At 44.6% G+C, this 61,483-nt stretch overlaps 2 protein-coding genes across 2 annotated transcripts; both read left to right on the forward strand.

The window, feature by feature from the left end:
- The first annotated feature begins 14,641 nt into the window (after positions 1–14,641).
- Positions 14,642–41,024, forward strand: LOC144102470 (astacin-like metalloprotease toxin 5). Its single transcript, XM_077635735.1, has 6 exons — positions 14,642–14,705; positions 15,016–15,086; positions 17,922–18,012; positions 19,069–19,189; positions 24,619–24,794; positions 40,750–41,024. The coding sequence occupies exons 1-6, from the start codon at positions 14,642–14,644 to the stop codon at positions 41,022–41,024; spliced, it is 798 nt and encodes a 265-aa protein (XP_077491861.1).
- A 4,935-nt stretch (positions 41,025–45,959) lies between these two features.
- On the forward strand, positions 45,960–50,873 carry LOC144102471 (uncharacterized). The gene is made up of 3 exons (XM_077635736.1): positions 45,960–46,038; positions 49,889–50,159; positions 50,788–50,873. Exons 2-3 carry the CDS (start codon positions 49,913–49,915, stop codon positions 50,871–50,873), a joined length of 333 nt encoding a protein of 110 aa, XP_077491862.1. The 5' UTR covers positions 45,960–46,038; positions 49,889–49,912.
- The last annotated feature ends 10,610 nt before the right edge of the window (positions 50,874–61,483 follow it).

Below are 61,483 nucleotides of genomic sequence, written 5' to 3' on the forward strand. Positions count from 1 at the left end.
TCATCTGGGCCTGGTGCTGCCTGGTGCCGAAAGTACTATGCAGATTTCTTGTAGTGTAATTAATTAATTGTAATGTTCATTTGCACTGCCACTGGTCGGCAGTCGTTGTTTTTCAGTTGTGTTCTTGTATTTTAAAAATGATTGTGTGTAGTGTGAGGAGCCGGAAACTGTGGAGAAGTGTTCCCCTAGTTAGTCGGTCTGTTCGTTAATGCTTGTTTGCCTATCCGAAGATGTTAGGAAAGGAATTGTGAAGGGAGAAAAGCTGCCATTAAGTTTGCGGACTTGTTCCCACATTTGTTTTAATGTAACTGAACTATTTATTGACGATACGTAGTTTTGCCACGAAGTTTTTTCAGCACTGCGATGAATATGTCGTGCTTTTGCTCTCCCCTTTTTAAAATTTACGAGGTTGTCGTGTGTGGGGTATCTTCGGAAAGTTCCCCAGGCTTTGTTTTGATTCTTTTTTGCTTCTCTGCAGCCTTGGTTATACCAAACCTTGTGATTTTTGCGTACTACTCCTAACGACTGCGGAATAGCTGGACGCGCAGCCGCAATGATACCTTTTGTAAAAATTTCATTTATTTCGTGAATGCTTAGATCATACGGAAATATTTTCTCCAGTCAGGCCTTTTCTTGAAATAGTGGCCAGTCTGCTAAGTGCAGCTTCCAATGGCGTGGTTTTGTTGGGAATATTGGTAGTGGTGATGCACAGTTAATTACTACTGGAAAGTGATCGCTTCCGTACGGGTTATCAAGAATATCCCACATAAAATCGGTAAAAATAGATGGAGAGCTAAAAGACAAGTCTACGCAACTCATATTACCTCAGGATGAAGAGCAATATGTAGGCTTGCCTGTATTGAGCAAGCAGGCGTTGTTGCACGGAAGAAAATCTTCTAAAATCCGACCTCTAGTGTCTGTTTTCTCCCCCAAAACGAGGAGTGCGCGTTAAAATCCCCGACCACCAGATATGGCTCTGGTAGCTGCCTAAAAACCTCCTCTAGACCTTGTAGTGTAACAGTCAGATGTGGTTGAAGATTCACTGTGCATATGGTAATTTTATTAAAGCTAACGACAGTGACTGCAATGGCTTCATAATGCGTCTGGAGCTTGATTTCTTGCGTTGCGACGCCGCTCTGAACTACAACAGCAACGCCTCCAGAGAGCCCATGTGCCTGCTCACGGTCATGGCGAAAGACTTAATACTTTTTAAAAATAATTTTGTGTAAAGGTCCCAAATTGGTCTCCTGAAGGCACAGTGCCACAGGAGACAGGAATGTAAGAGATCTGTTGCATCACCGTAGATTTTTAAAATTCCACGGCAGTTCCAGTGGATAAGAAACGCCATTATAAATTTTTAGGGGATGCATTCAGAACCTCAGGTCACTCCTTGTGGGCCTTTTATCGTAATTTCTTGTTTCTTTCGGTCAAGGGAGCCCCGCCGCCGTTGCGGCTGAGGCGAGCTCTGACTTGTATCCATCGCCTCAGTGGAGGTGGTGGAGTTCCGCGGGATGCCCACGGGCAGGGGGGTGGTGGAGTTCTCCCGAACGGGGGAAGCCTTGCGGGCTGCCGACATGGTGGCCGGCGCGCCCGTTTGCGGGGGTGGCATAGCAGCTTTCGCTGCATCTGCCAGGGGCGCAGATGGCCCTGCCTCAACCTCACTTACTGTGAGCTGGGCAGGTGCGAAGTTTGTGCGGGGTGTGATGAAGGCAGTGCCATGTGACATTGCATAACGCCTTCTTGCCTCTTTAAATGTGGTATTGTCTTTTGTCTTTATTGTAATTATTTCGTTTTCTTCCTTCCAGGCAGGACAAGACCTTAATAAGCCGCGTAGTCGCCTTCGCAGTTTCCAAAGCGTGGCACGCCATCGCAGTCGTCTTATTGGTGTTCATTTGAGGCACATTTAGCACAGGTGTTACGGCCGCGGCAGCTTTGTGAGCCGTGACCGAACTTCTGGCATTTGAAACAGCATCTAGGGTTGGATATATATGGGCGAACGGAGATTTTTGCATAGCCTACCTCGATTGACTCGGGTAGGGTGCAAGAGGCAAACGTCAGGACCAGTTGTTTTGTTGGAGTTTCATTGTTGTCTTTGCGGATTATAATTCTATGGACGTTGGTTACATTTTGCGGAGAAAGTCCTTCAAGCCTCTCTTCCTCTGTTAGGCGCAGAAAGTCACTGAATGAGATGACACCCCGTACTGTGTTCAATGATCTGTGGGGTGTGACAGAGACAGGGATATCGCCAAAAGATTCAATGTTTGCAAGCTTTGATATTTGAGTAATGTCGAGCAGTTCGAGCAGGAGGTCACCACTAGCCAACTGTGTAACTTTGTACTGAGGGCCTAAGGAATCTGTAAGAACTATTGAAGCAAGGAAGGGGGATTTTGTTTGTCCGGCTTTTCTGTTTCTTTGCTGTGGACGATGTGGTACTTCGGAAAAGTTGTCTTTTTGTGTTGGAAAACTGGGGTGTGACATCGGTCCGCCCCATTTCCAGAGGGCGATCATTAGTAAGTAGGGAGGAAGCAATAAAAATTTTGTTCTTCGGCCATCGTGCCAGCCACCCACCATGGAGCCCAACAAGGGGACGGGACAGGAACGTTAAAACAAGCACTGCCCACGCCAGCTGTACAACACTGCTATATCAAAATATGACGCAACTCAGGGTGGTTGGCCACACAGGGTTAGCCCTCGCTGCCTATGAAAAGTGAAAAAACCTAGAAGGGAAGAGGAGACAGGAAAGTTCTATGAAAGATGATAGGAAAGTGAAAGACGGAGGGGAGGATAGGAAAAGGTGACTGCCGATTTCCCCCGGTCGGGTCAGGCCGGGGGTGCCGTCTACAGGAAGCTGGGGCCAAAGTGGTGTGCTGCCTCCGCCGAGAGGCCTTTAAGGTCCAAACGCTCGGTATCGGCTCAACCACCAGGATCGCCTTTTCCCCGGACACGGCGATGCCACGCACGGCCAAGCGCGGGTGCTCGGGTCCGTGGTGATTCACTGTTCACCATCATCCCTCTGCGGGGATGTCGCTGCGGATGCTCGGGAAACCATGGTGTCGCCACTCACCAACGCCTGCAAGCTGCAGACGCCCCCCTTCGGGGTCTGCGTTGTTGGTGTCTTGTCCCCTGGTCCTTGCGTATGTGGCAGCGTCCACGTACACTGTTGTACGGCCATAGCTTAACCAGAAATGCTTTGGCATTAATAAATCAAATACCAGGAGCAAAAAACTCACCACAGCGACAGGGGGACAATAATACCCTTTGTAAACATGCAGTACTATTCATAACCTTTATTTTGTAAGCAAGGACAACTTCTTTGTTCTATTTTAGTCTCTCTGGCTCGACCATGAATAGAATAAAATAGTAGTGGCAGTGAGATTTTTAGCGCGTCATTGCTGATCGGCGCGGCTGCTTAAAACGAGGCACACTGTAAGCACCATTGCTTTTCCGAGAGAGATATGCTTAATTTACAGCGTGAACTGCGGACGACGTCTCGGATGTTTACCGTCTGAGACCAGTTTGCAAGCATAAGCACATCCTCGTGCGGTGCCATAATCAGCTGAACGAGCGTCTGGCTGTCTTGAGGTAAATACGGCATTCGCTCTCGATAAATACATAGGTGCTGACACTTGTGTTTTATCAAAAATGAGGTCATGCAAGAAGAGAAGACATAAATATAAACATGTGAACTAAAAGCGATGGAACCAAAATGTGGACTCGCGTGCGCAAGGACTTAATACTGAATTAATAAAGGGCTGAGATTTACCGAGAGTTTCGATGAATAATTTAAAATTTTATTGAAATTCATCGGTCTAAATAGAAACAATCTTTTCTATATCAAACTCAAAGCGGATGTCCGTAACACTGGGGAACGTTAGTTATTTTGACAATCATTTACCTTAAAAGCTGCAATGTACTAGAGTTTTTTTGTCAAACATTAGCAGTACGATCGTTGCCATGTTGAAGCCTCGGACAAGGCACTGAAATACGCTTCGCAAACGAAATAAAAAATTGAGACGCGATTACGCATTCTGATGCGGCGTCTCTGCGTCAGCAGCATGATTCCAAAGGTCTTGTTTTGAATATCGCTTTTAATATTATTTCGTATTTGCGTCTTAACAAATGTTCCTCCTAAGCATCCCTTTAGTATCGGCTTCTCGCGCCGCAGGGGCCGGCTGCCATTTCCTTTGTACTGAAAGGCCTTATTGCCGTCGCCGTCATATTTGCTGTCTCGGATTCGGCTACTCATTACTCAATTCGGATACTCATTTTGGGGCCCTCCTCATTGCACTTCGATACGACACTCCTGGCTGCTTCGGCATCGATAGTTTGAACACCGGTAGTATCCAATAGAAACACTAGGACACTACTGAGGTTAAATACTGGCGCGAGCGCTAATTCCTCACGCCCCCGCTAGGGCCATTACTGCTACGTACCTGCTACGTACCGCGACTGCAGGAATTCCGTATGTACGTGGTATAAGCGAAGTTTAATCCCATATTTTTTCGAAGTATAACCTACGCATCGGACACGTGCCTTCCAGCAAACTTCGAAGTATGCTGGTGAATGTCAAGGACCCCCTGCCAGATAACCGCTTTCCCGGCGTTCTCTACTCAATCCCGTGCGGTGATTGTAACCATGTTTATATAGGCGAAACGGGAAAATTTCCCAGAAGATTGAAAGAGCATCAGCGCGATGTTGATAACCACAAAGTGGCTTGCAATGCGATTGCCGAGCACGCGCACGTAAAAACGCATGATATCGCCTAGGACAACGCCGCAATTCTATCCAAAGAGCGGAACCTGACGACACACATTTTGCTTGAGTCATCATTCATCCAGACGACACCTGATACTATGAACAGCAAGGAAGGGACGATGCCGCCCATGTACATACAGTCATTACGTCATATTCTGCGTATTCAAGTTCCGACCACTGTCATTTTATCCTCAGTGTGAACAAGGAACCCGTACGGGTTCCGAAACGTCAAATTGTTTTTCCTTTGACTTGGTAAGTGGCTGTAATCTTTTGCTTCTACTAATGCCTGACCAGATGAACTTTCGTGGAACACTTGACTATGTCTGCTACGCACCTTCTTCTCATCCTTTTTCTGCTGGCACTGCTTCGCTGCAGTCAGCGCGTTCAAGTGAACAGCTTTTGTTTAAACAAGGTTATATACTATCGGTGTAAAGTTGTTCTCAACTGCCCTACGACGCAACAAAATCCGGCACTTTTTTTTTCTGCACAAAGCCAAAACAGAGCGCGTGAAGTGCCGATGGAGGTCAGGGCAAACACATCAGCCTCTGTTGACGTGTTGCAGTGGCTGCGGCGCCCAACTGGAACTGTGCGTTCCGTTGTACCGAATGATGCACTTTGCCATGCTTCGTTTCCTAAAGCAAGAAAAAGATACTGTCGACAGCTACCTGTATGTTATTTTTGAGAACAACGAAGCAAAAGAAAGTTATGGTGATATTTGTGTGATTTGAATTGAGATCAAGAATAACCTGGCAAAAGCTTCCCAAAGCAGTCATGTGTTTAAAGTCTTCCAGGCTACAGCGCTACTCAAATCCACTTGGTTTCGCATACGACCGTTTTTAACCGAGCTTAACGAATCGAATTTAACATCCCCGATTATTACTATCTCTGATATACCTGGAGCTCTAATGTTTGCCTAAAAGGACAGACTGATCTCTCACGAAAATGCGCTGCCGTTTTCCACCGCTAAAGTTTTACCAAAGCAGGTGTTGTTTGGCGCTCTCTGGCCTAAACACATTTTATCTAGTTCCCGAATAGCTTGACAATTTTTGCCAGTTTAGTAGATGTTTGACCTCTTTACGGAGAAGAGTGTTGTGAATTCTTTTAAGCAGCCTAGCCTTCGCTTGGGCAGCCCCATCTTTTGACGCCACCAGGCCTGGTTGGAGCCACAGGAGTGTTAGTCCCGTCGTTCAAAATATCATATTGCTATCACACAGGCTACAATAAATTCTTGATTTTGTCCCCTTTTTTCTTTTCCGAATTAAGACGAGTACACATCTTCAATAGTCCCGCTTTTGGGACGCTTTACTACTTCAATTAGAGAAAACCTAGCGCCAAAACCATGCAAACCACAAGGACGAACGACGACGAGACACAAGCGTTAACTCAGAACTGAATTTTTATTGAAGCCAGGATGCAGCTTATATAGGAAGAAGCTTCAAGGGGAGAGGAGGGTGACAAGGAGGAGAACGTGAACAATGGCATCATCGCTTCGCAGAAACGGGCAGGCCGCCAAAAATCACAGAAAAGAAATGTTACATGATAACGGAATCTAAAAAGTAAAACTCTGAGGTAAAAAGAGATAAAGAAGGAGTACTGATGCACTTACAGCCAAACTTCTGTATGTAGAAAGCCTCCAGGCTAACACGCGTGGTCTTATCTATGCTCTTGCCAAGAATCTTCGTCTCATTCAAACGCGCCTCGCTCCCGTAGCAGCTCATTACGTGTGCAACCAAATGTGCGTACTTATCTTTAAAGTCTGACAAATTTCGGGCATGGTCCCCCAAACGCGCGTTGATGCAGCGGCCAGTCTAACCGACATAATACTTTCCACAAGTTATGGGGATAGTGTAGGCCACTCCTACAGAACACTTGATAAACGGAGTGTCGTGCTTTATCTGGCAACCCCGCATCCTAGAGTTGCAGATTCGGGGTCTCAACTTTTCCAGCTTGTTGGGAGCCGAAAACAAACAACACTCACGCCATACCTGTTGGCCACTTTCTTCAAGTTTTGCGAGGTCTTGTGTACATAAGGCACAACTAGCGGCTTTTGTGCCTGAAACGATATTCTCCGGCATTTTTTTTTCGTTTCAGGACACAGAAGCCACTAGTTGTGCCTTATGTACACAAGACCTCGCACACCTTGAAGAAAGTGGCCATCAGGTATGGCGTGAGTTCTTTTTTCGGCTCCCAACAAGCTGCAAAAGTTATGCCCCCGAATATACAACTCTAGGAAGGGGGTTGGCAGATAAAGCACAACACTCCGTTTATCAAGTGTTCCGTAGGAGTGATCTACGCTATCCCCTTAACTTCTGAGAAGTATTATGTCGGTTAGACTGGCCGCTGCATCAACGAGCGCTTGAGGGACAATGCCCGAAATTTCTCAGACTTTAAAGATAAGTACGCACAGTTGGTTGCGCACGTAATGAGCTGCGACGGGTGCGAGGCCCGTTTGAATGAGACGAAGATTCTTGGCAAGAGCATAGATAAGACCGCGCGTGCTAGCCTGGGCGCTTTCTACATAAAGAAATTTGGATTTAGGTGCATCAGTACTCCTTCTTTATCTCTTTTTACCTCAGAGTTTAACTTTTTAGATTCAGTTATCACGTAACATTTTTTTCCCTTGTGTGATTTTTGGCTGCCTGCCCGTTTCTGCGAAGCGATGATGCCTTTGTTCACCTTCTCCTCCTTGTCACCCTCCTCTCCCCTTGAAGCTTCATCCTATATAAGCTGCATCCTGGCTTCAATAAAAATTCAGTTGTGAGTTAGCGATTGTGCCTCGTCGTAGTTCGTCCTTGTAATTTGCATGGTTTTGGCGCTAGGTTTTCTCTAATTCAAGTATGCTCCAACTAGCCCAAAATGAGGTGGTAATGTTTTACTACGTTTGTTATTGTCCTGCTTTTTCTTTCAGTTTTCAGTTCTGAAGTTGTCCTTCCGAAGCTATATGGCTGCTTCGCCTCTGTATACCTCCCAGTTCTTGTCCTATCCCCCAGTGGGGAGGTGCACCATTTGTTATGTGCGTCAAGCATCAGTTCTTCGTTACTGCGAGTTTCTTTTTTGAAGAGGGTCAACTGTATGTTTATAAATTTTTTTAAATGTTGCTTAAATGCCTGGTATAACTTTTTCTGATTGGTCTAAAGTCACACCGAATATTAATCAGTGTCATACAAAGTCCTTCGTAGCATAGCATTGTGCCCCGCAGCCCACTGCCATGCTGCAGCGTCCTTTTCTGAGGTATTCACCGTTCCTCTTGAAGGGCCAATGTTTCCCAATGCAGCCACCTTTCTGATCTGAATAAGGGGCAGTAGTACAGAGCAGCCTTCGTCCTTTTCTCGGCCGGCATCTGTCCGATTCAGGGCTGTCAATCATATCGTTTCAGAACAAAAGTAAGAATTTGTAGTGTATATTCTCGCCAAAAGTATCGCATAGCGTGAAATTCTTAGCTGGAACCACTCAGCACATTCTGGGACGCCTCATAAAGGCTGCTAGCCGCAATCTTTGAATCCCTTTCGGCCAAGTCGTATGCGTTTTCTTAGCGGATTTCGTGCACTTCTTTGTCGCTAGCAGCCTCTTCAGTTCCCTTTTCAGGCTCCCGTACGGGCAGTCGTTTCCGATTAGTCGAGGTCTTCAGTACTCCTGTGTCAAACCACTTTGGTGCTCCAGAGGTTGCAGGCGCTTCAGGAAGCTCCGTCCATGCCGTACCCCATGGATCGCGTACTGGTGTCACAAGACCAGTGGTAGGGTTTAGTATAAAAATATGTCAGTCTGAGAGTCCCTCGTGATGCTTACAGTCTGACGTCCGACTTTATATTTTAGGCCATGAAATCACAACACTGAAGTTTTGATACCTGGTGCTTCAATATAGTACACATAATATTTATGTTTGTTGTGTAGTGTTTTATGGCACATAGGCGACTACACATGATGTTTATAAGAACACCACGAAAACCAAGCAGTGTAACAGCTTTGTTCTACATAGACTCCAGGCGCTTGCTTTAAATATTCATATGGAGCTAAAAAGAAAGTTTCGTAAAAGAAGTCTACTGAATTATTGACTTGGATGCGAGTTTCGGTTTCTGTGCAGGCTATGTGCAATCAGTCAGAAAACGTTGCCTTTAGTTAACGGACAAATATTTGTGCGTCGCATGCATGAAAAGCTATCTGGATGCGCTATGTATTTCGAGTTAAATAATCCCACTCATAAATTCTGATCTATCGCATTTTTTTGTAGCGAAAAGTTGTTAAAGCACGTAGTTTATTCGCATATCGTAAAATTGTACTTTAGCCATCAATATTTCCGCAGATCCCCCTCTTGAATTTTGTAGTTTTCTGCTCTTATTTGCCAAACATTCCCCCCCCCCCCCCCCCCGATGTTTTACTAGCACTGTGTTCACTACTCGGTGCGATCGCAGGAAAAATTTTGAAAGCATAATTTTGATACCCGTCGCAAGGCGACACTATTCCCATCAATATGTTCACATCAGAATGCTACAATATTTCGCAGCTTTCACACTATTAAAAGTGGTGTCCACGAAAGCTAGACTTGGAACGATGCGTGCTGTAGATCTTTAATCTTAAAAAAAATAGGCGCTTGTAAATACAGTGACTAACGAGCTCAGTCCGACAATAACAAAAAATTAAAGTGCCCATTTGAGGACAAAAGCTATTTCATTCGCCCAAATAATGAAATTTATCTTGGTGGGTTGTATCGAGATGCTTCAGCCAACTTTTTCGTTGGGACAGCGGCTTCTTTTCGTGCCTTCATGTCAGTACAAACGCTAAATCGTTTCACAATTAGGCCGCTGCTATCGTCCTAGCTTGGCTTCTAACCAATACATTGTTGCCGGAACACTAACCGAGCTGACAAGCAAAACCTACGGGGGAACGGATGTTGTGTGCTAAACATTTCATGCAGTGCGCCAACAATTTTCTCCGACAGCAGAGTTCTAACCATTTACAGGCAAAACCTACGGGTGAACGAATGTTGTGCACTAAATGTTTCTTGTAACGCATGTAAACGTCTCTGCGCGGCCGTTAGAAGCGCAGTGATTGGTGGAATGAAAGCAAGACCCAAATTCCGATTCGACGCTTGCACTTGTGGGATATGTGGCCGTGCGTCGCCCTAGTAGCCTTCCTTTCCTTTGTGAGCGCATAGGTGCCATTAGATGATGTGCGCATGTACCATTTATTGATCATTATTTTCAGTATCTTCGACAGGCAGCGAATATAATGTGTGCTTTGTAACACATGTGCGCCTCGAGGCAAGCAGGTTCTATTCAGCATGAAAAGCTTTGCTCTTATGTGACCAGCGTTGGGTTCGGCATCTTTTCTTGGTGCATTTTGTCACAGAGCTCTCTTCCACAGTGCCACCCCGTGACTGACAAGGAATTCAAAATAATTTTTTCTTTCTGTATCAAGTCTTCTGGACAGAAAGCAGTCCCAGGCCCTTCTCATCTGCCACCTGGTTCGGACTGTAGCGACCTGTTCACACTACATAATAATGATGCCGCCTCTTCGGTGGCCTTCCCGACTGTGGACAAGGCTTGAATTGTCAGCTGGATCCGATGTAAATGCATTCGGCTGTTGAAAACATCGTATAAGGTTTTTGCTCTCCATAGGGGGAGGTCCAGGCAGGTTACATTGTTAAAAAAGTTATTTGTGTACTCTTACCTCAAGGAAAACTAGTATTTCTAAAGAAAATGTCCGCTTGGTGCCCTTACAGTTCTCCTAAGGGCAATGGAAGGTATTTGAAAATTGCGCTAACCATGCTTCTGCGGTATCTAAACGTCGCATGACTTAGGCCGAGCACTGTTTGTGTGGACGTTTTCGACCTGACGAGAAAGAAAAAATTACTGAAAACTTCTTTTTGTTTAGACAAATTTTGCAAAAGATAATACTGAAAAATTTCCTGCTTTGAGTCGTGTCGTTATGGCTGCCATTGCGCTTACTGTCAGTCCTGAACTCTACGAATCAGCGACTGAAATATGAGTCCAGAAGAAAGCAGTATATTACACCAGGTTTATCTAGTGATGTCACATTGAACCATACGTAGAACACCCGGATAACGACAGATTTTTTACACTCTTTTCAAATGCAGAAAAAAATAAAGATGAAGGCACCTACCGTGGAAAGCTTTAAAACGAAGTTTGAAAGAAATACGCTAAAGACAACGCTCTACTTTCAATTTGGACTGCAATTGGGTACAGAAGCTTCAAACGCCAGTTTCTCAAAGGTCTATTATAGCCACGTCGATATTTTTTATAAAATTTTACTTCCGACCTGTTGTATACGCCGAAAGGTGAACCGAAGGAACTAGATTTGCAAACAAAATTTCATTTAAATCTAGATTTGTCTTGAAAGAAACACAGAAATCGAACAACCGCTTCTTAAAACTTTATTTTGAAGGAACCATAAAGCCCGTCCAGTTTTTTTTTTTTACTCTGAAGACAGCGTTTACAGTCGATAACGACTAAATAATGCTCCCAAAAAGACTAAAAAGGAAGAAGATAAATCTTTTTTGACAGCAGAAGTATGCTTGAAGTTTTCAAGGCATAAACTGTCGTGCATGAAATATGACAGATTTGCGAGCGAATTAAAAAAACTGAATGTTTGCTCGAAGAGAGGCAGAACTATTATAGGCAAACTCTGAATGTTACGTTAGTCTACTATCCGCTTACCCTTGAGTGGCTTAGCCGTGACGTGAGCAGCCACAGAGCGCTATTTTGAGCACCCCAGCTCAATTTACCGAGGTGATGCACTAAGCATATCCTGCCATGCATTTTATATGCCTTACATCAGCGGTCGCAAAACTTACAGCAGCAAAGCACCAGCAGCAATCCGGGAGCAAAGCACCGCCCTGCGAGTCAGCATGAATCGCCTTTACAGAGGATGCCTGTTATTGTTTTTCAATTTTTTAGGTCTCTTCCTCACCTGTCAGCTCAGTCTCAGGCAACACCGCAGGTTATGGCAAAAGAAACAACGTTGAGGCCACGTGTTTCTAGCCTTACAATAAAAAGCGGAATCGCTCCACTCGTTTATCAGTATAGTCTAAGTCAGGGCGCTCGACGTAAGCTCTGTCGGTGTCCAGGTTTGAGGGATTTTTTCGTGGTCCTGCAAAGATGACGTCACTCCTTAGCATCAGGCAGACGAGTGTCGTGCTGTTATTCCTAGCAACGAGGGCTCAAACTACGCCAACTGGACTCTACAATGAAGCTACGCCATCAAAAGTACACGGAGGTAACTGACGATGTATCTTTCAGTGAAGACAGCCGTACTAGCTAAATAGCTGTAATTCTACTTACTCTAAAAGGGCTGATTTAGTTGAGGCTAATCGAGGAGTCAGGTGGATTTGGTCGATGGCTTGCGAGCTTGCCGCTAAGTCCGTGCATAATGCGCGTAATGCCACTTCGAAGACGCGAATTGTGATAAGAATTGCATGGTATATGTCATAACCGGGGCTTCAGAGAAGACTTGAAAAATTTTCAAAAATAGACTTTCTAGGGTAAAAGAATGCCTTTTGCTGCACAGTATTCCCAGTGTTTGCGGACACCAGAATGCTTGTGAATCGATTTAAGTAGTAAGCTGGATAACTAGATTTTAATAATGAACTTTTTATCTAGTACACTTAGTCGCCTAGGTGCTATTAGGGATTTGTAGCCAGTTGTTAGTAATAGCCATATCAGTTTTTAGAATTTCGAAAACGCAGTTATCCTCGGCTCTGTGGCTAACCAAAATTTGGCTACATTGTGCGAAAATACATGCGCTTGCGAAAAGCAGGCAGGGAAAGCAACTTTTGCAGTACATAGCCTTAATAGCCAAACTTTGTGGAGCCAGATCACCAAGAGTAATTGCGTTTTAAAAATTCAAAAAACTGACATGGCTATTACGAACGACCGGCTACAAATCTCTATATGCATCTAGGCGCCTAACTGTAAAAGTTAAAAAGTTAAATATTAAATATCAGTTAACCAGTGTCCGCGGACACTGGTAATACTAAGCCGCAAAAGCACCGTTTTTAAAACAAAAATCCTAGTTTTTAAAACTTCCGAAATCCTTCGCTGAAATACTTGGCATATTGTACAGTACGTGTGCTGTGTGCATCTGGCTTTGCACAGGGCTTTGTGGAATTGGTGTTGAGTCGAATGCAGCCCTTTGGCATGCTATGCACACAATTTTCTGCGAAAACTTACAGCTCTTTCTTAGAGTGGGCGGCACCGGGCAGCGATTTCTCTGTTTTAGGTGAACTTCACATCGTTCATCTTGCGATTGAGTTGTTTTTTTTTCGACATAAAACATCCAATAGTATTCGTGAAGCAGTTAGCGCAGAAGTACGTCGTCAGCCATTTTTCTGCTGACATATTTTGCCACTAGTAGTAAGATCTTTTTTTCGTAATTTTTAAGCCTAATGTGTGCCGTCGAAATAGAAATTATTTCCATGGTCCCTTGGGTTTTTACTTGAGAAGTCATTGCATTTAAAAACTGCGATTTTTATCAACCACGACACTTGCACGAAATTGTGCACATTCCTGCCGACATTTAACTGCTAGTTTCTAGCGCTGGGAAATCAACAAATTTTCGTTTAAAGATCTGAATATACTCTTCAGGCGTAGAATAATTTCATTTCGTTGGAAACGAACAAATGTCGTATCGAATGGCTTTGGAGCAATGGCATGAACTTCCTCTATGTGGTGTTCTTCCGTCACTGCAGTTTAATTTTTTTTTCTTTTTAGGGAACCCTAACTAAAATTATCAGATCACTGCGGCACCCGCATTATAAGAATTCGTAAGCTTAACGCTTCCTCGCTCTTCTTTGGCCCTCTTTTCCCTTCTTTGCCGCACTTTACTCACGCTTCACTCCGTCCACACTTCCGGTTTTTCAAATTTGGCGCCAGGCTTTAGCTCCACCCACTTCCGATGTCTTCAGATTTGGCGCCACATTTGCTCCGGCCCCGCCCACGTTTAGGACGTTTTCGGCTCTGATTAATTACTAATTACCTCACATGCACCTCGTCATTTTCCCTGCGAGGTTTTTTGATGCTCTATCTAATGCAACCATTCCCTTTCTGATAACTCAATTCGTTCGAACGTTATCGAGATGACAATCTCGCGATGACACCAAACCGAAAACATAGCCATACAATGTTTACCCGTTAATAAACATTTAGAGAATATCCCAGACAAGAGTGGCAGCTGGACAGTTCAAGAATATTGCCAGCTCCGACACAATATATTCCACACCGCCATCCAATGGGCTTACGAGAAGGCTTTCCTGTGATAACTAGTTGCCGATTCTTTCCATCCCTTCCATTGCAGCGCTCTCGCGGTAAACAAAGAATTTATACTATACTTTCTGTAACTTCAGATATTGTGTTAACACAAAAAAATGTTGAGCTAAAATTCATATCGCTTCTGCCGCAGATCATAATAGATATATTTGCCCACGCCAAGAAGATATGTGAATATTACAATTAGGCAATATCTAGAAAGTTTTATGTATCTGCAAGGGTTTAAGTGTAATCCCAGTACGTAAAACACAAGAGCACAGGGTCGATGCCACGTTTTTTGTCACTGCTTTTGCCCACGATTGCTGTGCAATGAATGCATTGCAGTGGATGAAAGCGAAGGATGCTTCCTTTTAAAACTAGTGATTGCTTAGTATATACATTGCGTCGTCGCCTTTAGAAAATGCGTAAAATATTCGGAGTTTATATGCTGTGTTCATATTCATGGAATGTGCCACCGTGGACTCCCCTGCCTAACTGTGTCAATGTAAACTTTGCCTGACAAAGGGTAGCGACAAGCGCACGGTCAACGCTTTGCACGCTTGGGCTCTAGATCATGTACTTTATTGCGATAGAAGAAAACGATTCCCCCCCAATTACGGCCCGACATGTTAGCTAACAAGGCTGTAAAAGGCACCGATATCATTGACCTTGCTGACAAGCTTCGCGAATGTTTGTGTTAGCCTCCACGGCGTACGCACTTTTTTCTTTCCTTTAATTTCAGAATGTTTTCCTCTTTTCCTCCCTCCCCCCAATGATGCGCGTGTGTGCGTTTGAACCGTAGAGTTCCAAGCCCCGAAGTGACACTTGCTCCTGAACGATTTCGACCACCTGGCATACGACGTATGCCGGGCTGTAAATTTTGACGTTTCATCCGCGTTTCATCTCCGAAGTTTCTGCGCCAGTCAAATACAGTCTGTCTGTGAATTCATGCTACCGCCTTTAAAAACAAACGAATACAAACCCTGCTTTTTCTACACAGCTCTACCAGCAACGGAGGCGGGGTACACCCAAGGAGACATCATCAGGCTGGTCGGTGGCGGCGAGAATCATGTGAGGCCCCTTCTTTTGCGTTGCGGACAACAAGCACTCCGAGCAGAACTCCGATTTCTCCACTGTCCACCTGACACGAAGGCGTCATCCTTTTTTTGGCCTTTTTAAATTGCTCATCTGTTTGCAACAATCGAAACGAAATACTCCCGACAAGTGACAAACACTGAGAGGAAGCGTGGACTGTTGCGTCGCTCGAAGTTGAAAGATCGAGCTATCACAGCACATTGGAATGCCCTGCTCTAGACTGTTCGCTGTTGTCTGATCTTTTTTATGGATTAAGTTACGTATAAATAATACACTTCCGGCCACAGGCGGCTTATTCGAGAGCCACTGTAGGCAAAATTGGCCCTTACTTACCATTCTAATTCCGGTTAATATTTATAGGCGCCGCAAAGATTAAAGAATACAGGAGCAGCAGACATGCAGCGGAGAAAGGACATTCAAATAATAACCGAGAAAAGTGCTTTTGCAGCAAGCGCATCTAAATGGTATTCTGGGCTAGTTGGTATGGTTCCATCTGTGGCCCAGTGTGAACTTTGGGACACAGGGACGTAGAGAAGCGCATTGACACCAGCGCTGTGTTTCGTATAACAATGTCTCTAACGTCCCTGGATCCCGAAGCTCAAGCTGTCCTACAGATGGAAGCACACCCAATTGGTCTCAAGTTGACTCTGCTGTAATATACGTACGCATGTTCAATTCGCGTGCAAATAAGAGAAAGTAACATAACCAGGAGGAGGTATTTGTACAGAAGAGTTGTACTTTATATTGAAGCGGGTGTCGGGTGTTTTGAGTGCATTGTATGTTTATAAATGTCGCTAAAATTTACTTGAAGCTATTCTGAAAAAATACCAAAATAAATCTCAAAAACCTCGCCTTTCCTCAACAGCGATACCTTCGCGGTGTAAATGAGTAAAAAATAAGTTCACGAGTTACTGACAAAAAATGTACTTCTTGTACCCGCAAAGTAGTGCTCCCAATAATAAAAAAAGCACAACCAAAAGAACGAGCTTTGTCATCTATATCAGGGAAATAGTTTGTTAATAGGTTCAGTTTCATGCACTATTTTCTATACGCTGCTGTGGCTGCTGACAGGAAGAAAGGAAAGTGCACGGGCATGCCTGCTGGCTCAAGCCGAGCCACGCTCGCTGCCATGTGCTGAAAGTAGGAGAGTTAAAGGATTGGAGAGGAAAGATGGAAAGAAAAGGGCCGCGAGCTAATAGAACCATAGGCCCCGGGCCGATCCCGGAGGCAGTGCAATAACCGGGCCGACCCGTGCCAGAGTGCGTCTAGCATTCCGCCATATTCCAAAAATAAGTTTTGTATCTTGGGTCCAAGGACCAGCAGCAGATATTAAATCAGGAATCAAGTATTATAAGCTATACTATACTACGCTATACTATACGCTACACTATACTATACTATCCATATACTGTACGCTATACTATACGCTGTACTATACTATGCACTATACTGTACGCTGCAAATGTGCCCGTGAAGTACCTCACACAACATACTCGTTTAGTAGCCGCGCCAGACACATTTGCGCGCGTAAAGTTCAAGCTATAAATAGCACTCACTAACCCGCTATGTCCAACTCGTTTGAATAGGCAGAAGTAGTATCAACACAAGCATGCGAGGGATTACCGACACGGAAAAATACTGCGTCCTTAGCCAGAAGAGTGGACTGTTCGGCTAGTTGGTGCATGACTCGGAAGGTACAATGCGCAAGAGAGGGTAGACACGAACCATGAACACGGACAAGGCGCTTACTAAACTACATTTGCAGTAAGCATCTTGTACGTGTTCCTTTGTTCGTCCTGTCCTGAGTCATTTGGGGACATGACCTGTGGCGAGTGCGCGGCGGCTCCTGTAAATGGTTGGTTTGTTTTTGTGGAAAGGAAATGGCGCAGTATCTGTCTCGCATATCGGCGGACACCTCAACCGCGCCGTAAGGGAAGGGATATATGAGACAGATACTGCACCATTTCCTCCTGCCCTAATCAGCACGCACTCTCAACTTCCCTTTTATGACCCTTACTCCCGCATTTAACTGAAAGCAAAGGTGACGAAGCAATACTGAACACACATCTAACATTCTCGAACAAAAATTTTGAAGATTGAAAATTTGTAAAATACTGCTATGTAAATATTGAAGGTAAGGATCTAGTCTTCCGATATGTAGCAACCTCTTAATTTTAATGTGTTTCTATCGATCGCATCGAACAGCTAAATGTGCTTAAAAAGCCAACGGGGAATGCTTTTGACGACTCCAAAAACGTTAATATGAAAAAATGCCACTTCCATCGGGTGGTCTGTGATTATATTGATTGTTACAATTGACATCTTACATTATATGAAAAAATTGCGTTAATAAAATTTGCTTTTTTGCGGGGAAGGAAATGGCGCAGTATCTGTCTCACATATCATTGGACGCTTGAACCGCGCCGTAAGAGAAGGGATAAAGGAGGGAGTGAAAGAAGAAAGGAAGGAAAAAATGCCGTAGTGGGGGGCTCCGGAATAATTTCAACCACCTGGGGGTCTTTAACGTGCACTGATATCGCACAGAACACGGGCGCCTTAGTGTTTTGCCTCCATAAAAACGCAGCCGCCGCGGTCGGGATCGAACCCGGGAAAAAATTGCGTTCATAAAAGGTTTTCCGCTCAAAAATGCGTTTGTCGAGTATTGTTGTACAATGAAATACGGCGCTAACAAGATTCACCGCAGGAGGTGCTTTCATTCGCGATATGCTGTCTTCAGTCCCGTTGACAAAAGCCAGGAGTGCACGTTGGGCTTGATTTCTCACTCACGACCCCTTTTTTTTGCTTTAACAGATTCACGTCCGAAAGCAGCGAAGTGCAGCCTATGCCTCTGCCAAGCTGTGGCTTGGTGCAGTGGTACCGTACGCTGTGGACCCTTCTTTGAGTAAGCCAAAGTTGTGATTGCAGACGCCTTTGCACCTCCTCCTTTTTATTGCTCAAATTGGGAACATCCTGATAGTTTTCGCATTAAAACGCAAACTCTTACAATGCGACCGCGGTAAATGTTTCGTGAAAGTTGCAGTTCCATAAAATATAGAACTTCAGTGATTGACGGAAACAAATTATTTTGCGTCAAGCTGGTTTTGTTATCCCCGCCATTCGCGCAACAAAACAAGCAAATAATGAGCTTTTATTCGCGTTTTTTGTCTGCTTTCTTGTAACGAGGCGTAAACAGATTATGAAACACGTAAAAGTAAGGACATTTACAGCGAATAAAAGCATTAGGCAAGCGAAACTCGACTGCCAGTGAATAGCTTTCAGTTGGTCTTGCACTGAGCAAGCTGCAGCTATTCCTATCCTATCGCCACGAGCATGCAACTATCCGATTGTCGCTACACTATCGCCCAGCTACGATGACGTTATGAAAGGAAATTTTGCGCTCTGTCAAAATTGCAGACATTATGGTAGCAGTTTCCATAGGTACTCAACGTGCCACCGTGGGTCCCAGCATACCAGCGAACGCTCGCTACATGTAAGCCGTAACTGTACAAGCGGAGGCGTTGGGATCGAGAGTTTCGGTGACGAAGCAAATTGCATGAGGCGCAGTCGGCCGAGCAACAGGGAACACGAAACAAGCAGCCGACGCCAGGGAATGTCATTTCTATGGCCTTTTTACTGCATCAATATAAATCAATATAACTAACTAACTAACCTTTATACTGCATGGAATTAACGCCAGTGCACACACAACTCTGCACAAACATATCTAACAAAATAGTTGTGCAGAAATGTTTAAAACGTTACAAATCCTCGAATTCGCAAGCGATATAAATTCTAAACTTGTACATATCGCAAGCTGCGCTTTCTCAGGGTTCAAATTAGACTGGAGCGGGAAATGTTCAGAAAGCGAAAAAAAGGAAGCTTCCGCTTGGCTGCCATCAAAACGAATAAAGAAATAAAATTCTGACTGTACAACACGTTTGCACTCCTTTACTTTCAGCTGACCAGCGGGGGCTTGGCGTGATCAAGGCAGCCATGCTTGAAATAGAGATGAACACTTGTATACGCTTTGTGGAACGCAGCAACCAGGAAGACTACGTATTTATATTTTCCGGACAAGAGTAAGCAAAAAATTATTTTGCCCGTTTTTTCTATCCTGTAAACCTGGCAGCTGCGTGTTGTACTGGGCGAAGCAATCCTCTATTGCATGTGGGATGCCTGACCGGTCGGTCATGCTCAAAGCCACGCGTGTTTCAGTTGACAGCCTCCCTACACTTATTTATGCAGAGATTTGAAAGCCCACAATATCCACAAATCATAAAAAATAAAAGACCCTTGTTTCCTCCGGTTCTATGAAAGAACGCAGCTTTGAAATCACGAATAATGGCCAATAACTTCACAATAGCAATCAATATATATGCGTATCTCCCTTCAGCAGGCTCGCATTTTTTGCTATTAGCGTGTCTTGTGTCGTCAAAAGCGTTCCCCATTGGTTTTCTATCGCCGTCTTAAACGGCAGATGAGAGTGATGGAAAAACTCTCAAAAAAATATTTTGCTACATACCGGGGACAATTACCTTTAATATTTTCATAACAGTAGCTCACAGTTTCCCAATATTGAAAATTTTAGTCTGAGATTGTTGGACATGGTATTGTTTTGGCAGCGCCATAAAATATAAAAATATATGTGTTCAGACTTGTGCAGTCATTTTTCGGCGCTCGTTTAAAATAATGGAAGAGTAGAAATGCCCGCAAGTTTCCGAAACACCGCTCTTTTACGGCAGCCATAAGCCAAAGCCGCCAATGGCCAAAAATAGCAAGAAGTCTCCTCTGCAGCCTGTTTCGAGGGAATTTATCGTGGTGGACGTCGTGAAGCCGCACCCGAGCTCTTCTCTCTCCTCTGGCAACGCGCATGAAGAAAGTGCCTTGGTCAATATCAATGTGCAGTGGAGTTCTGCTTGTGATACATGCCCAACATTTTCGGACAAAAATTTTGAGCGTTCCAATATTGTTAGGTATATTTAATAAGATATTGAAGGCAATGGTCCATCCTTCCGATGTGTTGCAAAATCTTTCTTTTGGAGTGTTCCCATCGCTTGCATCGAGCAGTTGAGTCTGTCATAAAAAATCAATGAGGAACGCTTTTGACGAGAGCGAAAACGTTACTAGCAAAAACATTCTACCCTGCCGACGGGAGCTGAGAATATATTGATTGTTATAGCGAAATGTTACAACATATTAAAGCATTGATTTTATAAACAGGTTTCCGTTCAGAAATTCTTTTGTTCATAATCGTTGGGTGTGTGGTACCAGCGAACCGCTGATTACGATCAGCCGGAAAGGACACCATCCGCCGAAAAAGGCAACCAAAAAACACTGAATCCAAAAGGACGCAGAGGACTGTATTCATGGTGCCTTTAGGAGAAATAAATTTGTAATTTATTTTTTATTTCTTCACAACATACTGCTGGCCTCATAAACGTCTGTGGCAAGTTTGGGGCACAGTAGAGCAAAAAAGCAACAAGTTCAAAATAGTGACAAGAAAAAAACTTAAGGCCCAACTGTTAATCAAAACAACGAACGGGGGTGTCAACGCAAAAGAGCCGTTCAACTTTATGCGCTTTTTGTCAGTATTGTTTCCTCTCTTGACAAAAAGTAGGCCGTTGTTAAAACTTCTCTTGTCACCTAAATATTAATAAGCTAATCACGAGAAAAAAATTATAAGCTCTAGAATTTTCTTACCTGGCTTGTTCAATAAAGTGAAACATTAAAATTTTAATTTTGTTTACTTTTATGACTGGCTTCCGGAGTAATACAGTACGCCGCGGACCATCCCCCAGTGTTAACTGCTGTTTTCTTAAGTTGTATCCTACTATAACGCCATTTATCATAAAAATTACGATGCACGTCTACCCATTGCCGAGTCACAGCCCTTGTTGCCCAACAAGGTACGTCCCAAAAGGAATGTGCTTCATTTGGGGGTCAAGATGGGTCTAGAATTCGGCTTGCGGTGCAATATGGTAACGCTTCAATTAGTAAATGCATGCATAAAATGTTTACATATTATTTAATTTTGATTTGTTTTTCAATATGACAACTCATATGGTTTTATTTGCGTACCAAATTCGGTACACAACTGTCCCCAGATTGGTGCAGCTTGTTGTCGGAGTATATATACCAGGAAAATGTATAGATGCATAGCGTGAATATTTGGGGCGGGGAGGTGAAGGGAAAAGTGATGGGATGGCACAATAGATTTTAATAGCCGCCACCTTGGATCTTAGAAACCGAAACTATGCCGTCATTTTGTCCCATGACGTCATATTCGCATACTTCGATCTGTATGCACCATATCAGACCGAGACGTCACCATTGGCCCGCATCAGGTGGTTGTTTCTACAGTATCATTGTAAAAACAGATACGGGTCTCAATGCGAGATGTGCTGTTTTCTAGTCGCTGCGACAGATGGTGCTGTGATCTCAGTGCGGTAGCAGACCTCACGAAATCTCGAAACGTGAAGAGTAAGGGCTGACGCTCATAAAAATGTGTTTCCCTTTTGTTATACGCGAGTTCCTCTCTAAGGTCGAGGTGTGGGAAACCGCCACTGTTAGGGGCAACATCACACCAGTGCAGAGCCACAGCCGCAGTGCAACAAGTACAATCGCCGTCCTCATAGAGGGCATGTTCTTTCCTCGGGTGTAGGGTAACCAAATTTCCGAATAGAACATGTCCTCCAAACACTGGAATTGACATTAATACCGTCCACACTAGTTTTAAGAGTCATCCTAAACACGCAAGCTTCACATGAAAGGCTATCTTGAAACTGTTTCTATCGCTCGTTCATTGTTTAAAATTCTTAGTCCGCGATATAATACCTATTCTTTTTATTATTTAGTCTTTTATCGAAAGTGGCAGCGTAAATGAATGGCATTACTTTCTGTCCTTAAACCTGAGCATAATGAGCTGTCCGTTTTAGTGTACCCGCATAATGTATTGGTCTGATGACTATGACGTCCCGCTGGTTGCCTCTGAAGCTCAACGGAATTATGCCCGTTCTGACGCTGAGTAAATGCAGAAACAATCCTGAGCTACTGTTCTTATGCTGCAAAAACAACGTTCCCTATAGCAGTGTGTCAGAGGTTACCTTTAAGCACTCCTTGCAGCTGCGATATATCTGCGGAACGCTATGATCAATCGGCCTTTATTGTAAGCCGATAATCACAGGGCGACTGTTTGGCGATAAAATATTCGTGCTCGATGCGGTACCCATCACGGTAATAGTACGGTTAGTAGTAAGAGTAGTAATAAGGTTAATTAAGGCTTACCACAAGAAAGGCTCCTGCCGGCACTTTCGTCAAAGGGGATACAGCACTCGCATTTTCAAGAGCTGGGCAGCGAGAATCTTACATTTGCAGCCACGGAAAAAAGGTGTTTGGACCGCTGAGAACTGGGCGTATATACCATGAAGGTGGCAGGAAGGCGTTATCTTTCGACAGACGAGCCCCGTCTTTGCCCTGATAGGAAGTCCAAAGATTGGGAATTTTTTGTGTGCTAGAACTAGGTTTTATATTATTGCTCCTATTTGTTTCTTTGCAATATACTGCTGACCTCATACGGCCCATGCAGGATGGGCAAAGTTGATCAACAATAAATGATACGCATAGCATCAAGAACAATAGTGCATTTAGAAATTACTGTGAATCGTCAAAAGCGGGAGTTTGGCGGAATATGGAGACAGAATTACACACCGCTAGCGAGGGCATTTGCAAAATTTTCATTTTAAAAATCTATTCCTCTTATTAGGTTCCACTATGTGATAGTTTGCGGGAAATAACAGATTTTATACTGGTTTGTTCGAGCAAACTAGGGAATCAAGCTGTGATTATGCTAATGGCGAATTTTCCGAGTCCACTTTGTGACGCAAGTGTCTGGGGAGACTCCCAATTTCCTGTGAAGTAGTGGTTGAAGAAAGCTCAATCGTGATTTTTTTCTTATTTGAAGGTCATTCGCCGCATTTAGCCGTTCTGTGTTTGCTTCTCTGACGACAGGTTTGAGTCACGCTGCTCACCTGTCAGTCAAGTAGTTTGCAGGTGAGCAGCCTGGCTATCGTGTCAGGTGGTAGCTCAATTAATCGTGACAGGCTGCACGGGAACAGCAACCTGCGTTGCAACCTAACCCATGTCTCACAGATGGCAGCACCTGCCAAGAAGGGCAGTGGCGCATCGCTTCAACGCTGCGCTTCTGATGTATAAATGGTAGCAAGACCCGCAGTGATCTGTGAATGTAGAGAACGACCAATTCCGCATACATGGACATTAACTCATTAGCGATATGCGAACAACTGCCATCCGTGAACGCTTGGTCTGAACACCGGAACCAAAGTGAAAACCGAACTGCCAGCGCACCTAATTCGCATTTGGACTAACTACGCAAATGGATCATCATTTTTCTTGCCTCTTCCATTAAGCCTCCAGGCGAAAGAAGTTCGGCACCACAGATCGGGATCATGCCTTCTTTGCATCTCCATATTCATCAATATGCTATAACCTGAAATACCACTCACACCTCTTTGCGAAAACCCGTCTGTTAGCATAGGCTCAAACTCAATCCTTTCAGCTGATCACGTATCCTTTCTAGGCGTAGTACTGGACAAACATCTTAAATTTCACACCCACATCTCATCCATTTCCCGAAAATTGGCGTATGGTTTTAGAGTATTAATCAAAGTTCGCCCGTATTTCCATTTTCCCATTAATATTTCCCTCCATAACTCGTTCATCCACTCCCATATTCATTATTGCATTTCATCTTGGGGAAACAGGTATCATTCGCATTTATCTTCTCTGCTCACTATTCAAAATCAAGCAATTCGAATTATCACTTATAGTCACTACTCTGTAAACACCCCTCGTCTGCTCCTATCATACAATATTTTATTGATGCTCAAAATATTCGACTACAAATTATGTACCCTTATGTACAAATCTGTTAGAAATCTACTTCCTTTTTCGTTAACTAGCAGTGACCAAAATCCGCGTCGCAACGACACGATCTTTGCTAATAATAGTAACTTTTTACTCTCTAAACCTAACACTAATTATGGAAAGCAAGCAGTTCGTTTCTCTGCCACTACATTATGGAACTCATTACCAGTTAGCATTAAGCAATCATCTAATATCTGTACCTTTAAATCCGCTCTCCGTCAGTTTTTACAATCCTCCTAATAGTATTTTACTTGGTATATGGTACTAGTTTTGTCATTTATATCATTCAATGATTTGCGCTTTGTATTGGTCTGTATGCTATTGGGTGTGTAATCATTTTTCATTCAAATAAGGGTTTGCATTATTTGTCGTGTTTCACTCACTGCTCATTTATGATGCCAACAACTTTAATTTTTTTTGCATCTGCTGTCTGTAATTCTTTTTTACAATTGTTCTTACAGGAGGTCCCGTCCACAGTCTCTGACTTTGGGACCTCATTCTGTATTCCAGTGTTTTTCTAACCTTGTATCATAAACATGTAATAAATGAACCTTGAACCTCGCAGGTGTTACTCGTACCCCGGCCGCATGGGGGGGCCGCAACCACTGTCGCTCGGCCACGGATGTCTCCAGTTGCCCATAGTGCTGCACGAGCTCCTGCACGCACTCGGCTTCATGCACGAGCACGTACGACCCGACAGAGACCAGTACATCAAGGTTATACCGGAGAATATTAAACCTCGTGAGTAAGTTTCTTTCAAATCGCGTCGGCGTCGCTTCATGCCCAGATTATCTGGGCCCGTTTTCAAGCACAGAGCAAGCGGGAGTTCAATAGCGAGGCTACCACGCATGTCAGTTATATTTAGAATATCGAAGTCCAGTGGGTGTGCACCAATTCGGATCGCGCCTTATACGCGACCGTGACGAAACGGGCCATGTTCAGTGTTCTTGTCTGTGTATAAGTATACAGATATAGAGATACGTAAACTTTTAAGTGTGTGTACGTGTATGTGTGAGCATTAAAAAGACTCGCTTGGACTCGGTTTGAGATATAAGCTACAATGATTCAGAATAAGAAGAGACAGTTTGACGATTGTGATATATATATATATATATATATATATATATATATATATATATATATATATATATATATATATATATATATATATATATATATATATATATATATATATATATATATAGGAAGCCAACAGTCACCGAAATCAAGGTGCATAGGGGGATTTTTCTTTTTTTTAATATCTAGTGCCAATCAATAGTTTTTTAAAGAAAATTACTTATAAAGCAGCAGGGATCCGAACCCACGACCTCCGAATATCGCGTCCGGTGCTCTTACCAACTGAGCTACGGCGACGGCTGTCCAATCTGCTGCTTTCGTGGGTATTTATGTTTTGCGTGTAAGCGAACCTTGAGATTGTTCACCAGCGCCACCCTTGTCCATAGCGGTGGACGTAGCACGTCCTGTAATACCGCAAGTGTGACGTAGAACGTCATCTAACGGTGAGGGCGGAAACTGTGCGAGAGCCCTCTTATACTACCTAAGGCATCAAGACTGCCACAACCGAGACCTCGTTAAGCTATTAGCAGACAAGGCAAATGAAGTGAGGGACTCGTTTGACAAACATATTAAGGAAGCCAACAGTCACCGAAGTCGAGGTGCATAGGGGAATGTTTCTTTTTTTAATATCTAGTGCCAATCAATTATATTTTTAAAGAAAAATTACTTATAAAGCAGCAGAAAAAACAACCATGCCGCCGGTGGGATCCGAACCCAGGACCTCCGAATATCGCGTCCGGTGCTCTTACCAATTGAGCTATGGCGACGGCTGTCCAATCTGCTGCTTTCGTGGGTGTTTATGTTTTGCGTGTAAGCGAACCTTGAGAGTGTTCACTTGCGCCACCCTCGTCCATAGCGGTGGACGTAGCACGTCCTGAAATACCGCAAGTGTGACGTACGTAGAACGTCATCTAACGGCGAGGGCGGAAACTGTGCGAGAGCCCTGTGATACTACCTACGGCATCAAGACTGTTAGAACCGAGACCCCGTTAAGCTATTAGCAGACAAGGCAAATGAAGTGAGGGGCTCGTTTGACAAACATTTTAAGGAAGCCAACAGTCACCGATATCAAGGTGCATAGGGGAATTTTTCTTTTTTAATATCTAGTGCCAATCAATTAGTTTTTTAAAGAAAATCACTTACAAAGCAGCAGAAAAAACAACCATGCCGCCGGTGGGATCCGAACCCACGACCTCCGAATATCGCGTCCGGTGCTCTTACCAACTGAGCTACGGCAACGGCTGTCCAATCTGCTGCTTTCGTGGGTATTTATGTTTTGCGTGTAAGCGGACCTTGAGAGTGTTCACCAGCGCCACCCTCGTCCATAGAGGTGGACGTAGCACGTCCTGTAATACCGCAAGTGTGATGTAGAACGTCATCTAACGGCGAGGGCGGAAACTGTGCGAGAGTCCTCTTGTACTACCTAAGGCATCAAGACTGCCAGAACCGAGACCCCGTTAAGCTATTAGCAGACAAGGCAAATGAAGTGAGGGGCTCGTTTGACAAACATTTTAAGGAAGCCAACAGTCACCGAGATCAAGGTGCATAGGGGAATTTTTCTTTTTTTAATATCTAGTGCCAATCAATTAGTTTTTTATAGAAAATTACTTATAAAGCAGCAGAAAAAACAACCATGCCGCCGGTGGGATCCGAACCCACGACCTCCGAATATAGCTTCCGGTGCTCTTACCAACTGAGCTACGGCGACGGCTGTCCAATCTGCTGCTTTCGTGGGTATTTATGTTTTGCGTGTAAGCGAACCTTGAGAGTGTTCACCAGCGCTACCCTCGTCGATAGCGATGGACGTAGTGCGTCTTGAAATACCGCAAGTGTGACGTACGTAGAACGTCATCAAACGGCGAGGGCGGAAACTGTGCGAGAGTCCTCTTGTACTACCTAAGGCATCAAAACTGCCAGAACCGAGAACCCGTTAAGCTATTAGCAGACAAGGCAAATGAAGTGAGGGGCTCGTTTGACAAACATTTTAAGGAAGCCAACAGTCACCGAGATCAAGGTGCATAGGGGAATTTTTCTTTTTTTTAATATCTAGTGCCAATCAATTAGTTTTTTATAGAAAATTCCTTATAAAGCAGCAGAAAAAACAACCATGCCGCCGGTGGGATCCGAACCCACGACCTCCGAATATCGCGTCCGGTGCTCTTACCAACTGAGCTACGGCGACGGCTGTCCAATCTGCTGCTTTCGTGGGTATTTATGTTTTGCGTGTAAGTGAACCTTGAGAGTTCACCAGCGCCATCCTCATCCATAGCGGTGGACGTAGCACGTCCTGTAATACCGCAAGTGTGACGTAGAACGTCATCTAACGGCGAGGGCGGAAACTGTGCGAGAGCCCTCTTATACTACCTAAGGAATCAAGACTGCCAGAACCGACCGGACGCGAAAATCGGAGGTCGTGTGTTCGGATCCCACCCGCGGCATGGTTGTTTTTTCTGCTGCTTTATATGTAAATTTATTTAAACGAATTGACTGGCACTACAAATTTAAAAAAAAATAGAAACATTCCCCTATGCACCTTGGTTTCGTTGACTGTTGGCTTCCTTTATGTGTTTGTCAGACGAGCCCCTCATTATATATATATATATATATATATATATATATATATATATATATATATATATATATATATATATATATATATATATATATATATATATATAGACAGAGAGAGAGAGAGAGCAAGCTAACGGCTGCCGCAACCAAGGTGTGTCCGACATGTGAGATTAATGGTTTGAATTGTTTTATCGCTAAATGGTAATTGATAAGAAAGGAGTAGAAAACAACCACTTGCCGCCGGTTTCGTAATATATATATATATATATATATATATATATATATATATATATATATATATATATATATATATATATATATATATATATATATATATATATATATATATATAAATTGTAAAGAATACGCAAATTTGTGCGAGACTACAACCAGCCTAGGTTGCAGTGGAATTGTCACCGCCGCATATATATATATATATATATATATATATATATATATATATATATATATATATATATATATATATATATATATATATATATATATATATATATATATATATATGCGGCGGTGACAATTACCTCTGATAACAACTTATCTCTGATGATCCGTCAAGGCAACTGTAGTCAAGACCCATATATATATATATATATATGGGTCTTGACTACAGTTGCCTTGACGGATCATATATATTTATATATATATATATGGGTCTTGACTACAGTTGCCTTGACGGATCATCAGAGATAAGTTGTAATCAGAGGTAATTGTAGAGGTAATTTGTGGCCGTTTTTTGTGCTAAAACGTTTTTATTTCCAACAAATTTTGTGAAAAAAGATCTGTTGGTATATCAGCCCTGCCGGGCAGTTCCACTTGCAAGTAAAATGCAATGCATGGTGTTTCTCAAAAGTATCTGAAAAACACAATAATTTTTGTTTATATTTTAACACAATGGGTACTTAACATGTCTTTGGCAGGGGCTAAGGGAAAAAAGCGGCCTAGAACTAGAAAAGAGAAAACACAAAAAGAATTAGAAATGGGGATTTAGGGATAAGGGGAAACAGTAATCAGGAGAAAAAAGGAACAGGGACCACTTCCGTAGGGTCGGCTTCGAAACACGACATTTGTTTTGCGCCCTGTGCTATGTATATATATAGCGACATAGTCATCAAGTCCGCCGACAAAGGTGGTGCGATCTTCATTATGAACATGAAAAACTACGTCGCGGAGCCTCAAAGGCAATGATCCCACCTAACAGTTCTATTTCATAATAAATAAGGTATTGAGAAACTGTGCAACGATAAAAGACTCACTGATAACGACAAGCACACCATTCTCCAACTAAGCCCGATTTCAGGCTTATTCTATCTGTTGCCGAAAGTACACACCCCTGATGTCCCTGGACGACCAATTGCTTTAGGCATAGGAACTGTAACGGACAACATATCTCGCTTCGTTGATTCCCTGATCAGCGATATCCCCTCTACATTTTCGTCTTGTATAAAAGACAGCAAGCACTTTTTACTCACATTGCTGACCTTCATATCGTTTGCGACTCTCTTCTCGTTAGGTTAGGTGTATGTTCCTTGTACACAAGCATACCCCACGAGGACGGCATTCAATCCGTAAAACAAGTCTGTGAGACTTTATGCACTAACAATCGTGTCGATAGCGAAACCCTTGCTGGTTCGCTGAAGTTAATCCTTGGGCTTAACATTTTTAAATTTAATAACGATCATTATCTTTAAATCAGCGGTATGTCGATGGGTACAAAAATCGGCCTTAACTATACAAATATATACATGGGTATATTAGAAAACAACTTCTTGTCCGGTCGCTCACTCAAGCCTTTTATTATAAACATTGCATAGGCGACATATTCCTAATATGGCAGCATTGTGAGACTGAACTACTTTCTTTCATCGCTGCTTTTAATGACGTACATAATTCGATATCGTTTTCGCACGCTTACTGAATTTATTGTATTAACTTTCTGAACGTGACAGTGCTTTTATGTGATAGCAAACTAATTACGACGCTCTACAAGAAACCCACTGACAGACATCGGTACCTTCACTTCCATATTAGCCACGTAAAGCACTGCAAGACCAGTATTCCTAACGGCCAAGAACTGCGCTATGGGCGGGCCTGCTCTGACCAAACTCCTTGTAACCGTAACTGCATGGCCCTCAAAAAGGCATTAAAACCACAAAACTACCCCGCTTCACTCATCGACGATAGTTTTGCATGTGCGGACCAGCATGACCGGAGAGCGCTCTTGGACACATCCCATCGCCCTGACTTAGTTCAGCAAACCAACTTGATTCTGACTCGTTCAGCTTCTATTCCTAACGTCAGCGACATTCTTCGCAAGCATGATAACATCATCGGACGAAGCCAACGCCTTAAGCTAATACTCTCAGACCCACTCAGAGTAGTCTACAGACGATGAAAAAATCTACGTGACTAGTTAACTTTCTCAACAATCTCTCCCCATGTCTCGGAAGGCTGCTGCCCTTGAAGATGCAGGTGTCTGCGCATATATGACTACCTCAATAACAGCTAGCAGCACCTCTTATGACTGTCAGATAAGAATTAATGGCACTTTTTCCTTCGACACTTCAAACGTAGCCTATCTGTTGGAGTGGTCTGTGTGCAACAAGCAGTACATAGGGTAAACAGAAACGTCCTTCCATTTATGCTTCAACAACCACAAGGCTCACTCCACCTCTCTCCCCAACCTTCCGCGATCTAAGCACGTCATAAATCCCGGTCACTCAGTCGACAAAATAAGAGTTGCCATTTTATATTCAGGTTTTAGGACACATCATGATGGAAAAACCCGATAGTCATATCTCATTTACAAATTTGATACTATTTCTGCTCGTTTAAACGAAAGTCCCGGTGCACTGTCTTGTCTGCGCCGCTAACGATTGTGCTTACCACATGTGTGTGCCAAGTTTTGTATTTTTGCTTTTTGTCTGTATCTTTAATTGTCTTTCCTGATTGCATCCACGCGGCCAGTGCGTTCTGTGGTTTGTTCCTATTCTTGATAAGTTCTTGGTAGTTGTTGGTTTAAAAACCTCCTACCAACCACGAAATTGTTTACTCTGACGAAGGCCGGATCCCGGCCAAACATTAGTAATAAAGTGCTTTTCGCCAGTGCCCGCTTCTTACAGCTACGTAGCCCGTTAACCAACGTCGTTTCATTTTATATATATATATATATATATATATATATATATATATATATATATATATATATATATATATATACCAAAAGTGATTTCTGGCAGCTGATTTGGTCAATATAATACAAAATCACCAAAAATTGAAAAGCATAAAAGGATTTAATTCACGACCTGTCGGCTGGACGGAGGACCAGCCTTACTCGAAAATCCTGTTATGTTTTTATATATATATATATATATATATCGTCGAAAACGTACGATGAACCGCAAGTGATGTTCTTATAAAGTGTACTGACACACGCGTAAGAACACAAGGGCTGATTCGGAAACCAATCTATCAATATGGCACATAGTATTTATAGGTGTTAGAAAGTGGCTGCTAAAATGACTGAGTGAAGACCCGAACACAACAGCGAGAGAAAAATTAAACAAGAAATAAAAACGAAAATTGCTACAGAAATTAATGGCGTTTTCTGTAGGGTCTCGCGCGATGCCAAAGCACAGCCAAACAAAAAGGGCCAGACAACTCAAAGTGAGTCCACTCGGCGCCACGTGCGCCACACAGACCAGATGGGGCTGAGAAACGATGACCAAGCCGGAAGACTCGTTACGCAAGAGTGCAAAGCAAGAGTGCCAGAGCAATGACAGAGAGAAACGGCAGAAACGAACATATCACTGTTATGGTACCTAACAGCAGAATATACGATAGAAAAGTTGAGTGACTAAATGGTTAAGGCGCTAGTCTACTGAGCCGGAGTACCCGGATTCCAACAAGAGCACGGAGGTGACATTTCGATGTAGGCAAAACGCAAAAGGCGCCCGTGTGTTGTGCGATGTCAGTGCACGTTAGAGATCCCCAGGGGGTCGAACTTATTCATGACCCGAATTTATTCCGAATTCCCCAACCCGCTGTACAATGTGTTATCATCAGGGGCCGCGGTGAGCGATTTCATCGATCTCTGTGTGGTCCATATGTGTCACACAGATAAAAATCGGAGAAAAAAATGGCACGAGGATAGGACTTGAAGGCAGAAATTTCTAGTAGGAATCCAGTACGTAACCTCACAGCCACGGCGAGTGCTTTTTAAACGTGCTATTTATTTCACTGAAAATATGTTCTATTTGCATGAACTATCTACAAAGATCTTAGGAAACGCCAAGAAAGTCATCTTAAAGAGTCTAAGGAATAGAGTACTGGAGGGAAGGTAATGCAGTTCAGGAGAGCAAGCTGCCGGTCTAGTTGGTGATGAATGTTGTTTACTTGAAACCGCAAAAACAAAACGGACGAGGAATGGAGTAGGTGACACAAAGACACGTTCACGAGAGCTCATGAACGTGTTTTTGTGTCCCCTAATCAGTGCCTCGTCCGCTTTTCGCGCTTCCTAGAAAACAACAGGGAAGGTAAATCTGCGCACATCAGCAGGAAGGGGTGACACTCGGGTTTAAAGTCGGTGTCTTCATACGCTTCCCTCAGGCGAACAATCATTTAACAGAAATGAGATTTCGTCGAAACGACTGATTCACAGTGCGTGTCTGCCATTCTAGTTTTTCCTAAGCTGTGCAGTTCAATCAGAAAAACTAATCAAGAGGTTCATCATCATAATACATTCCGGTAAGGTATCCTATTGTGTGATAAGTAAGATAAATCCGTCCCTTTAAGTTTTCTTCCAAGGCATCTCATAGCAGAATTTCGTCCTTACAATTGATGAAGCAACGTTCGATTTTTTCAGAAACATCACAGAAGCGACAGTTCACAGATGACGCCAAAATATTTTTTTTATAAAATCAAGTATTCACGGGCAATGATTCCGTACGTAGCTTGTAGATGATTCCTAGTGCATGGAGAAAGAAACATCTTTCGCAACCAGAGTACGTTGAGCGGTAAAGAAGAAAAGCATCCAAGTAAAGTTTTTACCATGTTACTTGATGGGTAGCAGTGAGAGTCTCTGGGGCAAGGCAGCAGCAGCGGTGGCAGAACTTTCCGTGACGTCTTCCTGGGTGGCGTGAGCGAAGAGAAGGTCGATAACATTTGAAAGCGACTCATTGACCCGTCAGCCCAACGGTTCCGTCCAACACACTATTCCCAAGCATTTAAATTCAGAAAAGCTGACCATCAGGCCGGGGAAATAATCTGCCCATTAGAAAACGGTGGGTACCTGGCGGCACTGGGGATCTAATCCAGTATCGTCCGAATATGATGCAGGTGCTCGAATGCAACGCCACCACTTCGAGGGCCTCGTGGTAGACCTGTAAATAAACTTACAAAGCTTAAAAAAGCATAACGAGGTTTTACTGAAGGTTCGACTGCGGACCGGTTTTTCGTCCGAGCTGTGAATGATTCTTCCAGATCAGTATATATAGTAGTTGGGAAGAGGCCACTGCAATGCGCCTGAGATAGGACGCGAAAAATAAAGAGACGAGAAAAGTGTGGTAGGTTTGTAACGTAGTTAACCCGACTAGACGTGCGAAAGCATAACTTTAGCCCGGTTAGCTCATGGTTTATCTTTGCTGGGGCATTCACACGTATGACGACGATATTATTTTGGCAGAACTGAAGGAAAGGTTATTGGGACGTGTGAAGCGCCGGCGACAGACTCTTGAAAAGTAATCGATGAAGCAGCGAGACGACCGGCAGGGCCACAAGGAGGAGTTCTCCAGCAGGAGCGTCAGCCGGACGCCAGACGGGCTTGGTCGTCGTTGGTGTCGGCGCATGAGCTTCTTCATTCCTGTGGTATTTGTTGATAAAGACGACGATGTGCAATGCACAGCGCCAGGGTGTGTAAACTATTGCCATTGTAGGATTAGTTGATGAAGACGACCATGTGCAAAGCACAGCGCGAGTGCATGTCGCAGTTTAACACGCAATGTGTTAAATAATAATAATAATATAATAATTGGTTTTGGGGGAAAGGAAATGGCGCAGTATCTGTCTCATATATCGTTGGACACCTGAACCGCGCCGTAAGTGAAGGGACAAGGGAGGGAGTGAAAAAAGGAGGTGCCGTAGTGGAGGGCTCCGGAATAATTTCTACCACCTGGGGATCTTTAACGTGCACTGACATCGCGCAGCACACGGGCGCCTTAGTGTTTTTCCTCCATAAAAACGCAGCCGCCGCGGTCGGGTTCAAACCCGGGAACTCCGGATCAGTAGTCGAGCGCCCTAACCACTGAGGCACCGCGGCGGGTATGTGATAAATTAAAGATGTGTGAGTTGCGCTGGTACTTTCGTACATTCGTAGGAAGGTGGAATATATGATGTGTGAGAAAGATCACGCAAATACCAACCTGGACTACACGAGCAGAACCGCTAAATCCTACATGGGCCGTGGCGGGGCAGCATAAGGCGCACGCCAGCATGTTGCCTACAAAGCTTTGTCGGATCCAACAAACTTGCGGGGTCTATGTAGGAAAGACACGGCTCACATGTTAAAAAGTTGCTGTTTGTTGTTGGATCCTCACACATACCCACATGGGCCTCCTGAGGGGAACATGTTAAGCCAAATTAGGCTTGCTTCCGTAGAACCGGCATCAGTCCCATGTCGGCACGGACGGGGTTAACCGAGATAAAATATGGTAGGGTTTTAACGTAGTTAAACCAAGTAGGCGTGTGAATGCATTCGCCTCTTACTTCTGGAAGATGCATGTGAGGCAACCGCGTTTTTCGCTCTTATTTTCACATCCTCTCTCCACTCGACTGCAGCTGGCGTGACGCCCTCCTCCCGTTGGCTACAGCTGGTGCGCTCAGAGTCATTATTATCCGGATCAGTCCACAGCTGCGGACTGTGTTGCATTCTACTAGCCCTTCATTTCTATAATATAGCGGAACTCTTTGACAGTGCGAGAGAGATGGTATTGATATCTCGGACATTAGCTTTTTTTAACATTCAGTGATATCTCGATTTGGAACCCTGCGCCTCTACTCTTCAATCGGCTTTCTGTGTACCTGCTCAACCCGTGACAGGCGAATGAAATTCCTTCTAGAAACAGACAACTTGACGGAAGCAGTGAGCACAGCCACATTAAGAAATAAAGGTTTGGACGACCGCTCGCATAGATATATCAATATTGCATGGTCTTCGAGATGAACATAGCGGGATCAGCTTTACATCACCTGCTGGTTTCCTGATACTGTTCCAAAGTTCAAAGGTGCCTGAGCGTTGGAAGGTTTCTTTCCGCTCAAAGGCATGCTTTTATAATCAAGCTTTTAGATTTCCGTAAAAAGATCCCAGTATTGAAAATAAGCACCTATTTGGATGATCAGACTACCGAATAACAATAAACGTTTCTGCTCACGTAAGTAGCATGCATGAAAAATCTTGGAAGCGTTTATTTTCGGTACAGCGGGTCGAGTGTTCGTGTCCAATTCTATCATGTATTTATAGCTTATGTCAGGTATAACTGCTATTTTGTTTCCAATGGCCAGCTAGTGGCTCATGTTGACCGCAATATAGGTATGCTAAATACCTCCCCGTTTTGAACTTTGAGGTGAGGAGCCTCGTGAATATGTTTCCTGACTTTCTTTAGTATCGTAAAATTCCGCACACACTGCTGTCCTTACCGGAAGCGTTCATGACAGTGAAACAACTCATCCAGGTTTCAGTTTTGTTAAAGCAGAGGGTACACTGAATGGCACTCGTCATCAATCCTCCCAAATAAATGAAACAAAATGACACCCTTTTGCGAGACAGCAGCATTTCACGCAAATCGAAAATTGCAGAGCAGAATTTCAATTACTTAAAGCTATCAGCCATGTTCCCAAGCAGAACAGCTAATCGGGCCAATGCTAGGAAATTGCTGGTTTCACTAATGTCCTTCGTTGGACCGGCCTTTGCCAATACATTTCCAATATTGGCCCGATCAGTTCTAATATTGGCCAGGGGTTTACTTGCCATTCATTTTTGGCGACATTTCCCTCGCAATCCACATTCTATCCAGCAGAGACGAGTGTCGGATGAAGGAATTTCAGTATACAGTAGTTTTTCCTTAAGCTTACATTTTGCTCAAGACGCCGCGGTGGCTGAGTGGTTATGGGGCTCGGCTGCTGGCCCGAAAGACGCGGGTTCGATCCCGGCCGCGGCGGTCGAATTTCGATGGAGGCAAAATTCTAGAGGCCCGTGTGCTCTGCGATGTCAGTGCACGTTAAAGAACCCCAGGTGGTCGAAATTTCCGGGGCCCTTCACTACGGCGTCTCTCACAGCCTGAGCCGCTTTGGGACGTTAAACTCCCATACAGCAAACATTTTTTGCTATTTTAGTGTCCTTGCTTAAAATTAAAAATGCGTCAGTTCGAAGAACAACCAGGAAATTTCCTCCATTAAATTTTGCAGGCCATCAGTAAGCTTTGCAGCCTGCCAAGCTTGTCTGGCTCATACTTCGCTTGCTAAACTTTGCATGCTATCTCACTTATTATTGTTACAGGAGCGGGCTCATATAAGAGAAGTGCACATTCAATCAGGTATACTGCCAAGCGAAGAATCAAGATTCCAATAACGCATACAATCAAAACAAATGAAAAATGTTTAAATTTGAGATTTTTTTAGATTGGTACCGCTACGCAGGTACGTTCGACCTTAAGGAGTACAATATAAAACTAGCTAGAGCTCTTTCCATGCTTTTAGTCACACGATAAATAGAGTGAGCCGGATTCTAAGAATGAAAAGAATATTATGGGACAGCTACTGATCGTTCAGTACGTATTGAAAGGTTTCGTAGCCCATCAGGCATTTGTAACAAACCGCCGTAATCGACCAGTTTACAAAAGTCGAAATAAGATAAAAATCATTGCATTCCTATCAAATGCTTCCAATGAACGGAATACATGCATGACATATGTCTTGAGCAGGAGTGTTGGAATACTGAAAAATTTCGGGATACCAACGAATTATTGTTAATGTAATTAGTCGTAATTGAGTCCATAAGTTATTTGCTATGTCAGTTATTCGCAAGGACCACAATATTCGGACCAAATCGGATATCCTGGTATCCATTCATGAGAATTAAAACCATTTTATCGAGGCAGCCGTGTGCCAATCTCTAGGACAGCCACAGCTCAGCATGTTAACCCTATGCACTGTCCTATAAGACATGCAGTAGCGATGTGACCGTTGCGTCATGTGTACACACTCACTTCACGTGTAATTTTGTAGCATTTCTACTAAAGTAATGAAGTACAGACACAATTGCGGCGAATCATTAGCAAAGCTGAGTAACGAAAGGAAAATGCATGAAAAAGAAATAAAATTCAGGGCGTACATTTTCTGGGCCCCCAGCATCAACAGCGGTGTGCATTCTGGGCACTGCGCCTGGCAGGCCTTATACTAGTACAAAACTGGACGTGATAGCTGGCCGTGACGTGATGCAGGCACTTCCTCCACAACTCTTTACCCTTCTCGGCTGCTGTCGTTTTACGGGACTCTCGGGAGATGCAGTTGCGGTTCTGTATATACCTGTATATAAGGAATGTTGATACGTTAGGCAGCGTCGATCGATAAGAAAACCTTGGATCGGCATCGAGCAGGTAAAAATGATTGAAGATAAAAATACGCTTTTCGCCCTGTTCTTAAAAACGCGTAAGCCTTCCATATTAGCAGAGTTCAAGAAACTACGCAATCGAATCACATCAGAACTAAGGAAAGCCAAAGTGCAGTACTTTCAGCAGCTGATTCAGGATGCCTCGACATCTCGTCCTGATCGGATCTGGAAGATTGTGAACGACGCACTCGGCCTGCGTACAGCTGCGCCTAATCAGTTTCAGATGACTGTCCAAGGTCAACTGCTTACTGAGGGTGCTCTAGCAGAGCATTTCAACACCCACTACATAACTGCCATGACTAACAATGCTGCTCCTTCTGTAACGTCTTGCGTCCTTGACGACAACCTCTTGAACACTGTTTTTATGGTGCCAACTAATACAGCTGAGGTTTACAACATATTTACGTCACTAAAGAACAGTAAAAGCCTTGACATAGATAATATCCAGGTCCGACCGGTCAAATACGTCCTCGACGTCATCTGTCCAGCCCTCGTACACATTTATAACCTTGCTTTGGAGACTGGTTTTTTTCCACTAAACATGAAACGCGCAAAAGTTTCAGTTATATATAAAGGCGGCGACAAAAATGATGCTGCCAACTACCGACCAGTGTCAGTTCTCCCAGTATTTTCAAAAGGTCTTGAAAAAGTTATTCTGTCTCGTCTCGACCCCTTTTTTACCAAGCATAAACTTCTTTCTGAATGTCAGCATGGGTTCAGAAAAGGGTGCTCTACCGAGTCCGCCCTTTTGATTCAAAAGGAATTGATACTCAAAAACATGGATGCGAATAAACTGACGCTTGGGGTGTTTGTAGATTATAGCAAAGCTTTCGACTGCCTCAACCATACTGTTCTCCTTAATAAACTGTATCACTATGGCATTCGGGGCGTGCCCCACTCACTATTAAAGTCGTACCTTGCAACACGCATGCAATCTGTAGTTATCGATGGCAGTCTGTCGTCCTTTAAAGAAATACCATGCGGCGTCCCTCAAGGCAGCGTTTTGGGACCGTTTTTGTTCAATATCTATGTTAACGATGTGGTTCGTATTGATAAGCATGTCAAGTTTGTTTTGTACGCTGATGATACCAGCTTGTTTTTCACATCAGATAATAGTTCTCACCTACTGCATACCGGTAATGAAACTCTCTGCAAATTGCTTGATTGGTCGAGCAAAAACTGTTTAAGAATAAATCCTAAAAAATCAAAAGCCATTCTGTTTGCTTCAAAAAACAAACCAGTAAGTTTGATTGGCGAGCTCCGCTTGGGCAGCTCTACAATCGATATAGTCAAAGAGCACAAGGTTTTAGGAGTGGTACTATCGCACCGTATGACTTGGGATGCGCATATACAGCAACTGGTGAAAAAACTCTCTTCCGCTGTTGGCTTAATACGTCGATCTCGAGATATTTTTCCAACTAACATTAAACTTCAAGTTTTTCACTCCGTCTTTCGGTCCCACATTAACTACTGCACGTTAATTTGGGCCACGACTACTAAAAAAAAACATAACTATACTACATAGGCTCGAAAAGAAAGCTGTTCGTTGCATCGCTAATGTTTCATACTTTCACAACACTCATGACCTCTTTACTCAGTTCAAGTTGGTCAGTATACAACAGATTTACGATTACCGTCTACTATACCTGCTGTACTTCTCTAGTGTATCTTACCAGCAGTTCCTGAAGGAGCTGTGTACTCTTACTTTGCAAACTCGCACATATCGAACCAGGTCGTCTGAGGAATGGTTTGTACCGCGGCCACGCACTAATTATCTTCTGCAAACATTAACGTACAACGTACCATTTCTATTAAACAAGATTAAAACGCAATTTTCTGGTTCCATTGCCCTAACGCGCACCGCATTGCGCAGCATGTTTGTTTCTGGGCAATTTTCTAAGACTGTTTTATGATTTTGAGTGGTAATTGTGAAATTGGGCATACAGAGTGGGTGTGTGTGTGTTTTCCTTCTCATCGGGATCTCACATGTCAAACTCTTCATGGTACTAATTTTTATTCGTTTGTTGCGTAGTTTGATTGTAGTGCACATTGTTCTTTTGTGGCGTAGTTAGGTTGATGAATGAAGTCCGTGTATTCCATTACAATATTCACTTGCATTTTAACTATTGTACTCAGTAAGTAGGACAATGTATGTAGTCTGTTGCACATTTCATTTGTATTTGAATTATTGAAGTGCATATGAAGTCGCTGCTGCCAAAATGGTTCCCTGACCTAGTAAAGCTGTCCTCACAGCTTTTTGTCACGGAAGCCATCAACATTGTATCAATGTTGAAAAGAAATTTTTTGATTTGATTTGATTTGATTTGAAATGGAGAAAGCGAACTAGAAAATTTACAAGCAAATATCTGGACAGCAGTAGAGGGGCAAATCAGCAATTATCAGCTAAGAAAAAGGTTAAAAAAACAGAGAGAGCTCTGTGGAAAACAGGAATGCTGACGAAATCAGCACTGGGAACATACAGGATTTTTAATCAGGAAATTGCCAAAGAAAATATCTATGATATCTGTAGGGGAAGCTCTTTGTTGTTTGAGGCCAGGACAGGAGTTTTCCGCACAAAGACATATAGAGTGAGGTACCACGAGTTAGACACGTTGTGCATTGCGTGCGGAGAGGAGGAGGAAACGGCTGAACACTTGATACTTTTCTGTAAAGGACTTCACCCTACAGTGGAAAGCAGTGGGGCTGATTTGTCCAAGGCTTTGGGGTTTAAGGACAGTGAACGGACAGTAGATTTTAAGCGGGTAGAAGTAACCAAGTGCAGGTTATCTATTTTGTGGCTAAAATCAAGACAAGAGTAAAATTTCATAAGTCATGGCTAGGTGGCTTGAGCCACCGCCCGATTTAAAGGGTTCAGCCGTATCCATCCACCCGCTTTGAGCTGAGATTCACAATAAAGGTGGTAAAAGCGGAGAGTTCGATCTTTTTCTCTCACTTCTTTCGCTCAAGCTTGGCGCAGTAACGTACACAGATCACGACAGGTAGGAGAGTGCCATAGCAGAAACAAGCTGTAGTCATAATTGACGCGCTTATCTTGGAGGCACCGCTCTTAACCAAGCTACATTAGAAAAAAAACTAACAGATTGCGTTGTGTTCAGTTTTATGGCACATAGGCAACTAAGGGTATTATGCGCCGAGCTCGAGGTAAAGGAGAAATTTTCTGGATTGTTTTATAGAAATGTGAAAAATCGCAAAATATAACACATACTGAAGCAAAATAATGCGCGAGGACTTCTCAATAAGAAATAACTAGCTGACGTAACAACTTCTGTGATGAGCTCCAGAAGGCCTACTTAGCCCCGATAGCATCCGTGCGTGCCAATTCGAAGCTTGTCTTTTTTTGCGCAGAGTACTTGGCAAACTTCAAGAAGGTGGCTCCCGACGACGCCCTCCTGTTCAGCTCCTTCGACATCGAGTCGGTTATGATGTACGGCTCGATAAGTGCCGCTCGGAGCTGGAGCCAGCCGTCCATCAAGGGCAACGATGGCAGCTGGATAGAAGGCGCCTACATAAGGACAGGGCTGAGTTTCTACGACGTTCTTGGTATTACCAGACCCTACGGCTGCTCAGCGAGACTCCTGGAATCTGCGAGAGACCAGCCGCAGAGCAGCGAAGATGCGTAATAAAAAGCAGAACAAACGGTAAAGGGCTGGCTTCAAAGGTTCTTTTTTGAATTAATTTACAGTGGAGTAGAAAGCGTGCCGACTGACTCCTAATACTTTCTGATGGGATGAACTGAACGGGCTGCCTGATGCGCGAACGTCACGTTCTTCGTAATGTCTGGCTCTACGGCCTCAACTAACGATGTCAATGGAACAGGAACAAGGTTTAAAGAACAAAAAAAGGCAAGGCATGCCGTGATTTGTAATCCTAACGTTATGTTGAACGTTACTATCGCTTTATTCTAGGGAGCCTTCGTCACTGCTTCTAAATTCGTAGCCAGCAAAACAATTTGCTGCCTTAAAAGTGCATAATCAGTGTCCTTAAAAGGACGGTGCACCTTCCCACAAAACCTGAACTTTAATAGGTGTGCACTCTTCCTGCACTCCAACATTTTATAAGTGCATATGACTGAACTGTTTGCGGAAATACCGTCCAAGGTGCAAGCGTGTTTTCTGTCTTGCATTCCTTCCTTGTAATCAGCGAAGACTTTCTGGCACTTTTGCAGACATAAGTAAACAGAGCACGCTGTTCCATTCTAATTGCAACCACGCCTTCCCTCTTGGAAACGAATAAACGTAGCTTGTCGATGGTAAGCCTACAAACGTCAATTACCAGAATTGCCAAAATGTTGCTCAGCATTTTAATTAGGTGATATGTAAAAATATTCCAAGAATTGTGGGCTCCGTTTACCCTTGTCCGCACCTGTAGACGTATCTTCGCAACGCTACTGGTAGCCATTTTCGAGAAATACTTATTCAAGCGTGCTTTAAATCTTTCCCTGCCAGGAACATATATGAAACCAGGAATAAATGGTTGGTTTAGCTCCAGTTAAAATAATTTGTGGTTGTTAACTTGGTTGAAAATGTAATAAGGAATGTGGTGAACACTATTAACCCTCATGCTTGTTTTCAACGATTCACCAGCCAATTTTTGTCCGCTGGGTTGACATTAGGAATTATAATTACTGCAATGTAGTCTTATCTTGTACATCACAATAACACTTATAAAAGCAGCTAAGAAATGTTTGGATTTGTAACCTAAAATATTTATTTTAGGCACGATGGTGGCTCGACGTTCTTACGCCGCAGTGTATCCTCGATGTAAGGGAGCACACGATAGCTTGAAGGTCTCCACTTCCAGGAAACGGGATCCGAAAGCCGTGGTCTCGCCCGACGAGTGACACGCCCAGTAAGCATAAAAGACACCGGCTCACTCCGGACCAAACCAACGCTTTCTGCAGCCAAACCAATGCTCTCGAGAGCGCAATGCTATGCCTAAAGCAAACGGGGGATAATACCGGAGCGCAGCAAAACAAAAACGCACTGACGCGTGAGTGCGACGAAGGGACATAGACAAGAGCTGGAAGCAGTACGATAAACCAGCCCGCTGGTGCACCAGCCACTCAAGCAAGGAAGCTATTCCTTTTTCGGGAATGCCGCTACCATGATATGCCTACATCCTGCTAAGGCGTCGCCCCGTCGTCCATGTAGTTACAGTTCCACGCGTAGTATGTCGCGACGGCTCGTGCTGGCACCCGACAACGTGACTGTCGCGACATCGCCCCAGCAGCGCTTCCACCAAAATCCCCCTGCACCCTGCTCTTGTCCCTCAGAGCCTGGGTCGCTTTGGGACGTTAAACCTCTATAAACGAAACCAAACCAAACCATTTCGCGGTTGTGTCTTAACCGCTCACACTCTTGCCGTGTGTGGCTTGATCTAGTATCGAAGACCCCAGGTTGCAGTCGGTTTATAAGCTTAAATTCTCCACTCTATTTTTAAAAACCGTATTGGTTTCGCGAAAATAAAGCTGAAACTTTACTGCTTTGTCCATGTGCGCCGCTTCTCTCACGAAATACTCAGTGGCGCACTTTTCGAATAATATTTAAAAAAGTTCCATAGCATAACGCCTTTTTGCGTGCTTGTGCTTTCAAAACTGGTAGCAGTGATATCAGCGTGCCATCGGCTCCGAAGCAGCAGGTGTATGGGGAACGACGAAAAAATACCGCATTTGTAATTGTTACCTCGCAGCACTTTTTCACGTGAATGCAACTTTCAAAGCTTTAAATGGCAGACGTTAATCTCGCTGAGGACAATGCTCTTTCAGGCTCTTCTAACGGTGTTCCTAAAAGATGGGCACATCCTTTAATTTTCACACCCGTCTTTCCCTCTTTATTTTCAGGACGTTTAAAAAGAAATGTAGAATCCTAATGAAAGGTTTATGAATTAAGCGCGTTGGACAGTAACGATCGAAAAATGGCATTGAACTGTCTCGAGCGATTCCTTTAAGGCAGAGCGTGCTCGTTTGATGTAGTAGTTTGCGGGCACCCTTAATTGAGGAATGGCTCCCTTTCCTCGCTTTACCAGTTACCATTAAATATATTCGTGCATTGCGTTCACAAAATACACCACGAAAGAACCAAAAGGAGCTTTCAAGGCTTCTAAAACAATATAAATGAGGGCGTGGCATTTCCTCATCCAATATTTTTTTATTTCTGAAATAGCGAAGGAACTGGAGGAATCTAGCCATAGTTGCGGTCACCACGTGTAGCTCCCGTGAGCATGCAGTGCAAACAGAAATTGGCATTTTAAGACTTGGTCGAAAGGCAGTGTATAGATTGTCAGACAAAAAAAAATCGGGATTGTTATAAACTGGTCTAAAGATAGTCTACAGACTATCTATACATAAAATGGAATTAAGTAGTTATAGACTATATACTATATATATAGTCTATGGTCGAAAAGATAATGTGATGTGACGGCCAGCCGACGAATGTGACGGGTTGACTGATGGCAGTGAGATGATTTAATGGCCGCTGGCCTAGCCGAGCGCTCCGTCCCGCGCCACTGCCAACTTCGTCGTATTCGTCACTATATTAAGGCCGTTAAAGGCTTATGCGATAGATGGGCCATAAACTGCACATAGCCAAGAGAAAATAAGACTGTTATAAGCATTAGTCTATAGATAGTCTATTGGCCATCTATGAAAATCATGACTGTTATAGACTTTAGTCTACGCATAATCATTAGACCGTTTATAGCGAGAAGCAAATCAAGGCGGTTACAGACTTCGCTCTACAGGTGGTCTATAGACTGCATATAGACAAAAGGAAATCAAGGTATTTATTGCCTTACGCTATAGATAGTCTATAGACCCCGTAGACAACTAGAAATTTAGGCGGCTATAAACTTCAGTCTGCAGATATCTGTAAACCGCCCATACGCACAGGAAGATTAAGGTTATTATAGACTTTAGTCTATACATAGTCTATAAACAATTAAAATTTAGGCAGCTATAAACTTTTGTATATAGTTGGTCTAAAGCCTGTGCATAGACAAAACAAAATTAAGGTGCTTATAGAATATAATTTATATATAGTCTATAGACCATCTATAGATAAAGGCTGCCGCTGTGGTTCACTGGTTATGGCGCTCGACTACTGACCTGAACGACGATTGCGGCCGCGGAGGTCTAATTTCGATGGAGGCCAAATTCCGAGGCTCGTGTACTGTTAGTGCACGTTAAAGAATTCCAGGTGGTCGAAATTTACGGAGCCCTTCACTAAGGCGTCCCTCGTAGCCTGAGACGCTTCGGGTCGTTAAGCGCCAATAAACCATAAACCATCTAGAGAAAGGAAAATTGAGGCTGTTATAGACTTTAGTCTATACATAATCTGTAGAAAAAATTAACGCGGTTAGATTTTAGTCTCTAGACGAGTAGAAATTAAGGCGGTTATAGAATTTAGTCTATAGATCATCTATAGAGAAAAGCAAAAGTTTAAAGGATGGCTATAGAGTCTATCAAAAGTATATATAAACTCTGCAGACCATTTTATAAGGGGAGCGCCGTGTGCTATGCGTTCTAAGGTGGCCCTGCTAACTGTTTCTGAAAACGTCTGCTTTATGCTCGGCCCCATGCGCTCTGCACGCATCTATAATCAACTTACAGTCTACTCAAGTACTTTTTTCCAACTGTCTTAATTTATATCCGCCCTCCCCGCTGCTGCAGAGTGGGATCGACTGGAGTTTTCGGATCGCACGAAGAAAGTTAATGCCCTGCCAATGACCTGTTCCAGATCAACCGCTGGACGCCGCCCACATGAAGACACCTGTTACCCCAACGGCTTTCGGCGTCGTCAGACACCATTGCTGTCTAGAAAACTGCTGTGACGAGGCAGTGCATATCTCTACGACCATCCAGCTAATGCTAAGCTTTCATGCTATCATGCTCAGCTATCCATCCATTACACGTCGGATGAGATCCAAACTGCGGCTCCTGCATTTTGTTGAAGGCGCGATGCCGAAACGGCCGCATGCTATGCGATTTCATTTTACTCTGAAGGATTCCCAGTTTGAATTTATACCTATGCAGGTGTGTGTTGACACAGACAAACGTATGTGACACATGCGGGAAAGTTGAATCTGCAGAACATTTTCTCTTCTACAGTCCAAAGTTCGCACTTCAAAGGAAGATTTACCTAGAGGTCCCTCTCTCCAGGTTAGGGCTCCCGTTATCTCTGCCAGTGTTGTTATCATTCGGTGCGAGCGCCAAAGGATTTGTATTGGGTTCAGTTTGTGAGATTCTCCATGATTACATAATTTCGACTGGTAGGTTGATTTGCTAATTCTTTTAAAAATCTTCGAGCTCTTCTTTTTTCGCCAAAATTCTATCTGTTATTTACGTTGAATATTCTTCTGTCATTTATTATTGAAACATTTTTCAAAATTCATGCCCGGTGGCAAAATTTTGTCGTAATCTCCTATGGCTATTTCCTTGTTTATGCCACTACACCTTGGCCAATCCCCCCGTGTGGGTATGTGCCATGTTTTAAGAGGAGGAAGAAGTAGAATGTGAGCTTATCGCGGTCCCTCCTTCACCCAGGCCTACGTCATTGACGGAACGCCTCTGCCTTGCTGCTTCGGTTGATTTCCTCTCGGTCGGCTCGGTGAGCATCTGTTCTTCGGCTCGTTGGCTCGGTGAGTGAAGTCATCGTTGTTTGCTGCTGGGTGCAGGGAGCAATGTCGTAGCATTGATCCCCAGCCGGAGCTACCGCCGCTCGATGGACGCGAAGTAGAACAACGCCAGTGTGTTCCGTAGAGTGGACAGCTGGGCGAGTTGGCACATTTTGAAATGCAGACAAAGAGGAGCACACACCACGACGCAGGACAAAAAAAAAGTTTATTTCGGTGAAAATCACGCGTGCATACTATTGAGCCATGAAGGCAGACATGCGCGTTTGGCCACATAAAAACACAATAAAATAATAATATAACAAGAAAAAGGTATCCGTCACACCGCGCTTTCTTTAGTTATGCCGCCGCGGTAGCAAAGTGGTTACGGTGCTCGGATGCTGGCCCAAAAAACGCGGGTTAGATCCCGGCCGCGGCGGTCGAATTTCGATGGAGGTGAAATTCTAGAGGCCTGTGTACTGTGCGATGTCAGTGCACGTTAAAGAACACCATGTGGTCGAAATTTCCTGAGCCCTACACTACGGCGTCCTTCATAGCCTGAGTCGCTTTTGGACGTCAAACTCCAATAAACCATAAACCTTTCTTTAGTTATCTAAAGACGCTCTTAAGAGCAGAAGAATCTGATTCCTTTATGGAACAATCTGACGAATGTATCCCTCTTACATGTACTTACCTTCTTTTTTAATATTTGATATGCTTACAATATGCCTCCAAGATGTGCTGTGCGCCGCCGTGGTGGCTGAGTGGATATGACGCTTGACTGTTGACCCGAAAGACGCTGGTTCGATCTCGGCTGCGGCGGTGGAATTTCGATGGAGGCGAAATTCTAGAAGTCCGTGTACTGTGCGATGTCAGTGCACGTTGAAGAACCCCAGTTGGTTTAAATTTCCGGCGCCCTTCACTACGGCGTCTCTCATAGCCTGAGCCTCCACAAACCCAAAGCATGCCGTGCAGTGACGGCGTAACCACAGGTGGTCGAAATTTATCAGGACAGTCAGGAACGCCGTACACGAGTTTGGCCCCACACAGCACACCATAGCATCCTTGTTGCTAGGCTTCAAGTATGTCTTCAGCAGACGACAATGTTTGTGGTGAGTACATTAATATATAAGGCTGTTGACCGCATCGTTATTTATGTTTTGATGCTTTTCGGTGTTTATTGTTGCCAAACGACTCAGGCTATGAGGGACGCCGCAATGGAAGGCTCCAGATAACTTCGACTATAATTGGAGTTCTTAAACGTGCACTCACATCGCACAGTACACGGGCCTCTTGCATTTCGCCTCTATCGCAATGCGACCGGCGCGGCCGGTATCGAACCCGCGTGTTTCGGAACAGTAGCCGAGCACCATAACCACCGAGCCAATACGGCGGCTTTGATCATTTCGTTCATCGATGGAATGAGTGGCACGAACTCAATGGATTCAGGATCAGAGAAGACCTCTCATGCAGTTCTTTCTATTTATGTGTTCGGAAGGCAACGCATAACTTTGCGCAGATTCAGGTTTATCCCTGCGTTGTGTAATTCTGTACACCCACCGTCAAAAATATACAGCCCAACATGTTTCCTTTCGGGGCATTCAGAGTGCCTGGCTATGAATGGTGATCAACCCTAACCTCTCGAAAGATAAATGGCTTCGAGTCCTCAGTCCTCCCAAGTTTTGGATTGCTAGATATTCTAGGGACCCCATTAAACTGCTTAGAAGCGAACTCCTTGGGCTGCATGCTTTTGCCGGGGACTATGGATTACACTTCGCAGCTACCGAACGTCCGCGTAACAGAGAAAGTCCACCTTACGCATTGTGCACGTGCTTTATGAATCGCGAGATACGCAGGCTGCCAGCCGCATTCACTGCTTGTCCTTAAAACTAACCGCATTTACTACACACAAAAAAGCGCTTTAAACTTCCCAGTATGGTGTTACTAAAGCGAACTTGTACGGGATACGATGACATTTGTTGCTTGTGCTAGGCTGTCATAATTAGCTTATATGAATCTATGGAGGTTGTCAGTGCTCGTTGGTTCCATTTTGCTAGATCAGCTAACGCTATGGACGCTCCGAAAGCCAACGCTCTGGATCAAACTGAACTTTTATGTTCCTTTAATTCTGAGACATTGTAAGAAGTGATAATTGCGTTGCAAGGCAGTTTTAGGAAGACACAAAAGCTCTGCTGCATGTTTGAAAGTTCCATTTGTATCGCAATCAGTCCGCCCTGAAGCGTAGGGTGATACATTTTTTCTCGCAGTTTTATCAGACCAACTTGTGCCACTGCATTAATCTGCGTGGCGATAAAAAGCTTGTCGGTACATGAGATACCACTGACTTCCAGTACTCGAACATTAGTATACACCGTGGGAGGCTGACAACTTGCAATCCTCCAACGAACACTGAAAGCATTTTCACAGCAGTTCCTAATTTAGCTGCTATAGGTATTAGGCTGCAACGTATCCGTACCGAATCATGTGCGGAGTTCGGCGGTGCTGTGTATAATTTTTTTTATTACCGGGAGAAAAAAAACGGAAGGATGCCGGCTGCACTGCAACTACGGAGCTCCTAGCGGGCACCTTTAACGTCTGGCGTCAGGAGGGAGGAGATATGAAGCGAATAATTGGTTCGTTTGTAAAAAGAGAGAAAACGATTGCATAGATTCCAGGAAACGCAACTATACTGAGGGGATTATATCCGACGTCCTGAGATTTAATGGTGCAGCCGTATCAGCAGACTCAATGTATGTTGCCGAGCTCTATAGGTGATGGTATAATTACAAATAATCAACGCCTCTAGAGGTAACGGGGAACTCACACGTTGCAGTGAAGCAGGATATGTAGGAACGATGACCAAGCACTCTGGAAGGCTGCCTCACACTTCCTCAAGGAGTACACATGACGTCTTGCAGAGTCACTATCTGTCATATTACTCGCAATGCACTCGGCCAATCATCGTTAAAAAGAAATCGCTGTCTGGGAGGAAACGCTGCAAGGTAAAAAAGCTCACTCACCAATCATGGCTGCAACTCCGTAAACTGGTGCTTTTCGGCTCTCTAGGGGTCTAATCATAACTTACATTTGTCACGTCTTAGATAATGGCACAGTGCAAAATGCAATGTATACGACTGTGGTTTACAAAATTTTCGTAATACTTTTCCTTGACTCTAACTCAGTCTGCAAATGAACGTGCGTTAGCGCTTGTGCAGACGGCCTAAATAAGTACGACATATCCGATAAAATGGTCTGAAATTCCTTCCGATCTAAATATATTCACTTTTTAGGTATTTTAATAGTACTCAGTTCATCGTCTTTTTGTGCGAACATAGAATAATTCGAACGGCCCCTGCGCTGAACCTGTTATTCATGGCCACCTACGCCGGCTTAAAGTGGGCCATCAAATTATATACAATTCCAGCTTTCTCGGGCAAAAATATCGAAAACTGGAAACATGTGAGACACTGTTGTAGAAATATTGAAGGTTATGGTTCATTATTCTTATATGTAGTAAAAACTTTCTTCAAAGGTGTTTCCATCGATCGCATCGAACTGTCATGACTGCCATCGACAACCAATGGGGAACGCTTTTGACGATATGAAAAACGTGAATAGAAAAAAGTTACAAGAGTGCCGTTGGGTGATCTGCTGATATATTGATCGTTATAGTGAAATCTTACATTGTATGAAAGAGTTGCATTCATAAACGGTTTCCCTCTCAAAAATGCTTTTGTCCAGAATAACTGGGTATGATGTATTGAACGTAAAAGCCCACACATGTGGAAAACCCATCACTGCGGTCATTTATGAATTTGAATACCAAGAGAACCGAGAAATTGACTTCTGCACTACATGGAGCTGTTACTATTTCCAGGACATCAGCTTCGTGGTCATCATCATGTACAACGCTGCCTACTACGACACCGCTGCTTATCCCCAGGCATACGGGCAGTACGCCTACAACCCTGCTGCTTATGCCCCAGAGTACGGCCAGTACGGCTACGACCCTGCTGCGTACGCTCAGCCGTACGGCCAGTACGGCTACGACCCTGCAGAGTACAGTCAAGCAACCTATGCACAGATGCCCTATGGACAGGTGCAGCCCGGACAGACGAGACTGACCCTCACAGCGGCCACTTCGGCAGGTAGGCAACTGCATCGACTGAGGCGTTCTGTTGCAAGTATTAGAGGGCATTGTGTTGGATTCAAATGCGTGTCCCGTGTGCTCCATAACTTCGACTACTCGAGTGGTCCAGAGACTACTCTTACAAAAATTCGTTTATAGTCTAATGGCTGTCCATGAACTTCTGTCTATAAAGTCTATAGATGAGCCCTAAAGAACAGTCGATAGGCACAGTCTATAAATAAATTATGTATTTATGGGAATACACTTTTGTAGACTTTTCTATAGACAGTCTATAGACTAGGAATAGAGAAAAATGAATACCTATAGGAAGACAATCAAGCGTTTAGGAAGTCTATAGACTGTCTATAGACCATTGTTATGAGGGTGCGTTGTTAGCAGTATTTCAACTTGTGCGCATATATTTCACAGAAATCAAATCGCAAATTGGTCAGCCATCTTACTCTGTAAAAATAGCCTGGAAAGAGCAATAATAGTTCTTCACTACACTTTTTCGGGCGCAAGCACGAAAACCCCTAATCTCAAATTTTGTCGATGTTTGTTCGCTTGAAGCGTCTGGCAGGTGGCTCACCTGCCATGGTGGGTAGATGGCAACCTGCCCACCAGGTTATGGGCAACCTTCTCACCAGGTTATGGGCAGTCTGCCAGCAGTCTTTGTGGCCAGTTATGCGAAACAGTTTCTGGCAAAGCACTCTATGGGCGCGAGTGGGTTTAGAGCCCGCAGCGGCGCGGACAGAATATCTTCGCGGGCCGTTGCATTAGAACACGACATTGGTGCTGCAGCCGAACATCACGCGTGTTAAGTGCCAGTCTTCCGCGTTGCGCTTTAGATAGCGTCTTTGACTTCGGAAGCTTCCTTCCGAGCGCAAAGAATCCAGAACACACTGCTATCGCAGTGCCTTCTTCAACCAAGCCTTGAACCGAAGCCGAAGCCAAGGTGAAAAATTGGGGCTAGCGCACCTAAGTTGTATTTGGCCTAGCCAGGCTAAAATGCCCGTAATTTTCTTTTTCCTGCACGAAAGTCTTGCGAGCAAAATCCTTTTGCGCAACGTGGAGGATTTCTCATAGTAAAGAGTTTGTGGACGTAGCCACTGCCGGAATGACGAAGGCGAGGAAAATGCCGACGTTAATAATATACGAAGTCCGCCACGCTCAGTGTACGCCAAGCATTCCGCTTAGCGAGAAGTTTCACCGTGGAGACATACTTTCTCTCTTCCTGGAGACACATAATAAAAGCGAACAGAACTGCATACGAGGGTGCGCGGATAACTACTGAACCTTACCCTGAAATAAGTCAGCTAGGAAGCTGTAAATATCGGGGTGTACTTGTGTACATTTCTGTATTTATTGGGGATTTTGTTGCGATTTCTCTGATTCTCTATTTAATGGTGATGGGACTGCTTTGGAGGTAACTGTTTCAGAAAATGGGTTGTTAGGGGAACCGCTGGTTGAATTTTATTTCTAGGGACTTAAAAAGCTGCAGCAGAGATCACTCATGTGAATTGACATGCTGCAGGAATATGCTCAGGGCAGTTTCAGCTTCCTGGCTCTGTCTCTTCTCGGTAAGGCTCATTACTTATCAGCACACCCTCGGAATGCCAATTTCAACCTTGCGTGTGCTCACTACTTTGCTTCTGTGACCCATTTTGATACAAATCACGCAGTGAGAGAAGTTTCATACTTAATCTCAAACGTGCAGGGCACTGGTGTCATCAGCATGATATGAACTGTTCGTAATTCCTTTCAAGTTTTCTCGGTAGCTGCCGAGTTTCTGGCTTTAGGACGTTTGCTTCCTGCTCGGGGTATCTGAGTAAATAATGGGGCACACTCGAGCATTACAGGCGCAGAAAGTCTCGAAAGCTTCAAATTCGCACAACGTCCACATTGCCGTGCAAATTTCAAGTGATTGGTGCATGGCAAATTTTTTCATGGTCGTTAAAGGCAGCTGGTGCGAACGCGGTATGCATTATGTAAGTCCAGATTCTGCAATGCGTGGGAAGAGTGCGTCAACAGTGTCAACATCAACGCGCAAAATCTCACCGCGCTCTTAAGGTCTTAAAATACAAATACAAATAATCTCACTACCGTTATGCGGTGTTTGCTACTTGCATCCGACATATGACACTAGTTGATGACATGCAGGGGAGCAATTGGAAGCTTTACGACATTAGCGAATTACTGCTGTCCATGCCTCCGGATTTAGAACGTATATGGCAGCCGCTGCCTAATGTTTCCCGTACAACAGTCACCTTTGTGATGTGATGTCTGCGTGCCGTCGCAACATCGTTATTTTAGGTGATAACTTAAAACCCTGCGTAGTTGACTCAGATCATACCGACGATACTGCCGAGAACCTTTTTACTGTTTGTTCGTTAACGCTCAAAGCCACCGGAACGCGGAGTTATCGTTTTGTTTGCGATGGAAGATGTGGCTGGATTTATCTCGATTGATCACGGCGACGCGCAGCTCATCATCATCATCATCATCAGCTAACTACCTTACTGCCTCTCTCATGTCTCTCCAATTAATCCTCTCCTTTGCCAGATGTGGCCACCGTATCCCTCCAAACTTCTTAATCTGATCCGCCCACCTAACCTTCTGCCGACCTCTGCTACGCCTACTTTTTCTTGGAATCCACTCCGTTACCCTTAAGGACCAGCGGTTATCTTTCCTTCGCATTGCATGCCGTGCTCAAGCCCATTTATTCCTCTTGATTTCGACTAGGGCGTCCCTAACCCGCGTTTGTTTCCTCACCCACTATGCCCGTTTCTGGTCTCTTAACGTTACACCTATCATTTTTCTTTCCATGGCTCGCTGCGTTGTCCTTGACTTAAGCTGAACCCTTTTCGTTGGCCTCCACGTTCCTGCCCCATAGGTCAGTATCGGTAAGATGCAGCCGTTGTATACTTTTTCCTTGACGGATATTTATAAACTGCCATTCATGATCTGAGAGAACCTGCCATCTGCGCTTTGGCTTAATCTTATTCTTCTAGTTATTTCCTTCTAATGATTTCTATCAGCGGTCGCTACCTACCCTAAGTAAACGTTTTTTCTTACCATTTCGAGCACCTCGCTACCAATACTGACCTGTTGTTCCTTCGCTTGACTATTGAACATTACTTCGGTGTTCTACATGTTAATTTTTAGACGCAAAGTTATGATCTGCCTGTCTAACTCACTGATCATATTTTGCAGTTCATCTCCTGAGTGACTCAGCAAGGAAGTGCCATCAGCAAATCGAGGAATACTTACTTACTCTCCAATAACTCTTATTCCTAACTGTTCCGAATTCAGGACTCGGAATACTTCCTATAAAAAGGCTCTGAATGGAATTGGCGAGGTGGTGTCTCCCTGCCTGACACCCTTCTGTATTGGAATTTTAATGCTGACTTTCTGGAGAACTATGGTAGCCATGGAGTCTTTATACATATCTTCCACATTTTTTCAGATTGTTGTATAGCTTATTTTTGGCTCCTTATCTCGACAGTTCCTCGCCAGCTTTGCATTGAGCGTGGCCGCGAGCCGCAGGCATTCTGCTCGGCAACCGCCGAGCACGCTTGTTGCTTACGCTGCCGCCGAGTCAATGAAATCATTGTGAGCGCAGTTGAGCCCAAATAAAGTTTTTTTTTTGGAAGCCTTCTTTCTCTGCCTTCCTCACTGTCTGGACTGCCGTCCCCACTACGTGACAATATAATGAACTATCACAAAAAACAGGAAATTAGAATTTTTGAGCATTGTTTAAGCAGCAGCTTGAGCACGTATGCAGGCACTAGAGGACAGCCTAGAGCCGTTGAAAGAGTGGAACAAATAACCTGGTACGGCTTGTTCCCCCTTTTATGACAACACCAGAATATAGCAAGCATATATATTGGAATCCCGACGGAAAGAGAAAAGTGAATGGGGTACTCGGTGATTTTTTCTAGTGAATCTAACATTCGGATAAGTTGGGCTTGAAGGATATGAAAACTAACTAGGAAAGGAAGTTTTATGTCCCTGCAGTAGCAATAAAATATCTGTGGTTCGTGTTTCTTTTCCCATACGCATATATTTTTTAATCATATATATACATATATAACGTGCGGACAACTTTCTATACCTTGACGTTCTGAGAAACCTAAACTACTCGTGGCCGAAGTGCTCCCGCATTGCATATGTTACTGCCGTTTCAACACAATGTAGCCAATATAGAACTTGCTCATTGCCACAACTGCGGTTAAGTTGAAGTTTTGACGAGTTAGTGTGCCGCATGCTTAGATTATTAAATTATTTCTTGCCCTATTTTTGCTCTTTTTCCAGAGCCGAAGGACAAACGGTAAGTTAAATCGAGCGAAGCAGTCACAAATTGTCCGTTAATAAATCGCACTTGTATAAATAGCTTCCAGCAGCAAGTTCAAGCATTCCGCCTTTTTTGTACACATCAGTTTCGGAAGCAGTTTTTCGTTCCTTCACGTGCATTTTTAAAACATCTCTTAAAATTTGCGCTACAGGAATAATGATTTAAAACCAATAGTCCTCTTTATGGAGGAAAAACGCTAAGGCGCCCGTGTGCTGTGCGATGTCAGTGCACGTTAAAGATCCCCTTCTTTTCTTCTTTCACTCCCTCCCTTGTCCCTTCCTTACGGCGCGGTTCAGGTGTCCAACGATATATGAGACAGATACTGCGCCATTTCCTTTCCCCAAAATCCAATTATTATTATTATTATTATTATTATTATTATTATTATTATTATTATTATTATTATTATTATTATTATTATTATTATTACACATGATGCGTGCGATGGTCTCCAGTTCTGACGCCATCTGCGCGCTGAACGACCGAGAGGTGAGCGAAATAGGAACGACTTTTTTTGCTCTCAACATTATTTCCATGCTATGGAACTTTTTATTGCAAACAGGCGCTTCCAAAGCACTCTTTTCTGGATGTCAGCAGCCTACTACTAAAAATTAGAAGGTCACCGCAGTGATGGCGCTGTGACTTGAGTATTCGCCTTGCATGCTGGATGACCAATTGGTTGCTGATGGCAGACAAGCCGGGCGCTTGTCTTATTTCGGGCGACATCCCTGCTTCCATCGGCCTTGACCTTTGAGCTTCCGTACAGCGTCCGAGTTCAACGACGCTCCGATCAAGTGGCTCTATTTGCGGCCTCTGCCGCCGTGGGTTTCGAAGGGTGGGTGTGGTCCACGGACCTTCACGTGGGCGCCACGCTCTCCTTCGCCCGCAAAGAGCCGCCAAACCCTGACGAAAGAAAGCGGCATCCCGACGGGGGCCACTTCCGTCTAAACACGCAACGCCAGCATCTCTGATGCGCCAGCCATTCCGAAGGCACGGGAAAGCGCCGCCCAGGTGTGCGGTCGCCTTCGGACGCAAAGAAGGGCGGCATGGTGACGGAGGGGAGAGAAAGGTCTGGCGAGAGAAGAGGAGAGAAGTCCCCGGCTGGAAGTCCCAGGGGGGGGGGGGGGGGAGGGGGGGAGGCCAGCTCTGGTCGCTACGGAGATAGACGATCGTGCCTGTTCGAGCAGGTTCCTGCTAAGTCGTCGCCACCAGCGCGAGAAAGACCCGTGTGATGAATCCGGGCATAAGCTGACAGACCCAGCGTCCCGGTACGCTTTGCGTATCCGCCAGCAAAGCGCCCTGCGTGGTTCCTATCGACGTTGGAGTTCCCAGGACCGTAACGATGGAGACCGTCCGACGGGCCGAGTGAACCAGTCACCATGCCCCCTCCCCTTAGAAGAGCAGCACATAAATGTAATACTGTAATTATAATAATAATAATTGGGTTTGGGGGAAAGGAAATGGCGCTGTAACTGTATCATATATCGTTGGACACCTGGATCGCGCCAGAAGGGGAGGGATAAAGGAAGGAGAGAAAGGAGAAAGGAAGAAAGAGGTGCCGTAGTGGAGTGCTCCGGAATAATTTCGATAGGATAGGATAGGATAGGAAAACTTTTAATATCCAACAGAAAGAGGGTAGCCAGAGGGCTACCCGCCTAGACGACGGCCGAAAGGTCTTGACTCTCGGCGGCGGCTTCGGCCAGTCGGACGAGTTGTAACTGAGTCGCCGGGTCGGAGCTCAGTAGTAAGGTCTCCCATTGATCTTTTGTGTTAATACCTCGTCCCTCCCGGGGAGCATGAGGACATTCCCATAGTATGTGGTCCAAGGTGGCCCTAAGTTCGCAGTTCGCGCATTTTTCTGAAAATTGCCCTGGGTACATAAGACTCCAGAGGGCCGGGTTTGGAAATGTGTAAGTTTGTAACCGGCGCCAGTTGATGGCTTGGTATCTGGACAAGGATCTATCCGCTGGAGGAAGTCTAGCTCGTTGCAAACGATAGGGTTGTGTAATTTCTCTGTAGGTCACCATGCGATCCCTGTCTGTAAAGACCACCTCGCTCGGGTCCGCCCGGAAAGAAAAGCCTCGGGCGAACTCGTGGGCCGTCTCATTACCAGGCAGGGATGCATGTGCTGGTGTCCAGACTAGCGTAATTTTCCGGTCTATTACATGACGGCTTAGAATTGTATTCGTAAGGGGGGAGACCCGGCCCCTGCTGAAATTTAGTATGGCAACTTTGGAGTCACTGATGATGTATCTCGCTTTTGTGCCTACACAAGCCAGTGCTATGGCAGCTTCCTCTGCAGTCTCTGGGTTACCCGAGAGTATGGAGGCACTTATTTTGAGGAGTTGTTTATTATTGACGACCGCGACGGTCATCGTGTTCTTACCATACTCAGCGGCATCCACGTAGACTACGTCCTCGTCTTTGTAGGAGCGGAAGCGTTTCTCTAGCGCCTCTGCCCGCTTGGCCCGGCGCACTGAGTGATGAATAGGATGCATATTCCTGGGTAATGGGGGTACAACTATATTGTCTCGAATTTTTCCGAGCATGTCAACTTTGGCGGTTGTTCTGTTATCTCGGCTAAGATTGAGTTTTTCTAGAATGGCCCTGCCGGTTGTGGTCCCGGCTAAGCGTTCGATTTGGGACGTTCTCACTGCTTCCGTAATTTCTTCCAGGGTATTATGCATTCCCAGCTCTAGGAGGCGGTGAGTGGATGTACGGATGGGCAATCCTAGAGCTTGTTTCGTGCATCGCCTGATAATTCCATTTATTTTTTCCTTTTCTGAAACTTTAAGATCAAGGAAGGGGGCAGCATACGAGATACGGCTTACTACGAACGCCTGTACCAGCCGTAGGAGATTATGCTCTTTCATGCCGTGTCTTCTGTTGGCAATCCGCTGTATGAGCCGCATAGTTTGTTGCGCGCAGTTTTCCATCTTAGTTATTGCATCACCGTTATACCCGTTGCTTTGTATAATCATTCCTAAAATTCTGATTTTTTCAACATGAGGAATCTCCGCCCCTTGAGTTTGTAATTTGATGTTAGGGATGGTTCTAGTTTGTCTTTGATGCAGAGGTCTATAAAAAAGAAGTTCAGACTTCTGCGGCGAGCATTGCAAGCCCCTACGGCTGACATAGTTTTCGACCTCATTTATGGCCTTCTGTAGCGTACTTTCGATGTGCGCGTCGTGGCCACGGGTCATCCACATGGTGATATCGTCCGCATACATGCAGAAATTCAAGCCATCTATCCCCTCCAGTCTCTTCGGGAGCCGTATCATGGCCACGTTGAAGAGAATAGGGGAAAGTACCGAACCCTGAGGGGTGCCTATGCTGCCCAAGTGTATGTCTTGAGACTGACTTTCACCAAAGTGGATGCGCGCTATCCTGTCCGAAAGGAAATTGGCAATGTAGTTGTATGTGCGCTCCCCGACGTTTAAAAGAGCCAGGTTTTCTAGTATCGCCTCGTGTTTTACATTATCGAAAGCTTTAGTGAGATCAAGTCCCACTATTACTTTCGCATCCAGCGACTTAGTGTCTAATATGTCATGTGTGAGCTGTATCATGACATCTTGCGTGGACAAATGCGATCTAAAACCTATCATCGAATGGGGGTATAAGTCGTTGTCTTCCATGAAATTGGTTAGTCGCGTTTGTATGACATGTTCCATCAGTTTTCCAACGCAAGAGGTGAGGGATATAGGCCTTAGATTTTCTAGATTGAGCGGTTTCCCTGGCTTAGGTATGAAAATTACCTTAGCGGTTTTCCATTGTTGGGGAATCTCACCCTTCTCCCAGCATTCTTGCATGAAATTGGTCAGCGCCGTTATAGATTTGTCATCTAGGTTTCTAAGCATTTTGTTGGTTACACCATCGGGTCCGGGGGCTGATTTGGTTTTCAGTTTTAGTATTTCTGCTCGAACCTCGAATTCGTGAATAGGGGCGTCTAGGTCGCTGTTGGATTTACCCTCATAGCGCGGTAAGGTAGTTTTGGTGGCGGAGCCTATATATCGACAACGAATTGCATCGAGGAGTTCCTGCTCCGAACCTTCAAATTTATAACCTAATTTCTGTAAATTTTGTCGCTGTGTTAATTTGCTACCTTCTGGATCGAGGAGGTGCCGAAGGAGATTCCATGTTTTGGCGAGGCCGATATTGCCCTCAAGCTGGTCGCACATTGTTTCCCAGTTCTGATCGCAGAGTCTAAGTGCATATGCCTCAATCTCTTTGTTGTGGCGCGCTAGGCGTCTTCTGAGATTGCGATTCCACTTTTGTCTCTTTAATCGCTTTTCCATACTAGCTTTAGCCTCCCACATATGAAGAAGGCGGCTGTCTAGTACTTCAAGTTCCGCGTTGTCGTCGAGCGTTTTAGTCGCATTCTTGGCGTCCCTGCGGAGTTCCTCCGCCCATTGTTCTATGTTTGTGATTTCTGCCTTTCTCCCGTCCTGGTTACGAGCGTCGCGGAAAGCGTCCCATTCGATAATATGCGGGGAGCGCGTTTGGCGCTTGGCAGGGCCAACGTCAGTTTCCGTGACAAGTATGAAATGGTCACTGCCTAGGTTTAGCAAGGAGTTGGACCAATTAGCTGTACCCGCATTCTTCACCAGGGTGAGGTCTGGGGACGTGTCAGCGCACACGCTGTTACCCATTCTTGTGGGGGTGAGAGGATCCGTGAGCAGGGTGAAGCCCATTTGCTGTATGTCTAGCCATAGCTCTCTCCCCTTCGAACAGGGCCGCGGGTAGCCCCACGCAGGGTGGTGGGCATTGAAGTCACCTAGAATAACCAGTGCGTGCTTGTTGCCCATACGCATCACTTTCCTGAAGAGGGAGTCGAATTTAACTTTCTTTTGACTTGGAGTGCTATAAATATTCAGAATGAAAAGACTGCGTTGAGTCTTTGTGGCCGGAATAAGTTCGACGAGGACGTGCTCTATGTGGCGGATGCCCGTGTCATGTTCAATGGCCGTAATGTTCCTTCTAACGAATGTGGTAACATTAGGTTTGTCGCCTGTGGCGTTAAAAGCTTGATAACCAATTAATTTTGACGCGCCTCCAGTCTCCTGGAGGGCGATAACCTCTGGGTGGACCTTCAGAGACGCAAGGAGCTGCTGGAGGATCGGCCTTTTGCGCCGATACCCCCGGCAGTTCCATTGCCACAGCAAGTAGTTGTTATTCTTTGTGTATATGGCCATGTTGAATTTGCTGAATGGTATGTTCCACAGTTTGCTGCCATATATTGATGGCTAAGAGCTCATTCCTGTGTCCTTGTGTTACGTCTGTAAGTCCCTGTATTGCGGAGAGAATCGACTGAATTTGGTTTTGCATGTTAGTTTCCAATGCCTGAAATTGCGCTTGTATTTTGGTATCCAGGGCCTGAATCTGGGTCTGAATGTTGGTCTCCAGTTTATGGCAGACTTCCTCCAGCGTAATTTCGGGTTGTGCGCCCTCCAAAGATTTTCTCTTGCTGGGTGATGGTAGGGATTTCTCCACCACCATCGTACTCTCCTGGGTATTATGTGGAGGTTTTTCGGCTTCCTGTCGTTTCCTATCTATCTGGATCTTAAGCGTCAGCTGCTTCCTAAGTTCCGCGTTTTCATTTTGAAGGGCCGTAACCGCCCCGGTTAATTTTTCCACCATGCGTTTAAGTTGTAAGATGTCCTCAGACCCACCGGGTGGATGAGTATGGGAGACCTTATCTACAAAGCTCACCCTCTTGTGGTCATCCGGCACGTTGGTCTTGTCCGTGGGCGGCGTTGACCCTTGCTGATGACACTCAGAGCGTCCCTCGATTTTGGGCCGGGCTCCGATGTTCCATTTGTTGCCAGTGTTGTCCCGCCCCCTGGAAGCGGAGCGCTTGCGAGAGCTGGAGTGGCCCCTGGAGCTGGAACGACCCCGGGAGCCGGAACGACCCCGGGAACTGGAACGACCCTGGGAGCTGGAAGGGCCCTTGCAGCTGAGGCGGTCCCGGGAACCCGAGCGACCTCGGGAGTTGGAGCGTCCCGTGGACTGGCCGTGACCACCAGAGCCTGTCCCCGACACCAGGCGCGGGAAGGAGTCCTGTCGCATGTGAAATCCCCCTTCTGCCCTGGTTCTTGGTCTGCTCTGTCGTCCAGATGCGTTGTTCTCGCTGTCTGTTGTTGCCTTGCTCTCATTGTCTTGCGTTCGTTCCTTCCACTGTCGCTTCTTAATTATGTGCGGGGTTCTGTACAGTTCCCGGCACTTCCTGTCTCCGAGTATGTGCCCTTTCCCACATAGGGCACACTTTGGGTCACAAGTATGTTCCCGAGGGGGGTTGCTCATACCACATCCTCGGCACTTAATGTTGTCTGGGTTCGGGCATACGTCGGCTCGATGTCCGAGTTGGCCACATGTCACACAGACCTCATATTTTTTCTTGTAGAGATGGCAGCGTAGCGGCATACCTCCATAATAAATCCAGTGCGGCACTGTCTCATCTTCAAAGAGTAACAACACGCTGCGAGACTCACGCCCAAGTCTCCTGACTCCCATCACCTCCGGGTTACGCGAGCACTTCAACATATCTTGAATGAATTCCACGGTGTGCGAGACCGGAATTCCATGTATAACTCCTTTCCCACAGCCGTCAGGAGTAGCCAGGTAGACGAACGCGTCAACGCGTCCCTTTGGCGTTGGAATGGAGCCGATTTTCAGGTACCTTTGCATCCTCTCCTGGCTGTCAGTGCCTATGAGAATCGAGTTTTGCTTGTGGTTGACGAGCACGACATCTTCTTTAACTTCCGCCGGTTTAAAACCTGCCGCTATCTTCACCGCGTCCGCCACTGTTGCGTCAGTGCGTTCCATGATCAGTTTGAGACCCCCTTTCGGTCTGAGCACTATTTTATGAAGCTCGGGGGAGAGGCGCGTCTGCTGCGTGCCAACAGATTGCCTCGCCAGCTTCCTTCCCTCTCTCTTTATCGCCATTATGTGCGCTGAAGCTTTGTCTCGCCTCCCATCTCGGGTCGGGTCGC

The sequence above is a fragment of the Amblyomma americanum genome, chromosome 8 (assembly GCF_052857255.1).
Source record: "Amblyomma americanum isolate KBUSLIRL-KWMA chromosome 8, ASM5285725v1, whole genome shotgun sequence".
NCBI classification, from domain to species: Eukaryota; Metazoa; Arthropoda; class Arachnida; order Ixodida; family Ixodidae; genus Amblyomma; species Amblyomma americanum.

Excerpts from the sequence above, each read along its gene's own strand:
- LOC144102470 (XM_077635735.1), top strand. The coding sequence starts at position 14,642 with ATGTTAGCTAACAAGGCTGTAAAAGGCACCGATATCATTGACCTTGCT. Across the intron at positions 15,087-17,921 it reads TCGGTGGCGGCGAGAATCAT|ATTCACGTCCGAAAGCAGCG; the intron begins GTGAGGCCCCTT and ends TTGCTTTAACAG. Across the intron at positions 19,190-24,618 it reads TTTATATTTTCCGGACAAGA|GTGTTACTCGTACCCCGGCC; the intron begins GTAAGCAAAAAA and ends TGAACCTCGCAG.
- LOC144102471 (XM_077635736.1), top strand. The coding sequence starts at position 49,913 with ATGTACAACGCTGCCTACTACGACACCGCTGCTTATCCCCAGGCATAC. Across the intron at positions 50,160-50,787 it reads CACAGCGGCCACTTCGGCAG|GTTATGGGCAGTCTGCCAGC; the intron begins GTAGGCAACTGC and ends CCTTCTCACCAG.